General features: G+C 42.7%; 2 protein-coding genes across 3 annotated transcripts; one reads left to right on the top strand and one right to left on the bottom strand.

Moving 5' to 3' along the window:
• Positions 1-7,729: 7,729 nt before the first annotated feature.
• On the bottom strand, positions 7,730-32,023 carry LOC112228603 (solute carrier organic anion transporter family member 2B1). Of its 2 annotated transcripts, XM_024394060.2 has the most exons (16): positions 31,873-31,986; positions 30,242-30,330; positions 28,263-28,351; positions 22,487-22,624; positions 22,063-22,225; positions 21,733-21,957; positions 21,124-21,222; positions 14,939-15,069; positions 14,261-14,357; positions 13,845-14,009; positions 12,409-12,598; positions 12,157-12,307; positions 11,545-11,702; positions 10,431-10,495; positions 9,890-10,010; positions 7,730-9,628 (listed from the first exon to the last, which is right to left on the bottom strand). In XM_024394060.2, exons 3-16 carry the CDS (start codon positions 28,347-28,349, stop codon positions 9,442-9,444), a joined length of 1,977 nt encoding a protein of 658 aa, XP_024249828.1. In that variant the 5' UTR covers positions 28,350-28,351; positions 30,242-30,330; positions 31,873-31,986; the 3' UTR covers positions 7,730-9,441. The 2 variants fall into 2 exon arrangements, with proteins under 2 accessions (XP_024249828.1, XP_024249827.1); XM_024394059.2 differs by lacking the exon at positions 30,242-30,330 and having other exon boundaries at positions 31,873-32,023.
• A 29,102-nt stretch (positions 32,024-61,125) lies between these two features.
• On the top strand, positions 61,126-62,070 carry LOC112229122 (olfactory receptor 5AC2-like). Its single transcript, XM_024395005.1, has one exon. It carries the CDS (start codon positions 61,126-61,128, stop codon positions 62,068-62,070), a length of 945 nt encoding a protein of 314 aa, XP_024250773.1.
• The last annotated feature ends 10,019 nt before the right edge of the window (positions 62,071-72,089 follow it).

Raw genomic sequence — 72,089 nt, forward strand, 5'->3', positions numbered from 1 at the left:
GCATCCGTTCGGCCCCTGGCTCTCTCAGCTGTGACCCTGTCCCAGTTGAGTGAACCAACTGCCTTTCTATTCCAGTTTTCACTCTGGTTTTAAATATACTTTAGTATCAAAAGTCAATGTAATTGCTAAAATATACTTAAGTATCAAGAGTAAAAGTATAAACAATTTAAAATTCCTAATATTTGGAAACCAGACGGCGCCATTTTCTTGTTATTTTATTTACGGTTAGCCAGGGGCACACTCCAACACTCAGAAATCTTTACAAACTAAGCATGTATGTTTAGTGAGTCCGCCAGATCAGAGGCAGTTCGGATGACCAGGGATTTTCTCCTGGTAAGTGCGTGAATTTGTCAATTTTCCTGTCCTGCTAAGTATTCAAAATGTAACGAGTACTATTGGGTGACAAGGAAAATGCATGGCGTAAAACATACATTATTTTCTTTAGGGATGTAGTGAAGTAAAAGTAAAAGTTACCAGAAATATAAATGGTAAAATAAAGTACAGATACTCCAAAAAACGAATTAAGTAGTACTTTAACCTCTTAAATGTAATGTTAAAATGTAGATTCCTGCCTAAATAGACATACCCAAAAGTAACTGCTATTCATGTGCAATTACATGATTCTGACATGCAAAAACATGGTATGTTTGGAAAGAAGACATCTGGGAGATGAGGAAATGATCAGAAGATATATGGGAGTTACATAGTTCAGAATACACAAAATTAAGCACAGAATAAATAACAGTTTGTTATTTATTTATTTGGAAAGTCATCTTTCATTGTCTTCCACAACATGTGAACGATATCAGAAAAGTATATGCGATTGATAGACCGAACAACTAGACATGTTTTAGTAAGTGGTGTCAGGTGTGGTCACGGGATGTTTCCAAGTATTTTTTCAGTAAATAAACACAATTTCTACCATATCAATCTCACTCAAATATTGTGGTGGTGTCAGGGGACATTTGGGGGAAACTCAAATGTTTTTTCAACCTCTCCAAAGTGCCTGAATGTTTAGCCTTGGCATATCCAATGTATTGATCCCACATACAAATAAACTGTTTACAAAAACAATATAAAAGCAACAGATATACACTACCATTCAAAGGTTTGGGGTACCTTAAAACTGTCCTTGTTTTTTGAAAGAAAAACACATTTTTTTTGTCCATTACGTTAACATCAAACTGATCAGAAATACAGTGTAGACATTGTTAATGTTGTAAATGACTTTTGTAGCTGGGAAAAGGCTGTTTTATGGAATATCGACATAGGCATACAGTGGCCCATTATCAGCAAGCATCACTCCTGTGTTCCAATGGCATATTGTGTTAGCTAATCCAAGTTTATAATTTTAAAAGGCTAATTGATCATTAGAAAAGCCTTTTGCAATTATGTTAGCACAGCTGAAAACTATTGTCCTGATTAAAGAAGCAATAAAACAGGCCTTCTTTAGACTAGTTGAGTATCTGGAGCATCGGCATTTGTGGGTTCAATTACAGTCTCAAAATGGCCAGAAACAAAGAACTTTCTTCTGAAACTAGTCAGTCTATTCTTGTTCTGAGAAATGAAGGCTATTCCATACGAGAAATTGCCAAGAAACTGAAGATCTCGTACAAAGCTGTGTACTACTCCCTTCACAGAACAGCGCAAACTGTCTCTAACCAGAATAGAAAGAGGAGTGGGAGGCCCCGCTGCACAACTGAGCAAGAGGACAAGTACATTAGAGTGTTTAGTTTGAGAAACAGATGCCTCACAAGTCCTGAACTGGCAGCTTCATTAAATTTTACCCGCAAAACACCAGTCTCAATGTCAACAGTGAAGAGGTGACTCCGGGATGCTGGCTTACTTCTGGCTAACGTCTCTTTACCACAGCAAGCACCAGTTAGCCTCGAGCTAGGCCCATCTCCCGGCTAGCCAAAGAGGTCCACCAGCCAATTCTTGGGCTACAATACCTCTTTTGCTAATTGGCCTGAACCCTTTACTGCTGACATGGAGCCCTGCCGATCCATCACGACTGGTCTGCCGATGTCACCGTCCGAGGTGGTTTCATCAAGCTCTTTCATTGCGACATCACCGGATGCCCATCTGCTAGCCCCGGCCCGCTAGCTGTCTGAATCGCCTTGTCTACAGCTCGCCTAGAGTAGCAGTGACTATGGAATTGGCTCCCTGACTCATCTAGTGCTACTCTTTGGACCCTATGATCACTTGGCTACACATGCCACTCCCATTCCCCAGGCGCTCTCATTTGTTGACTTCTGTAACTGTAAAAGCCTTGGATTCATGCATGTTAACATTAGAGGCCTCCTCCCTAAGTTTGTTTTATTCACTGCTTTAGCACACTCCGCCAACACTGATGTCCTAGCCGTGTCTGAATCATGGCTTAAGGAAGGCCACCAAAAATCCAGAAATGTCCTATAACTATAACATTTTCCAACAAGATCGAACTGCCAAAAGGGGCGTTGCCGTCTACTGCAGAGATAGTCTGCAGAGTTCTGTCTTACTATCCAGGTCTGTGCCCAAACAATTCGAGCTTCTACTTTTAAAAATTCACCTTCCCAGAAACAAGTCTCTCACCGTTGCTGCTTGTTATAGACCCCCTTCAGCCCCCAGCTATGCCCTGGACACCATATGTGCGTTGATTGCCCCCCATCCATCTTCAGAGTTCGTACTGTTAGGTGACCTAAACTGGGATATGCTTAACATCCCGGCCGTCCTACAATCTAAGCTAGATGCCCCTCAATCTCACACAAATGATTAAGGAACCTACCAGCTACAACCCTAAATCCATAACCATGGGCACCCTCTTAGATATCATCCTGACCAACTTGCCCTCTAAATACACCCATCACACACCACATTGCCTGTGTGAGTGATCGTTCCGCGGTCAAATGACCACCCCTCATCACTGTCAAACGCTCCCTAAAACACTTCAGCAAGCAGGCCTTTCTAATCGACCTGGCCTGGGTATCCTGGAAGGATATTGACCTCATCCCGTCAGCAGAGGATGTCTGATTACTCTTTAAAAGTGCTTTCCTCGCCATCTTAAATAAGCATGCCCCGTTCAAAAAATGTATAACCAAGAACAGATATAGCCCTTGGTTCACCCCAGACTTGACTGCCCTTGACCAGCACAAAAACATCCTGTGGCATTCTGCATTAGCATCTAATAGCCCCCGCGATATGCAACTTTTCAGAGAAGTCAGGAACCAATATACTCAGTCAGTTAGGAAAGCTAAGGCTAGCTTTTTCAAACAGAAATTTGCATCCTGTAGCACTAATTCCCAAAAGTTTTGGGACACAAAAGTCCATGGAGCACCTCCTCCCAGTTGCTCACTGCACTTAGGTTAGGAAACACTGTCACCATCGATAATCAATAATTTCAATAAGCATTTTTTCTAGGGCTGGCCAAGCTTTCCACTTGGCTACCCCTACACCGGCCAACAGCTTAGCACCCCCTGCAGCAACTTGCCCATGCCCACTCTCGCTTCTCCTTCACACAAATCTAGACAGCTAGTTGATGTTCTGAAAGAGCTGCACAATCTAGATCCTCGTTCTAAAATTATCAGCCGAAATTGTTGAAACCCCCTATTACTAGCCTGTTAAACCTCTCTTTCATATCGTCTGAGATCCCCAAAGATTGGAAAGCTGATGCGGTCATCCCCCTCATTAAAGGGGGTGATGCTCTAGACCCAAACTGTTATAGACCTACAGTATATCCATCCTGCCCTGCCTTTTTAAAATCTTCGAAAGCCATGTTAACAAACAGATCACCGACCATTTCGAATCCCACCGTACCTTCTCCACTATGCAATCTGGTTTCCTACCTGGTCATGGGTGCACTTCAGCCACACTCAAGGTCCTAAACAAGATCATAACCGTCATCGATAAAAGATAGTACTGTCCAGCTGCCTTCATCGACCCGGTGAAGGCTTTCGACTCTATCAATCACCTCGTTCTTATCGGTAGACTCAATAGCCTTGGTTTCTCAAATGACTGCCTCGCCTGTTTCACCAACTACTTCTCAGATAGAGTTCAGTGTGTCAAATTAGAGGGTCTGTTGTCTGGACCTCTGGCAGTCTCTATGGGGGTGCCACAGGGTTCAATTTTCGGGCCGACTCTTTTCTCTGTATAGATCAATGATGTTGCTCTTGCTGCTGGTGATTCTCTGATCCACCTCTACGCAGACGACACCATTCTGTATGCATCTGGCCCTTCTTTGGACAGTGTCAACAAACCTCCAGATGAGCTTCAATGCCATACAACACTCCCTGCAGTGTTGTCAATTAAAGGTTCTTTATTATAAATTCAGCTTTTACAACTATGACAACACACAGTATCACTGCGGCCCAATTAGGACACCATAGTGCCCTCAATGCTCATCAAGAAGCTAAGGACCCTGGGACTAAACACCTCCCTCTGTAACTGGATCCTGGACTTCCTGACGGGCCTCCCCCAGGTGGTAAGGGTAGGTAACAACACATCTGCCACACTGATACTCAACAATTCTTAAAGTATTGTTGGTTAAGGGCTTGTAAGTAAGTATTTCACTGTATTTGGCCCTTTGTGACAAATACAATTTGATTTGATTTGAAATGCATAATAGGGCTAGGATTTAGGGCTATAGGCCAACTTTGAGCACCCAGGCAAACTAACAGCAGTTGATTCACTCACAGAACGGTGGCCAATGTTCATTCGTTCGGCTCTACCCGTGCAGGGTTCAGCTCTTCCTACCGAGCAGGGGTTGTTAGTTGAATGGCTGGTTTGGTCATCAATGGCAGGTTCAGTTGTCAGTGGCTGCTTGCTGGGCGGTCTCTCATTCAACGCTGAGCCTGCTGGGTTGTAGCCTCTTGTAGCTGTGTCGGGCGTGTCCCCTGTATCAGTAAACATACAAATAGAGCATGTACTGGCCAACAGTTGAAGTCACAATCACATGCTGGAAATAAGCACCTTCCTTTTGATCACATTGTATGAGTTGTCTTTTTCCCACACAGGTGATTAGCGAAGAGGAGCAGCAAGGAGGTAGATGTCAGTCACTCGAGAGGTCCCCGGTCCAAATGGTGCACTGAAGGAAAGTTCCAGTTCCTTTTGACTCTAGTTCTGGGTTGTGTTTAGCAATTCGTTTGGGGAGGGAAGAGGTGATAAGGAATTGTCAACAGCTGTCTCAATATCACTAGTCCATGTCAATCTTTGGAATCACATCACAACATACAGTACAAGCAAGCAAAATAGTCCATGCGTTTCAATTTGATTTCACACGTGAGAATGTAAGGAATTAAGTGAAAGGCACTCGTTGTAAACAACACACAGCACACGTGAATAAAAGCCACTCATAAATAGACATGATGTCACATAATAAGACATGCTGAAATGTAATATAAGGAGAATGGCCGTCTCTAGTTTAGTAAGTGTTTTGTGTGTATCTCTGTGTGGCTGAGTTTGAGTGTGTGAGTGTGGTTGGGTGTGTGTGTGGGTGTGTGGAGGGTGTGTGTGTGGGTGTGTGGAGGGTGTGTGTGTGGGTGTGTGGAGGTGTGTGTGTGGGTGTGTGGAGGGTGTGTGTGTGGGTGTGTGGAGGGTGTGTGTGTGGGTGTGTGGAGGGTGTGTGTGTGGGTGTGTGGAGGGTGTGTGTGTGGGTGTGTGGAGGGTGTGTGTGTGAGTGTGGTTGGGTGTGTGTGTGGGTGTGTGGAGGGTGTGTGTGTGGGTGTGTGGAGGGTGTGTGTGTGGGTGTGTGGAGGGTGTGTGTGTGGGTGTGTGGAGGGTGTGTGTGTGGGTGTGTGGAGGGTGTGTGTGTGGGTGTGTGGAGGGTGTGTGTGTGGGTGTGTAGGGTGTGTGTGTGGGTGTGTGGAGGGTGTGTGTGTGGGTGTGTGGAGGGTGTGTGTGTGGGTGTGTGGAGGGTGTGTGTGTGGGTGTGTGGAGGGTGTGTGTGTGGGTGTGTGGAGGGTGTGTGTGTGGGTGTGTGGAGGGTGTGTGTGTGTGGGTGTGTGGAGGGTGTGTGTGTGGGTGTGTGGAGGGTGTGTGTGTGGGTGTGTGGAGGGTGTGTGTGTGGGTGTGTGGAGGGTGTGTGTGTGGGTGTGTGGAGGGTGTGTGTGTGGGTGTGTGGAGGGTGTGTGTGTGGGTGTGTGGAGGGTGTGTGTGTGGGTGTGTGGAGGGTGTGTGTGTGGGTGTGTGGAGGGTGTGTGTGTGGGTGTGTGGAGGGTGTGTGTGTGGGTGTGTGGAGGGTGTGTGTGTGGGTGTGTGGAGGGTGCTGGATGCTCTGCAGGGGTCTGCCATGTCCATCCAGCCGTGTCTGTGCACTGTAACGGAAAACTGTAATTTATGCGGTAATTTTCTCTATTGTCAACACTAAAATATTCAGAAATGTTTTACTGCAGCATTCTGGGCGGGGAAAGATTTGTTCTATTTGTTCTATGTAATTTCATCCCACAGAATTCAGAACCATACCGTGTCTTTGGAATGCCAAAGACCTTTTGATCACTAGTGGTTGCATGGTATTGTTTTGGATCATTAACATATTTTGACGTGTTTTGACGTGTGCCTTGTAAGAGGCTATATTTGTTTCACCAGTGAGTGAGAATTCTGTACCAGTTTAACTGGTATGTGGTAGTAGTGCCCCATTAATGTATAATGTATAAGGGACAGATTGGAGTGGGAGCAAGTCTCTTTTGGTCTGTTTTGCCCTGCCAGTTTGGAAGGCTTTATTAAGACCTCTAGAAATGCAAGTAATTTAAAACACCAAATATTCATTATTAATATGCTGTAATGTGTAAACACAATACCTAGCAGCAAACCTGCTTGCAACAATGCCTTGTAATTACAATAAAATACTGTGAAGTACAAACCCATTCCTTCAATGAATTGAAATAATTCATCCATTCATTCCTTCATTTCAGTTACGGTACCATTTACCTTTTTTTTGGTTTACAGTATAATAAAGTCGATTTTACGGTATTGTACTGTGTGTCATTGAACAGTACTTGCTTTGATACTGTATTTAGATTACAGTAGGTGTACTACAATATGAAATGCAGAATTTTACTTGCCACTGAGCTGCCTGTAAGTTACTATCAAATTCACAGCAAACACTTTACAGTGTGAAAAGAACACCACTGTGAGTCTATCCTGACTGCTGCTATGTAAGCTATTATCTGTTCTCCCTTTCTGGGTCTAAAACTGGGGGAAAGGTCCCAGAGTTACTGATGGCTTCACTGAGTCTGTGTTTGTTTGTGTTACTAATTCCCCTCCTCACTCACTCCCCTAAACCGCAGCAGTGTTCCGGGAACTTTCAATAAATTCTTCTTCCCGAAACGCCGGTTGAAGGATTCTTAGAATCAGGAGGGAATAAGCAAGAAATTCAGAATCTTTCAAGCAGTACTTCCGGAAAACCAGGGAATTTATTAAAAGTTCCTGGAATGTTGAGACCGTGGTTCTGCATTATCTAAGCAGCAGCATTGTTGGGGTCAGCCAGCATACACACACACTCAAACACACACAGATAATTCAAGCAGGATGTCTCTGGTATGACATGAATTGGGCCTCTTTGCTCCTTGCCTCTGCAGGACATGGCAGAATTCTCTGGTGTTAAGTCAGATATTGTGAGATTAAGGTGCATATCACAAAATCTTAGGTAGGTCTGGGCAGGTCCCAGTTGAGCAACTCCACACAGTACATCAGCAAGAGACGGTTGCTCTCCTGGCATGATTCATTTACACAAAGTATGAGGCCTGAACATGTCTGTCTGCTGATAGAGTTTATTAACCTGGTGTGTCATCACTCATGATGGCAGTTAGAAAATCATGGTTCAGTTATCACAACATCCTCCCTCCACCTTTAACTCCCTCCTCTAACTCCTCTTTGAGAGAACAATACCCTCTTCCATGTCACAAGGGTTCACATTAGTTTATAACATGCATGATTTCTTCCCTGTTTGGAAAGGAACTTTAAACTCACAATAGATGCGATAAAGAGGTCAATTGACCTCAACCAAAACAATGTAATTACCATGGACACGCGTGGGGGAAAGATCTCGAGTCTCCTCATTGCCCCACAGCAAAATGATCCTACATTTAGGCTATTGTTTACATGTGTATTTCACACTGTTGAGGTCAAAATCAGAGTATAACGCTGGTATGGATGTCAACCCCAACACATGTTCATATCTTCATTGGCACCAATCAAATGCATTACAGTTGTAAACGACTTTGACTACCATCAACGATTTCTGTATGCTAACCAGCTTATACAAATAGCAGTTAGCATTTAGCAGTCACTTCATCTAAACCTGAAAAGATTTGCAACGAAAACAGCCGAATATATCAAAATCGGACACAAGTAACCACATTGTGGGTCTGTTACAACAGAAAAATCATGACAGATTTGACCAATATCCACTTTGTTAGATCAGATTTGTTGAATGTGCATCAGTCTGGTTAATGGAACATCTGCGTTACCACATCTATGCGTACCTACCATAACTCATTACATGACAAGAGCAATAGAGAAACAGATGCATTGTGCATAAATGTCCATCAAATAAAAATCCCACTGACAAGAATTGTAAGAATACTGTAAACTGTACGTAAAAATATTTACATTGTTTCACATGATAAGATTCAAAGCATTATATCTTATTCGAGTTGTATAAATGTAAGACGCTTGCTTACTGAATCTATAATGATCCTTTTCTTTGAAAGTATAAATTCACCATTTTATATTGTTTACAAAGGCCCCAAAAAACATTTTAAAAAACAAAGAAAATATATGGTATATACATGTTTTCTAAAAACAACCAACACCTGAAGAGTATTGGCTTAGTGGGAGTTTGGTTTTCTAATGCTGTCTTTGGTCTGATCGCTTTGGCCTGGTGGCTCGAGTTGACAAGGTGAAAATTCTGTCAATGTGCCCTTTAGAAAGGCACCTGAATTTGCTCCAGGGATGGCGTACTAATATGGCTGACCCTGTAAAACAACACATTTCACTGCACCTAATCGGTGGATGTGACAATAAATTGATACTATAAAAAAATGTCTAGAGATCTAGGATCAGTTTACAGCTTACCCTCCCCGTGTCCTAACCTTAAGCATAAGAGAGATGGAAAAAGATTTGACCATGTATAAGTGGAAAGGGGAGCCCTCAGACTGGTTCCAGAGAATGACACGCTATGTTACCATGGGTCAGATATAGCACTGGCAATTTGGGAGCAGTAATAGTGTAGAGATATTTAAACACTCCTCATTGGCCAACGGGAGGAGAGAGAGAAACAGGTCCTCCCATGGACAAAATAGAGGACACAAAGTAAGAGATGGACTCTCCCTGAGAAAGATGCCCACGGAGCACTTCTCATCTCTGTAGTCTTCATCATGATTCTCTAGAGAATCAGATTGATACATTTTTCTTCTCTGTCTACCCAGCTTGTAATTCAGTTCAATTATCTTTCTCAGTCCTCTCTCATGCTGGCATCCTCTGCAGTTCTTTGGAGGCGGTGTTGTTGTCTGGACTCTTTACTCCGTTCACCACAGTGTATCTCTGTTCTGCCTGCTGGCCTTGTTGTCCTGCCCTATGTCTCAGGATGAGGAGAGAGAGCAGGAAGCAGATGAACGCTCCACAAACAAACAACACCTGCAGTCCCAGGAACCTGGCCATAAAAGAGATGGAAACTGTAAATATCATACATCCAAGATATTCTGTATTCTCTATAACAGACCTGCGTTTAATACATACTGTATGGCAAATACTTTTTAAAAATGGAGCTGTGCTTGATTTAGTTTGCCTGGTAAAATGGTCCCAAAAGTGCAATGGAATGGTCCCAAAAGTGCAAACTCTAAGTATGGCTGAAATGGCTGACATGGAGGCATGAGTCATTGGGCAGGGGGAGGGTATATCTGCTGGTGCTTGCCTCTGTCTGAAGAGGTCCATGTTGTAGTAGTGACATGATGTGTTCCTCCCACACTTCTTCCCCCAGAGGATACAGGTGGTGTCTATGGCAATGCCATACAGAACTGGGGCTGGCAGGAATGCTGGAGACACACACATACACCAATTACAAATACACATCCACGTGAACACGCACACACAGACATGCATGCACGTACGCACGTGAACACACATACACAATTGGCTGAGAGGCTGTGAGATGATTCTTCTTGAGTGGCAGTGTTGATATGTGTCGTGTCATTATCCCTCTAGAGATGTGTTTTCTAGGTTTACATGGTCCTGCTTCACGTCACCTAACAGGACAGCCAGAGAGGAATTTCGGGGATGGATTTTTGAAAAGGCATTTTTTCCAAGACGTTTGCTGTTCAAACCGTGGATGTCAAGCAGAAAGGTTGATAACTGTCAAAGTGAATCACTGTGCATTGGTCGTTTATCTATATTTCTTGGAATCCCGGACAAAGATGTGATAGTGTGGCTGTCTGTGAAATGTTGATATAACTCACCCAGCATTCTGAAGAGCATGTACTGAACTCCCACAGCAAAAGACTTATCCTCTGTTCTCACTGTCCTGCAGGGTAGAGAGAGAGAGAGAGCGAGAGAGATGGAAAAAGTGAAGGAGAGGGTAAAGGGGATGAAGAGGGAAAGGATGGGAGCGGGTCAACATCAGTCACAGTAACCGTGCCAGTTCTGGCGTGAAGAAGTTACTGACCAGCTGGATGGAGTTTGCGTTTTGCTCAGCGTGAAACAGAACAGCTGAACGGATGCAGTAAATTATGTCAGACGTATCACACACACACACACACACACACACACACACACACACACACACACACACACACACACACACACACACACACACACACACACACACACACACACACACACACACACACACACACACACACACACACACACACACACACACAAGCACACACACGCAAGCACAATTGTACACACACTGCGTTGCTTAAATATCAATATGCAAAAACTACCCCCATCCAATTTATCTTGAAATCTTTGTTGTTGCATGTGCAGTTGCTGTCTGATAAAGGAGTCATATTTATTGGACTGTCTAAGTGTTACCCAGTGAGGAAGCAGAAAGCTCTGTTCTTTATTCTCTTACTATGTTTGCTATCATCCCCACAGGCCCAGTCATGCTGATCATAGACCAACCAACAGACACACACAGTGCTGACATGTGTATGGTTTGTGTGTGTGTGTGTGTGTGTTTAGGCTCATACATGCTGAAACGAAGGAGGAATGTGTTAGAACCAACTGAGCCATCATGATGGATGATGATGTTATGATACCGTGGCAACTACTGCCTCAGGGCTAAGCAATAGATCTAGTGTCTGTGTCCCTGCAATAATAACTAAGGGAGAGCGTGAGAGAACTCAGATACCTCAGGCTTTACCATGGGGACACGACTGCACATGACTCTCTCTCTAACTCTGTAGGTAGGTGATGTGTGTGTGTGTGTGTGTGTGTGTGTGTGTGTGTGTGTGTGTGTGTGTGTGTGTGTGTGTGTGTGTGTGTGTGTGTGTGTGTGTGTGTGTGTGTGTGTGTGTGTGTGTGTGTGTGTGTGTGTGTGTGTGTGTGTGTGCGTGTGTGCTGTACCTCAGTATCATCATGTATGATGGCGTCTGTGAGAAGGATGCGATGAAGCAGGTGAGGGCAGAGAGAACCATAAAGGGTAAGAGGAGGTGTTCACAGTTGCTACCGCATGTCCCCGGCAACGCATGGGACCCGTTGATACAGACACAGTTTGTGTAGTTCTGTCAGAGAAAGAGTCACATGACATTAACCACCAGCCAATCACCATTGCATCTGGCAGTAGCTGTTGGCATAGTAGGTGTGAATGAGAATCACTCATCTCACAAAATAAAAGTACATTATCAAGAAACTGGCTTGATAGTCTCTCTGGCTTCAAGGAAAGGGAATATTCTTCTCCTGAGCTTTGTATGGTGGTGCAGTGTGTGTGAGTTTTCAGTCTAAATAATACTGGGTCTGGCTGTAAACCCTGTTTTCCATTGAGTAGACATCTGACAGTAAAGCAGAAGTAAGGCCCCTTTAGAGCTGTCTATATCTATATCCTGGAAATTCCTAATCTTTGGTTTCTGCATGTTATGTGATTTAGTTTTCTCTCTGTGTTCTCTTTAACCTCAATATGATTGGCCTGGGAAAGTTAGGATTCAGCCTATTCATGAACAGGCAGGTGTAGTGGTTTACCAGGACTTTGATGGTGTTGTTGTCCTGTACTTTGGTCATGCAACCTGCATGACAGGGTGATATGAACTCCACCCCGTTTGAGCCACACACTGGGTTAAAAGTCTCGGTCGGACAGGAGCACCCAGCGCTACACCCCAAGGAACCATTCTGTCTGAGAACAGAGGAAGAAGAAAGAGGAATGGTACTTGGTGGAGTACACAATGGCAACTTAAGGCTTCAGTGCTGTTTTAAGGATAGGTGATGGTAACCTACGTGGTGGGGTAGACGCCAGTGACACTCTGTGTGGAGCAGCCGAGGAGGAGGAGAGGCAGAGCGGTGAGCATACACATCAAGATGGCTGCCGTGCACATGAGGGCGGAGCCTCTAGTAGAAATACTCAGCCTCCTCATCAGAGCCCCACCTAGCACGATGCCCAGCACCGCTAGAGGGATGCTCACCCCACCTACAGGCACACAGAGGTTAAGGATCCTTTTTTTCAATTTTTGAGGATCCTTTTTTTCAATTTTTGCCTAAAATGACATACCCAAATCTAACTGCCTGTAGCTCAGGCCATGAAGCAAGAATATTCATATTCTTGGTACCATTTGAAAGGAAACGCTTTGTAGTTTGTGGAAATGTGAAAGGAATGTAGGATAATATAACATAACAGATCTGGTAAAAGATAATACAAAGAAAAAAACAACCATTCTTTTGTATTTTTTTTAACCATCATCTTTGAAATGCAAGAGAAAGGCCATAATGTATTAGTCCAGCTCAGGTGTAATTTAGATTTTGGCCACTAGATGGCATCAGTGTACGAGGATCGTTTTAGATTGATCCAATGAACCATTGCATTTCTGTAACAAAATGTCGTATCAAGACTGCCCAAATGTGCCTAATTTGTTTATTAAGAAAGCATAACAGTCAGTCTGATTTAAGTTGTGAACACGATCCAGGTCGTGTTTTTTGCAGTCACCCTGCACATCTCAGAAGATAGATCTCAGAAGACAACATGGTTCTGGAGACATGAACTCTGTGCTGCCTGCCTTTGAAAAAGAACCTGGAACGCAACCAGTGTTTCCCCTTACATAGGCGGGGTGTTTCCCTCAGCCTAGCTCTGTTAACCCCCTCCTAATAATAGTTGGCCTTATTTTGTAGTCATGTAAAATGTTGATATTGGCAGCTTCAGGTGCTGACATGGGAGATTCTGCACCCTGCCAAATAACTAAAACACTGGGGTAAAGGGAAATGAAGTGAATCCCATCCAGATGTGACCCTGCTATAAACAGTAGTGGGCGGCAGGGTTTTGATTGCCTGTGCTCTCACAGTACAATGGGGTCTTTGTCTTCTGGAATGATTACCTCCAGTTGCTCAATAGCTTCTGTTTCTGTGGTAGTTTCTGTGGTAAAATTCCATGCTCTCTGTGCTATTCATAGACCCCTGGAGAGTTGGAGCATTATCTATTATTAATCTCAGCTAGTATTAAGTGTGTATATGATGTGATATTACCCATTTTCTTATTCCCATCAGATCTGAGTCAAATACACATGCAGAATGCTTGAGTTTTGCAGATTTGATTTTAAAGTAATAACTCTCCATTGAGTGGAATTTTAACTTGGTCCATTGGTTCTATTTTTTCTTTATTAGACAAACCCTAACCTTAATCTAAATCAAGATGTTTCACAGAGATAACGAATAATGTCTCTCACCGATCATCATGTTGGAGAAGGAGGCAGTCTGGGTGAACTGGCGCTCTATGAACTTGGCCATAAAGGTGGCGAGGCCGGCTACCATCGCTGCCAGGTGGACCTGTGCCAGCACCACCAACAGGTAGATGGGGTTCCGCAGCGTCCGCAGGGCGATACGGGGGAAACCTGGGAGAAAGAGGGGGAGGGAGGGAGAGGGGGGCTAATGGCTAATGACCTCACTGCTTAAGACAATATTTACCACGGGGGTTGCAACAATAGAGGAAGAGAGAGGACACAATGTGACCACTTCTACGTTTTATATACTATCAGTATGTATATCAGTGTCTGTCACCCTTAATGCCCTGTAATCAACCGTAGATACAGTGAAGAGAAATGGAAAGAAAACAGACGGATGTGGTTTTATAAAAGTGCCTCACTTTTGAGAAACTGTGTGAGGGTGAGTTCCAGGACCGGGTCTGGCAGTGGTTTCTTTTCCTCTTCCTCTCTGGGCTCTGTGGCATCGCTTCCAGTTTCCTAACCAGGGGAGAGAAAGAAGCACACCGCAATTATGCGCTGTACCTGTATTACAACAGATTAGAGTTTGATCACGGCACAGCAAACATGTAATCCTGTCAATATTGCATTAACTCTCTAGTAGCCTTTGTCAGGTCTAGGGAACATGATGTGGGAAAGAGAGAGTTTTGCCTACAAGATCTCTGATTGCGAAATGGTAACATTTAAAGTGTATGAAACACTGCAGTGCACTCAAGTTACACGCCAAGCTTCAGAGCTTTTAAAGCCTTGGCCAGCGTTCAAGAGGCTGTGTGTGTGTACGGCTATGCTATGCTATTGAGCAAGACCTGCCACAATGATTCTTCTTTGTGCCAGATGACTGATGAGAGAAACATGAAACAAAGACTCAACCTCTTTTGTAACATTCCCTTACAGAATGATACATATCAGCCAGGACCTTATTCAACAAGGTCAAACTGCATCACTCTTTCTCTGAACCAACGTTTTTCAATATGAGAAGATTGTTCAACTTTCATTACATTTTTTTAGTTCATGCTTAATAAGACATGTGACAACGTGTCAGCTTGTATCCCATACTACACCTCTTTGGGCATCTGCCGGGGGAAGAAGAGGTAGGGCAGGGAGGTGAGGAAGAGGAAGGAGGCTGCCACCAAGAAGCCTAGCCACCAGGCTCCCACCCAGCGAGGGTCTCTTCGCTCCAGACCTATCTGATCTGCAGTTAGGAGAAAGACATGTTACTGTATTAGTGGCAAAGTAAAGTATTCAAAAATAATAAAATAACAATATTCAATCAACTATTCAATTAAATAACCAATGCAATCAAAGGTACTGTTTGTATTGAAGTGCACCCTGAGAAAGGTAAGTAAGTGAGTAAGTAAGTAAGTGAGTAAGACATTCACAAGGCTGCGGGGCCAGATGGATTACCAGGACGTGTGCTCCGGGCATGTGCTGACCAACTGGCAGGTGTCTTCACTGACATTTTCAACACGTCCCTGATTGAGTCTGTAATACCAACATGTTTCAAGCAGACCACCATATTCCCTGTGCCCAAGAACACAAAGGCAACCTGCCTAAATGACTACAGACCCGTATCACTCACGTCCGTAGCCATGAAGTGCTTTGAAAGGCTAGTAATGGCTCACATCAACACCATTATCCCAGAAACCCTAGACCCACTCCAATTTGCATACCGCCCAAACAGATCCACAGATGATGCAATCTCTATTGCACTCCACACTGCCCTTTCCCACCTGGACAAAAGGAACACCAACAGTGGGGCAAAAAAGTATTTAGTCAGCCACCAATTGTGCAAGTTCTCCCACTTAAAAATATGAGAGAGGCCCGTAATTTCCATCATAGGTACACTTCAACAATGACAGACAAAATGAGAAGAAAAAAAATCCAGAAAATCACATTGTAGGATTTTTAATTAATTTATTTGCAAATTATGGTGGAAAATAAGTATTTGGTCACCTACAAACAAGCAAGATTTCTGGCTCTCACAGACCTGTAACTTCTTCTTTAAGAGGCTCCTCTGTCCTCCACTCGTTACCTGTATTAATGGCACCTGTTTGAACTTGTTATCAGTATAAAAGACACCTGTCCACAACCTCAAACAGTCACACTCCAAACTCCACTATGGCCAAGACGAAAGAGCTGTCAAAGGACACCAGAAACAAAATTGTAGACCTGCACCAGGCTGGGAAGACTGAATCTGCAATAGGTAAGCAGCTTGGTTTGAAGAAATCAACTGTGAGAGCAATTATTAGGAAATGGAAGACATACAAGACCACTGATAATCTCCCTCGATCTGGGGCTCCACGCAAGATCTCACCCCGTGGGGTCAAAATTATCACAAGAACGGTGAGCAAAAGTCCCAGAACCACACGGGGGGACCTAGTGAATGACCTGCACAGAGCTGGGACCAAAGTAACAAAGCCTACCATCAATAACACACTACGCCGCCAGGGACTCAAATCCTGCAGTGCCAGACGTGTCCCCCTGCTTAAGCCAGTACATGTCCAGGCCCGTCTGAAGTTTGCTAGAGAGCATTTGGATGATCCAGAAGAAGATTGGGAGAATGTCAAATGGTCAGATGAAACAAAAAATAACTTTTTGGTAAAATCTCAACTCGTCGTGTTTGGAGGACAAAGAATGCTGAGTTGCATCCAAAGAACACCATACCTACTGTGAAGCATGGGGGTGGAAACCTCATGCTTTGGGGCTGTTTTTCTGCAAAGGGATCAGGATGACTGATCCGTGTAAAGGAAAGAATGAATGGGGCCATGTATCGTGAGATTTTGAGTGAAAACCTCCTTCCATCAGCAAGAGCATTGAAGATGAAACGTGGCTGGGTCTTTCAGCATGACAATGATCCCAAACACACCGCCCAGATAACGAAGGAGTGGCTTCGTAAGAAGCATTTCAAGGTCCTGGTCTGTCATAGTTGAAGTGTACCTATGATGAAAATTACAGGCCTCTCTCATCTTTTTAAGTGGGAGAACTTGCACAATTGGTGGCTGACTAAATACTTTTTTGCCCCACTGTATATGAGAATGCTATTCATTGACTACAGCTCAGCGTTCAACACCATAGTACCCTCAAAGCTCATCACTAAGCTAAGGAACCTGGGACTAAACACCTCCCTCTGCAACTGGATCCTGGACTTCCTGACAGGCCGCCCCCAGGTGGTGAGGGTAGGTAGCAACACATCTGCCACGCTGATCCTCAACACTGGAGCTCAGGGGTGTGTGCTCAGTCCCCTCCTGTACTCCCTGTTCACCCATGACTGCATGGCCAGGCACGACTCCAACACCATCATTAAGTTTGCTGACGACACAACAGTGGTAGGCCTGATCAGCGACAACGCCGAGACATCCTATAGGGAGGCGGTCAGAGACCTGGCCGGGTGGTGTCAGAATAACAACCTATCCCTCAACGTAACCAAGACTAAGGAGATTATTGTGGACTACAGGAAAAGGAGGACTGAGCCCGTCCCCATTCTCATCGACGGGGCTGTAGTGGAGAAGGTTGAGAGCTTCAAATTCGTTGGAGTCCACATCAACAACAAACTAGAATGGTCCAAACACACCAAGACAGTCGTGACGAGGGCACGACAAAGCCTATTCCCCCCCCCAGGAAACTATTTTTTTTTGGCATGGGTCCTGAGATCCTCAAAAGGTTCTACAGCTGCAACATCAAGAGCATCCTGACCGGTTGCATCACTGCCTGGTATGTCAATTGCTCGGCCTCCGACCCCAAGGCACTTCAGAGGGTAGGGCGTATGGACCAGTACATCACTGGGGCAAAGCTGCCTGCCACCCAGGACCTCTACACCAGGCGGTGTCAGAGGAAGTCCCTAAAAATTGTCAAAGACCCCGGCCACCCCAATCATAGACTGTTCTCTCTACTACCGCATGGAAAGTGGTACCGGAGAACCAAGTCTAGGACAAAAAAAGCTTCTCAACAGTTTTTACACCCAAGCCATAAGTCTCCTGAACAGGTAACCAAATGTTTACCCGGACTATTTGCATTGTGTCCCCCACCCAACCCCTATTTTACGCTGCTGCTACTCTCTGTTTATCTTAAATGCATAATCACTTTAACTATACATTCATGTACATACTACCTACATTGGCCCGACCACCCAGTGCTCCTGCACATTGGCTAACCGGGCTATCTGCATTGTGTCCCAACACCCGCCACCCCCTCTTTTTATGCTACTGCTACTCTCTGTTCATCATATATGCATAGTCACTATAACGATACCTACATGTACATACTACCTCAATAAGCCTGATTAACCGGTGTCTGTGTATAGCCTTTCTACTCTTATTTTCAGATGTCTTTTTACTGTTGTTTTATTTCTTTACTTACCTACACACACACACACACACACACACACACACACACACACACACACACACACACACACACACACACACACACACACACATGCTTTTTTCCTCTCTTTTCTCCGCACTATTGGTTAGAGCCTGTAAGTAAGCATTTCACTGTTGTATTCGGCGCACTGCAATGTTGACATTAGGAAAGAAAGTACATTTTTTTTATCTTGGCATTTTTCAACAGAACATTGAATCTCTTTCTAACTGACAGCAGCTTCCAGGAAGAAGTCATTTTCTTTTTCACTGTGAAAAACTCCACATTCATTCTGAATGACTAAAGTGAAAGACTGAGTGAATGAGGTCATACCAGCTGTTCAGAGAGACCGAGATTCCAGTTAAGAACATATTTTCCTCCAAAAAGGGAAGAAGCTCATTTCTATCACAGAAATTCATCTGATATCAATGCACTTTTCTACAGAAGTAAATAACTATAGATATGCACCAACCCCACACATGCCACACACACACACACACACACACACACACACACACACACACACACACACACACACACACACACACACACACACACACACACACACACACACACACACACACACACACACACACACACACACACACACACACACACACACACACACACACACACACACACATACATACATACTTCAGCAGGCGTTTGAACATGTCCCCAATCACTAACGATGCTCTCACACCTTGATAAATGAGATGCATCAAACTGGAAGGACGAGATCAATTACATGAAACTGGAAAGACAGGACAATGGTCCATGACCATGACTGGGGTAAATCCAGTTTCTGAGGAGTCTGAAGCATTGCAGGGAAAGCTGTGGTTCACACAAAATGAGGTGGATTGGAAAAGTCCTTGATGAAAACCTGCTCCAGACTGCTCAGGTCCTTATGACTGGGGCGAAGGTTCACCTTCAAATAGGACAATGACCCGAAGCACACAGCCAAGACAACACAGGAGTGACTTCGGGACAAGTCTCTGAATGTCCTTGAGTGGCCCAGTTAGACCTGAAAATATCTGCAGCAATGCTCCCCATCCAACCTGGCAGAGCTTGAGAGGATATGCAGAGAAGAATGGGAGAAATACCCCAAATACAGGTGTGCCAAGCTTGTAGCATCATAGCCAAAAAGACTCAAGGCTGTAATCGCTGCCAAAGGTGCTTCAACAAAGTACTGAGTAAAGTGTGTGTGTGTGTGAGAGAGAGAGAGAGAGAGAGAGAGAGAGAGAGAGAGAGAGAGAGAGAGAGAAAAGGAGAGTGATTCAGTCAGTGAGTGAATAAGTAAGAGACCTGGCACATTTGGTTCCTTGGAAGTTGTGGGAATGTGTTTTTTGGTTCCGGGAATGAAGCCCTAAGTTTCCTGACCGGTAAAACGGAATGTTTTTTAAACATTCTGAGAACTTAAGCTGTTTTTAAGTTGTAGTGAGGTTTTCCTGGGAGGTTTAAAAGCTCTGATAATGGAAATTATCATATTTAAAGGTAAATACAGTTCCTTCAGAAAATATTCACAAACCTCGGCTTTTTCCTAATTTTGTTGTGTTACAGCCTACACCCAATACCCCATAATGTCAAAGTGGAATTATGTTTTTTAGAAATGTTCACAAAATGTTTGCAAACAGGATGCATGTTTTGGAATATTTTTTATTCTGTACAGGCTTCCTTCTTTTCACTCTGTCATTTAGATTAGTATTGTGGAGTAACTACAATGTTGTTGATCCATCCTCAGTTTTTTCCTATCAGAGCCATTAAACTGTTTTAAAGTCACCATTGGCCTCATGGTGAAATCCATGAGCGGTTTCCTTCCTCTCTGGCAACTGAGTTAGGAAGGATGTCTGTATCTTTGTAATGACTGGCTATATCGATACGTCATCCAAAGTGTAATGAATAACTTCACCATGCTCTTAGGGATATTCAATGTGTGATTTCTTTTTACTAATAGGGGCCCTTCTACCAATGGGTGCCCTTCTTCACAAGGCATTGGTAAACCTTGCTGGTCTTTGTGGTTGAATCTGTGTTTGAAATTCTCTGCTCAACTAAAGGACCTTACAAATAATTGTATGTTTGGGGTACAGAGATGAGGTAGTCATTCAAAAATCATTCTAAAAAACACTATTATTGCATATTATTGCATATATACATGTATAGAGTGAGTCCATGCAATTTATTTTGTGACTTGTAAAGCATATTTTTACTCCTGAACTTATTTAAGCTTGCTATATCCCTTATTCAACATTTTTATTTAACCTTTATTTAATGAGGCAAGTCAGTTAAGAACAAATTCTTATTCGGCAAGAGAGACACCACAACACTACATAAAGAGAGACCTTAGACAACAACATAGGATGGCAGCAACACATGACAACACAGCATGGTAGCAACACAACATGACAACAACATGGTAGCAAAACAGCATGGCAGCAGCACAACATGATAGCAGCACAAAACATGGTTCAAACATTATTGGGCACAGACAACAGCACAAAGGGTAAGAAGGTAGAGACAATAATACATCACGTGAATCAGCCACAACTGTCAGTAAGAGTGTCCATGATTGAGTCTTTGAATGAAGAGACGGAGATAAAACTGTACAGTTTGAGTGTTTTTTGCAGCTCGTTTCAGTCATACTGTATCAAAGCGGTTGAATACCTATTGACAAGACATTTCAGCTTTTCAGCATTTGAATTCATTTCAAGCAGAGTTCCACTTTGACATTATGGGGTATCATATCTCAAATCTCAATTTAATCCATTTTAAATTCAGGCTATAACACAACAACACGTGGGATAAAGTCAAGGGGTGTGAGTACTTTCTGAAGGCACTGTAGAACTTACGGAAAGTGTCACAGTATGATGCATTTTGTGTATGTGCTCACCTTTGGACATCTTGTCGATGTCGACATAAAAGCGCAACATGAAGGAGCCCATCATAAAGCCAAAAGCAGGACCAATAGACGTGACAGCCAGGAGGATGCCTGCAGGGGGAACCACAGTCAGACATGTCACCCCAGTTGTGGGATCAATACAGTGGCATGGAAAATAATACTTATCGTTTGGTTTCTCCCCCAGATCATACTTCGAAGTTGATGAAAAGAAAATGAAAGACTGCCCATTGTTTGCTGATCTCAAGTATCATTTTATCAAAAAGATTACACACATGACACAGCCTTGAGACCAGCAAAACAATGAATGGATACAAAACATTCACTTTAGTTTCATTACTATTTTTCCACATCCTGCACCAGGGTTATGTGTGAAATTCCGAACTCCTTCTAATGTCCCTGCAAGTATTCTCAGAATTGGAGGGGATTGAGTGGAGCCCAAAATTGCGGGAACATTAGAGAAGAATGGTGCAACTCTCCATTTTAAAAAAACAACAGGGATACTATTGATTCCTAGTTAAAAACCCAAAAGACCTGCATCAGAATGTATATTTCCTGTATTCCAAGAATTCCCTGTTTCTCAGTCACTCCCAGTGCTCATACCGAGGTAGAGAGGAGAGTTCCTCTTGCTGGCATAGTCATCAATGTAGGAGATTCCGAAGGGTTGGATGGGAACACCGCCGATTCCCAGGAGTAGCTGTCCTAGGAGCAGGAGTGGGAATACTCCCTGCTGGGAGTGACTCTCCTGCTGAGTGCAGCTATGATTGGACAAGGGTGATTGGAAAGAGCTCTCTAATTGGCAGAGGCCAGAGTCGTCATCCTTGGATTCTATGGAACACAGGTAGAGGTAGGAAGGAGTTAAGAGTTTTTGTTTTGAGATTGTTTTGAGATTCAAAGAAATATATGTATGTACTGTGTGTGTATGTGACTTACCGCTGATGTGGTCTGTGTACTTGTAGGGGCCACTGATGAAATGAGACATGGCCATTATCAGAGCAGCCAGACTGACCAACAGTGCCCCTCCACCAATGAACCGTGGTCTGTGGACACGGCTACCAAAGAAACTAACCAACACTATCAGGACTATGTTCCCCACCTACACACACACATAAACACACACACACACACACACACACACAGAGAGTCATGAGCACAACACACTCACACAAACACAACCATTAACACACTCATGTGCCCACTCTCACATGTAAACATTTAAAGTAAACAATTTTTTCATATATAAATAAAAATAATAATCTGAACCTATATGGATCTGGAATTTATCAGTCAATCTTCCTGTTATCTTGATCAGCCCAAAAGAGTGGTGGGATAGGGTCAGGGTTAGGTTTAGGCTTACCTCATTGAAGGATGCCAAGATGCCAGACTTCTGGCTAGAGAAGCCATAGCGTCTCTCTATGGTGGAGATGGAGCTCTTCAGATATCCAGACACCAACAGCTGGGCCAGCTGGAGCATGCCATGGCACAGCACAAATAACTAGAGGAGAGACAGGAGAGAGAGGACAGAGAGGGATGGGAGAGAGAGTTTGAAAACCATGGTAGATCCTTTGTTTATGGTTTCATCATTATGCAGACAGACTGTATATACAGTGCCTTGCGAAAGCATTCGGCCCCCTTGAACTTTGCGACCTTTTGCCACATTTCAGGCTTCAAACATAAAACTGTATTTTTTGTGAAGAATCAACAACAAGTGGGACACAATCATGAAGTGGAACGACATTTATTGGATATTTCAAACTTTTTTAACAAATCAAAAACTGAAAAATTGGGCGTGCAAAATTATTCAGACCCTTTACTTTCAGTGCAGCAAACTCTCTCCAGAAGTTCAGTGAGGATCTCTGAATGATCCAATGTTGACCTAAATGACTAATGATGATAAATACAATCCACCTGTGTGTAATCAAGTCTCCGTATAAATGCACCTGCACTGTGATAGTCTCAGAGGTCCGTTAAAAGCGCAGAGAGCATCATGAAGAACAAGGAACACACCAGGCAGGTCCGAGATACTGTTGTGAAGAAGTTTAAAGCCGGATTTGGATACAAAAAGATTTCCCAAGCTTTAAACATCCCAATAGGCACTGTGCAAGCGATAATATTGAAATGGAAGGAGTATCAGACAATTGCAAATCTACCAAGACCTGGCCGTCCCTCTAAACTTTCAGCTCATACAAGGAGAAGACTGATCAGAGATGCAGCCAAGAGGCCCATGATCACTCTGGATGAACTGCAGAGATCTACAGCTGAGGTGGGAGACTCTGTCCATAGGACAACAATCAGTCGTATATTGCACAAATCTGGCCTTTATGGAAGAGTGGCAAGAAGAAAGCCATTTCTTAAAGATATCCATAAAAAGTGTTGTTTAAAGTTTGACACAAGCCACCTGGGAGACACACCAAACATGTGGAAGAAGGTGCTCTGGTCAGATGAAACCAAAATTTAACTTTTTGGCAACAATGCAAAACGTTATGTTTGGCGTAAAAGCAACACAGCTCATCACCCTGAACACACTATCCCCACTGTCAAACATGGTGGTGGCAGCATCATGGTTTGGGCCTGCTTTTCTTCAGCAGGGACAGGGAAGATGGTTAAAATTGATGGGAAGATAGATGGAGCCAAATACAGGACCATTCTGGAAGAAAACCTGATGGAGTCTGCAAAATACCTGAGACTGGGACGGAGATTTGTCTTCCAACAAGACAATGATCCAAAACATAAAGCAAAATCTACAATGGAATGGTTCAAAAATAAACATATCCAGGTGTTAGAATGGCCAAGTCAAAGTCCAGACCTGAATCCAATCGAGAATCTGTGGAAAGAACTGAAAACTGCTGTTCACAAATGCTCTCCATCCAACCTCACTGAGCTCGAGCTGTTTTGCAAGGAGGAATGGGAAAATGTTTCAGTCTCTCAATGTGCAAAACTGATAGAGACATACCCCAATCGACTTACAGCTGTAATCGCAGCAAAAGGTGGCGCTACAAAGTATTAACTTAAGGGGGCTGAATAATTTTGCACGCCCAATTTTTCAGTTTTTGATTTGATAAAAAAGTTTGAAATATCCAATAAATGTCGTTCCACTTCATGATTGTGTCCCACTTGTTGTTGATTTTTCACAAAAAAATACAGTTTTATATCTTTATGTTTGAATCCTGAAATGTGGCAAAAGGTCGCAAAGTTCAAGGGGGCCGAATACTTTCGCAAGGCACTGTACATGAAGTGTATAAAACATATTGTTCCCAGCTTACTCTAAGTAGTTAATGATATGATCTGATCAATTAACTACAGAGAGCTCAAAAGTCTGATTTAAATATTCAGGAGAACTTCTTGTTCCACACGGGTCACTATGTCTAGCTGCACGTTTGACACCTTTAAAACTTTGTAGTGATCCCTTCCCGCTCAGATCCCGGTAACGGGATTGATTTGACAACATCCAGTGAAATTGCAGCGCGCCAAATTCAAAAACAGAAATATTCATAATAGAAATTCACAAAACATTAATATATAATACATCAAAATAAAGCTTAACTTCTTGTTAACTGAGCCTCAGTGTCAGATTTCAAAAAGGCTTTACAGCGAAAGCAGACCATGCGATTATCTGACGACAGCACCCCGCATCAAACACATGAAAATCATATTTCAACCAGCCAGGTGCGACACAAACCTCAGAAATAACGATAGAATTCATGCCTTATCTTTGAAGATCATCTTCTGTTGGCTCTCCAAAATGTCCCAGAAACATCACAAATGGTCCTTTTGTTCGATAAATTCCTTCTTATATCCCCAAAATGCCCATTTATTTGGTGCGTTCGATTCAGAAAATACACTGGTTCCAACTCGCCCAACACGACTACAAAGTATCTAATAAGTTACCTGTAAACTTGGTCCAAACATTTCAAACAACGTTCCTAATCCAAACTTAGGTATCGTAAAACGTAAATAATCGATCAAATTTAAGACGGGATAAACTGTGTTCATTACCGGACGAAAACAAAGTGAAGCGCATTCCAGGTTGTGCGCACCAAACGACTAGAGTCCACCTGGAGTGACACATGGAAAGAACAGGGCTACTTCTTCATTTCTCAAAAGAAAAACATCAACCAATGTCTGAGACTGTTGCCATCTAGTGGAAGCCATAGGAACTGCAACCAGATTCCTATTAAAAAGGGCTTACCATAGAAAAATAATGGAAAACAGATTGACCTCAATTTATTTTCTTCCCTGGATGGATTGTGCTCGGGGTTTCGCCTGACAAATCAGTTCTGTTATACTCACAGACATTATTCAAACAGTTTTATAAACTTCAGAGGGGTTTCTATCCAAGTCTACTAATAATGTGCATATCCTAGCTTCTGGGCCTGAGTAGCAGGCAGTTTACTTTGGGCACACTTTTCATCCGGATGTGAAAATACTGCCCCCTATCCCTAAGAAGTTTGTAAAGAAAGTATGTAATGCAACAAAACATATTTCTGCAGTAGTCAAGAGGGTCTGGAGGCCTTTGAGTAACTTTATGAGGTTTTTCACAACCAGAGCAAAATCTGTTACATACAGTACCAGTCAAAGGTTTGGAAACAGCTATTCTTTCAAGGGTTTTTCTTTATTTTTACTATTTTCTACATTGTAGAATAATAGTGAAGACATCACAACTATGAAATAACACATGGAATCATGTAGTAACCAAAAAAGTGTTAAACAAATCAAAATAAATGTAGTACTTAAATTGCATCATCTCTTCATGGACTGCACCAGATTAGCCAGTTCTTGCTGTGATATGTTACCCCACTCTTCCACCAAGGCACCTGCAAGTTCCCGGACATTTCTGGGGCGAATGGCCCTAGCCCTTACCCTCCGATCCAACAGGTCCCAGACATGCTCAATGGGATTGAGATCCGGGTTCTTTGCTGGCCATGGCAGAACACTGACATTCCTGTCTTGCAGGAAATCACACACAGAACGAGCAGTATGGCTGGTGGCATTATCATGCTGGAGGGTCATGTCAGGATGAGCCCGCAGGGAAGGGTACCACATAAGGGAGGAGGATGTGTTCCCTGTAACGTACAGTGTTGAGATTGCCTCCAATGACAACAAGCTCAGTCCGATGATGCTGTGACACACCGCCCCAGACCATGATGGACCCTCCACCTCCAAATCGATCCCGCTCCAGAGTACAGACCTCAGTGTAACGCTCATTCCTTCAATGATTAACGCGAATCCGACCATCACCCCTCGTGAGACAAAACCGTGACTCGTCAGTGAAGAGCACTTTTTGCCAGTCCTGTCCGGTCCAGTGGGTTTGTGCCTACTGGGTTTGTGCCCATAGGCAACGTTGTTGCCGGTGATGTCTGGTGAGGACCGGTTTTACAGCAGGCCTACAAGCCCTCAGTCCAGCCTCTCTCAGTCTATTGCAGACAGTCTGAGCACTGATGGAGGGATTGTGTGTTCCTGGTGTAACTCGGGCAGTTGTTGTTGCCATTCTGTACCTGTCCTGAAGGTGTGATGTTCGGATGTACCGACTCTGTGCAGGTGTTGGTGTACGTGGTCTGCCACTGCGAGGTCGATCAGCTGTCCTTCCTGTCTCCCTGTAGCGCTGTCTTAGGCGTCTCACAGTATGGACATTACAATGTATTGCCCTGGCCACATCTGCCGTCCTCATGCCTCCTTGCAGCATGCCTAAGGCACGTTCACGCAGATGAGCAGGGACCCTGGGCATCTTTCTTTTGGTGTTTTTCAGCTTCAGTAGAAAGGCCTCTTTAGTGTCCTAAGTTTTCATAACTGTGACCGTAATTGCCTACCGTCTAAGCTGTTAGTGTCTTAACGAATGTTCCACAGGTGCATGTTCATTCATTTTTGATGATTCATTTAACAAGCATGGGAAACAGAGTTTAAACCCTTTACAATGAAGATCTGTGAAGTTATTTGGATTTTTACTAATTATCTTTGAAAGACAAAGTCCTGAAAAAGGGACCTTTCTTTTCTTGCTGAGTTTAGATCTTAAATCACATCTTAAATCTGGTTACAGACCAGTTAACTAGGCCTAAGACCCCTACACTTAGCGAGTGCAACAATATTAGCATGCTAGTTAATCGGTTTCATAAGTGTCTAGAAGCTTTCCCATGCATACCCCCTTCCGAGGACATGTTTATGTGTGTCTAAATCTGGAAACAACACAAGGATGTGCTAAAAACACCAGGAAACACAACCCCACCTGGGACTATAGAGGAAAATAACAGTACAGGATGCCAAAACATCAATGTTTTCACTACAGTAAGAAATAAACTAAATTACAGATCGTAAAATAAGGAAGATTCACTCCCTTTCCTCTCTGAATATTTTTTTCTTCTCCAGTCCCAAAACATATCCTGTCAATGAAGGTAGGTTCATTTCCTTAATGTTAGCATGCTAGCATGCTCCTCTTACCCCATGAGGTCATCATGTCTGGATTCCTGATCAGCAATCTGTAGACACAGATTTTACCTCACTTCCTAGTATTGTCTCAGTTCTGTGACAACACGACCCATAAATCAGACCGATACATTACTTGGGCTTATTCTACATTACAGACTATCCTCAAATCAGCTTGCAACCTAAATAGTGACTCATTATTGTTTGTAGATCAATCAGTCAGTCAGTCACGATTTACCCACACATTTTTGCAGATTTAATGCTCTCTAACATGGCCACTCACTGAGAGATGGGAGTAATGATGTGAGGTGAGACAGGTAGATGAGGTGATAGACAGGAGCAGTATGTAATATTTAAGACATATATTAGATTTCTTGGTGTTTTTTTGAAAGACCCTGCTTAGAAACACCTGAAATTGCCTAGTACTGCTTTTTACCTTTTCATAATCCAAATAGCATCAGTTGCAGCAAGGATGTGAAGAGGTTTTGTCTTGTTAATGTTTTTGCTATTGTCAACCTCGCAAACGAGAACCAATCATTTAGGAAGTTGTACACAACAGCAACAGCCAGACGGTGAAATGCTAATTAGTAGCATCACGTGGCGTTCTAAAAAGCATGTTACTCTCATGGATTTCTATTCTGATGCTACTTCTGGTATTGAATTGACATTTGGAGCTAGTTGCAGGTGAAAATGATACATATAACTTTTGAGCCTACCTTGATGCTGTTGAAGGGGCCCCTGCATCTTGAGGGAGGCGTCGACCTCTGTGAATCAGAGTTCAGCTGGAAGTCGCTGGCTGTCATATCTGCAGAGACGGAAGAGGAAGCAAGACATCACAGTCACTATTTTTTTCGGGTTCATATACTGCCAATTAACTAAGCAGACCAGACCCAGCTGCTAACGCATTGGTGCCTATTGGAAGAGTCACCCCCTTAATAACTCCACCTACATATTACCTCAACTAAACTGTAAACCTGCACATTGACTCTGTACCCCCCTGTATATAGTCTCGCTATTGTTATTTTACTGCTGCTCTTTAATTACTTGTTACTTTTATTTCTTATTCTTAGTCATATTTGTTTTTAAACTGCATTGTTGCTTAGGGGCTCGTAAGTAAGCATTTCACTGTAAGGACCTGTTGCATTCGGTGCAATTGACTAATACAATTTGATTTGATGCCTACATATAACTACATCTAAAGTATGAACATACCGTATGAATGAGGTCTGACATTTCCCCACTGGACATTGACCATGTTAACATGAGCACAGCAGTCTGGATTGTAGCTCATATCCCACATAAGGTCTTATTCGGGATGAGCTCTTTACATGCACTTTTAATATCCCGCTCATGAGTATCCCTGTATCCATGAATAAACAGAATATTCCTCATTTAAGTGTATGGGTTAAATGGAATAGTAACATAAATATGGACACTGACTGTAACAAACTCAGCAATTAAAAGAAACGTCCCTTTTTCAGTACCCTGTCTTTCAAAGATAATTCGTAAAAATCCAAATATCTTCACAGATCTTCATTGTAAAGGGTTTAAACACATGCTTGTTCAATGAACCATAAACAATTAATGAACATGCACCTGTTGAACGGTCGTTAAGCAGACCGAAACTGACCATTTTTTCTAATGGTTAACGGCCTGAGTAGGATATCTTAATTTATCCACCGTTGTTGATACCTGTCTGTCACACTTGCCCAACTCACTGATCTGACCCAGGGACTAGAAAAAAATACTTTTGAAAGTCTCTCACCTTATCACACAATGTTATGCAAATGAGTTGCTGTATGATGAGGATGTGGGAGGCATGCTGAGAGAGAGTTTTTGGGAAGCCATTTAGTGCACCCAGCTGCACAATCTGTTCATCCAAATAAAATTATTTCATGGTAAATCAGTGTACTAGACTGTTTACGCTAGTCAACAAACAATGTGCGAATTCCGGGGGCCTTCGTTAAAATACTATAGAAATTACACAAGAATTCCAGTCAGACTATATTCCTTGTACTCTGGTTACTGTGTATCCTCAATCTTTATACTCACTTTGTATCTCTTATACTTTGAACTCCTGCTTACTTTAATCTCTGCTGGTGTTATGTATCTACTGCTGTTGTTTAATGCAGATGTGCTATTCATTTAAATCATATTGAGATTCGATGCTTTGTGTTAGTATTCAAGAGAAATGATCTGCATTTACATTAGACTGTGTTTAATGTGTTTCCCTGTGCGTGGTCAGATTTCCTGTATACCCAGGCAGGCGTGTTATATGACGTGAAAGGGGGAGTTTTATGCCCTGTCAAAGTGCATATGTCTGCAGCTCCATGGTGTTTAAACAGAAACAGCTGGAGATCGTCCAGGACTACAGATATAGGATTTTAATTTGCACCAGTTTTCTACATCATGTGCGCATGAGTTGCATGTGGTTGTCTGTGTAGGAGAGAAATATCTCTGAATTACAGATATTAAGATAACCTTGACTCCCAAGTAACTCGCACTCACTCATATTGCAATATGCGTGTGTGTATGTTTGTGTGTGTGTGGTTGTACATGTGTGAGATAAAATTAACACACCATTTTGATAGCCTTGACTCTAAGCAAATCCCCACTCCAACATATTGAATCATATTGAAATATGTGTGTGTATGGTACAGAATACTATTAAGGGGTAAATCCCCCTTGGACTGACTCTGCTAGTTTAGTTTTCCTGTCCAGGGGAGATTCCTGGAATGTGGGATGTAGTGTGGTTGTCCGTTCTCCCCCACAAATTTCACAATGCTGAGAAAGAGAGGGGGAGTGAGAGAGAAAGAAAAAGAAAAAGAGAGAGGAGGGGGGACAGACAGACAGATAGATAGATAGATAGATATAGTAGTAGATAGATAGTCAATTTGAAAGTCAATGAAAGTCATCACTCCTCCCCTCAAGACTCCCAAGCTGTAATGACATGCTTCCCTCTGAATTGTAACAGTTTGGTAAATTATTGTGCATATTACACACAAGATCAGACCAAACAATGTGGTAAAAAAAAAAGAAAGATCTGACCTGCAGACCACAAAGAGCAGAGGTTGCATAGCACTGGCCACTGAAACACACGATGGAGAAGCATTTCCAGATGTGTAACCTTCATTTAACTAGGCAAGTCAGATGCATGGTATCATCAACTAGATTCAGCCACGGGTCAATAATTACATATAATTTGTAAACTGACTGCAAGAAGCCCAAACATATATAATGTTTGACTAAAACATGATCATTTCAAACCTTGCTTACATTTGTATACGATCACATTGTGTTATGAGTGGGAATACTTGGGAACAGATTTCGTAAATTAAAATCACTTGGAGCTGATTTCCTGGTGTTTTTTTAATGTCCACCAATGAACATTTCACACACACACAAAAAAACATATACAGTACCAGTCAGAAGTTTGTACACACATAATCAATCAAGGGGTTTTCTTTATTTGACTATACTAGTGACTATACTACTATAATAGTGAAGACATCAAAACGATGAAATAACACATATGGAATCATGTAGTAACCAAAAAAGTGGTTGAGAGAATGCCAAGAGTGTGCAAAGCTGTCATCAAGGCAAAGGGTGGGTACTTTGAAGAATCTCAAATATAAAATAGATTTAGATTTGTTTAACACTTTTTTTGGTTACTACATGTGTGTTATTTCATAGTTTTGATGTCTTCACTATTATTCTACAATGTGGGAAAATAGTAAAATAAAGAAAAACCCTTGAATGAGTAGATGTGTCCAAACTTTTGACTCAGTTGGGGAACCCTGACATTGTGTTCTGACAGTAAAAGCAGTAACAAAGGGCCAATGCACTTATGCTGCCATATATAGTGTTTTGTAGGGAGTTGTGTATGTTTGTGCAACACAGGAGTTGTTGCATCTGCTGTCAGCAGAGATAAGATGAGCGGGAGATAACTACCAATCAGATGTGGAATGTCATCAAAAACAAATTCTGAACCACGATAGCAGCATAGCAGCATAGCATAACAGCGGGATTGGAATTACAGGTCATGGAAATAACAACCTTCATTTCAGACTCCTCAAATACATACGCACAAAAGCAATACCTTTAAGATGAGGTATTACTAACCCCCTGGTGTTAATTGTTAGGCGCATGCCCTAAATGTCAGAAGGACAGTTCAACCAAACATATGCTCCAAACAGCAACCTTTCCTTTCACACATACGCTCTGCACACTGCACACTAAATGAGATAACAGTGTCTGTCCTCACTACTAGAGTTAGTGGATCACAGTTAAAAGCAGTAGTACAGAACCGTACAGTTGTTCACTTACTCTGTAGATGGAGCTGTGGTGTAGGGGTGTTCTCTGTGTCCAATCCTGTCATAGCGCTATGGTGTAGTGTTGCGTTCAGTATCCACTCCTCATTCTCACAGAACACTACTGAGCTTGGAATCCCAGGAGGTAGCTCTCACTTGATGAAATAGGCGTGCTCACTGTTAAGGAATTCCATGACCAGAGGTGAGTGGGGCTGGGAGTGGGAATTCTATAATAAACTGTAGTATCCCTCGATCATGTGTAGTACTTACTATTGAATGTTGTAATATACTATAGAATACTATAGTAAATACTACAGTATTATCCACAAAAAAACCACTGTTGTAAATACTATGGTAATGTTCACAGAAACACTACAGTCCGCAAAAGCACTAGACTTTTTTAACTATAGTAAAAACCAAAGTATTTCATTTGCATGTACCCTGCCCATTCCCCTCTCTATTTCCCAATATATGCCACCCATAAGTGAGAAACCTACATGCCAAGTATAGGTTGCATATTGTGTTCCCTAAAGGTTATAGAAAAGAGCAGAAGCTCTGAACTATCCTTTCAGACCTCAGTCCTCCCTACAGGTAAAGCAAATATGCTCTTTTAGTATAACCCAAGTAGGTTTCCTGAAGGAAAAAGCCTCCACTTCTATGTCAAAGATAATAAAACCAAAATACTATAGTAAATACTACAGTAATGTCCGCAAAAACACTACAGTAAATACTGCAGTATACTACAGTTTGTACAAACACTACAGTAAATACTACAGTATACTAAAATCTGCAAAAACACTACATTAATTACTATAACAAATCAAATCACATTTTATTGGTCACATGCACATGGTTAGCAGATGTAAATGCGAGTGTAGCGAAATGCTTGTGCTTCTAGTTCTGACAGTGCAGTAATATCTAACACGTAATCTAACAATTCCACAACAACTACCTAATACACACAAATCTAAATGCCAGCAGGATAACACCCTGCATACCACTGCTGGTTTGCTTCTGAAGCTAAGCAGGGTTGGTCTTGGTCAGTTGCTGGATTGGAGACCAGATGCTGCCTGGAAGTGGTGTTGGAGGCCCTCTTTCCTCTGTTCTAAATTTTATCCCAATACCCCAGGGCAGTGATTGGGGACACTGCCCTGTGTAGGGTGCTTTCTTTTGGATGGGATGTTAAATGTGTGTCCTGACTCTCTGAGGTCATTAAAGATCCCATGGCACTTATTGTAAGAGTAGGGGTGTTAGCCCTGGTGTCCTGGCTAATTTCCCAATCTGGCCCTCAAACCATCATAGTCACCTAAGAATCCCCAGTTTACAATTGTCTCATTCATCCCCCTCCTCTCCCCTGTAACTATTCCCCAGGTTGTTGCTGTTAATGAGAATGTGTTCTCAGTCAACTTACCTGCTAAAACAATGGATAAATAAATAAAATAAAGGAATGGAATAAGAATATGTACAAATGGATGTGTGATGACTGAGTGTCACAGGCAAGCTGCAGTAGATGATATAAAATACAGTATATACATATGAGTAATGTAAGATATGTAAATGTTATTAAAGTGGCATTATTTAAAGTGATTAGGGATCCATTTATTAAAGTGGCCAATGATTTGAGTCTATATGTTGGCAGCAGCCTCTGTGTCAGTGATGGCTGTTTAACAATCTGATGGCCTTGAGATAAGAAGCTGTTTTTTAGCCTCTCGGTCCCAGCTTTGATGCACCTGTACTGACCTCGCCTTCTGGATGGTAGCGGGGTGAACAGGTAGTGGCTCGGGTGGGTGTTGTCCTTGATGATCTTTTTGGCCTCCCTGTGACATCGGGTGCTGTAAGTGTCCTGAAGGGCAGGTAGTTTGCCCCCCTCAGCCTTGCAGTTGAGGCCGGTGCAGTAGCCCTACCAGGCGGTGATACAGCCCGACAGGATGCTCTCTATTGTGCATTTGTAAAAGTTTGTGCGGGTTTTAGGTGACAAGCCAAATTTCTTCAACCTCCTGAAGTTGAAGAGGCGCTGTTGCGTCTTCTTCACCACACTGTCTGTGTGGGTGGACCATTTCAGTTCGTCCGTGGATAGAGGACTGCTCCCTCTGTTGTTTCCTGAAGTCCATGATCATCTCTTTTGTTTAGTTGACATTGAGTAAGAGGTTGTTTTCCTAATACCACACTCCGAGTGCCTTCAACTCCTCCCTATAAGCTGTCTCGTCATTGTTGGTAATCATGCCCACTACTGTTGTATCGTCTGTAAACTTGATGATTCCGTTGAAATCGTGCATGGCCACGCAGTCATGGGTGAACAGGGTACAGGAGGGGGCTGAGAACGCAGCTTTGTGGGGCCCCAGTGTTGAGGATCAACGAAGTGGAGATGTTGTTTCCTACCTTCACCACCTGGGGGCGGTCCATCAGAAAGTCCAGGACCTAGTTGCACAGGGCGGTGTTGAGATCCAGGGCCTCAAGCTTAATGATGAGCTTGGAGGGTACCATCTAATAGTATATACTACAGTTTAATTTTACTATGGTATTTATTCTATAGTTAAGTGTAAATACTACAGTATACTACAGTCAATACCACAGTACATATTGTAGTCCCCAAAAAATACCACAATAAAGTCTACAAAAGCAATACAGTGACTACTGTAGTATTTTGTTTGTGTGGGATGTGGGTATGTGATTGTCTAAACATAACATCCTGTACTGGTTGTTAGACAGCTATGCACATTGTTTATCTGGCTTACAGAAAAGACTGAGCACAACCATTACATGGTTAATTCAGTGTGATATGTGTTCCCTTAATAAGACCTTGTAATTAATAGCACTGGTCTGATATTGGCCTCTAGCGGTTTCATTGAATATCCGCAGGACTCTAGGCTACAATGGCATCATATCTCCAGCAGGTGGGGATACAGTGCTTTGTGGTAGCAGAGAGAACAGTCTATGACTAGGGTGGCTGGAGTCTTTGGCAATTTTTAGGGCCTTCCTCTGACACCGCCTGGTATAGAGGTTCTGGATGGCAGGAAGCTTGGCCCCAGTGATGTACTGGGCCGTACGCACTACCCTCTGTTTCCATACAAGGCGGTGATGCAAACGGTCAGCATGCTCTCGATGGTGCAGCTGTAGAACTTTTTGAGGATCTGAGGACCCACAACAAATATTTTCTGAAGGGGAGTACACTACAGAAAATCCCAGAGAGAACCTGTACTAAACAACCAACAGCAAGACAAAACTATTTTGTCAGCAGTCTTCAAACATGACATTTCAGGCTTTGAGAAACAAAGAGGATACTCTTGGTCTGAATCACATGCCTACTGTTCTAATTATACCCAAACCAAACTGTATGGTCATATATTTAGTAATTGAGTTACTTTCCATCCCTCCAGTCATAGAAAAAGTACCCAATATTGTCATACTTGAGTAAAAGTAAAAATACATTAAAGGTAGACTCATAAATATGATGTAGATTCAGAAAGTAAACAGCATAATGGGTCAATTTCTGCAATTTAAAGCGTTGAAGTGCAAGGCTCAACTTCTCTGCTGTTTTGGTGCCCTGGCTACCAAGTTCACATGCGCAGTTTATTGTGTGAGAGCAAAGTGTTACATCTCGCTTATCTCAATAACTTTCAAATTCTTTATATTAAGATTTTCTTGTTTTTCAAATTTACAGATAGCCAGGGGCACATCTCCAACCACTCCAACCACGTGTTCTCCTGAATTGGAGAAGGTTCCTGTCCCGCTAAGCATTCAAAATTTAGCCACTACATTTGCGTGTCAGGGAAAATGTTAAAAAAATAATACTGGGTGTAAATAGTTAATATTTTCTTTAGGAATGTAGTGGAGTAAAAGTTGTCAAAAACATAAATAGTAAAGTACAGATACCCCCCCAAAATACACCACTGGACCCCCCTTAGTGACATTCTAATTCCAATATGGTCTGCAGATTCCCTAGCAAAGAGAATAGGCTGCCACACACTACTGACAAAAATGTATAGTTTCATATTTGCTACCAGAACAAAGACATTGCATGTGATACTGACTGCATTTTCTATTCACCACTAAGACCTCCAATCTAACCCTATAGTGGAACCAGCTCTACTCATCAGCTGGTTTATTGTATTAGCATCACATTTGTGGATGTTTCCAGCCCACAGCAGCATAGAAAATTGAGAGAGAGAAGCAGAGGAAGAAGAGGGGAAAAAGCAAGAATGTTATAAGATAACCATACAGTACATTTACCTGTGTAGGAGATAGTGGGGTATGACATTTTGTTACATTCAGCGTCACTAGGTCAAGGGAAATATAGTATTCTTTCTGGCAAAGATATCTACATATATTTCAGGATGTTGTGTATCTCTGGAAATAATCAGAATTCATGTAAACATAACAGTTTTGAAAAAAGTGATCTCTTGATCTCTTGATCTAGAGTTCCTATGCATGACATAGTACACAAATACTATACATATTATGCATAAAACTGACTAAATGTAATCATAATTTGTATGGGGTATGGTGGCCTTGGGTTCAACTTACCTCAAGGCAAACATTTGGACTATATTAGCCCACACAGCTACAAGGATGCACTTTCATGCTAGGTTTAGGACCTCATATTATAGCTTATAGAGACCCCAACTGATGTGGAAAACTATCTTAGCACAATCTACTTTGGTTTAGATACAAGCATCATGCAACCTATAACACAATAAATTAATTTTACTTGTGAAAATCTGTTTTTGGACCTAATTTGCCACTTTTTCCAAGTGGTTACTTCCTTCACAGGACTCCATGAAATGATGACCTCTTGCTAAGTATTTGGTCACATGATTAATTTTGTGTATGATTTCCTAGAAACAAGTGGCTCAATGAACCCTTTGGCTCAACCATTCCCCACTCTCCCCTACAGATTCCCAGCAGATGTGGCAAAATTGTCTACATTATGGACTTATTTTCAGATGGTCAAATTCTTGAGTTATGTTAAATTCTTATTCTCATGTGTTTGAGTTTCTATGACAACTAAGTATCACAAACACTTTGTTATTCACAATGGGCTCACGGAAACAGCTGGCTCCCCTAATGCCTAATGCCGTTTCATCACCCCTGACCCAGTCGCAACACCACCCATTTTAATAGCCCTAGGCGCGACTGGAGGATCCATAATGAGGGGAGACTGTTGCACTGTCATTAATGAGCTCCACTGTGGGATTCAGCAAACACCTATTAACAGTGTCTGATTGTCCTGATTAGTCCTTTGGGAGCCAGAGATTCACCAGGTAATTTGTGTTTATCCGATGGCTATGTTCACACTAATGAGATGAGGCCATAATGATGTCTCCTGGTATTTGAGGCCCAACATCTCCACCTCTACCTCACAGTCACTAGACTGCTTGCTGTTTGGCTTTTGGGCATTAGGTTTTTCTGTATAATCTACTAAGGTGACATAGTTTAGACAATAGTTGCTCAGACAGTATTATATGTTGTCATAATGAATCCTACTCCTATTTCTGACAATAATAGGCCTACATAAAGTTGCATTATGTAAACTGACTTGCATTTCCTGTTTTCATTTTTTGTCTGTAGGTTTCTGTGTGACACGATTGTCTGTGTCCTCATTAGTATGCTGTATAACCCTGCAGCAGTGTCCAGTGGATATCCAGGCTGACAGAGGGCAAGAAAGGGGTATGTGCAGGGGAACAATGAGAGAGGGGGAGAGGGACAGGCCAAACTGAACAGTCCGTCGAGAGGTGCCAATCTATTCCCTGTCCCAAGCCCTGGAGGGTCATCCCAGGGTGCATCACTTCACCTCCTCTAATTCAATTATCTCTGGGTCATCTGCAACACCTCTGAGGCCAAAGGGACTGCTCACTTCCTGCAAAACCACACACACCACCTCCTTCACACATACACACACACACACACTCACACTGACCACATCAACCATAGTCCCCAAATTGGTACAGTGCAGTCAATTTGTGAAGTAAAACTTTAGTTTGTTAGTCTAATTGACTGGACATTGAGTGAGTCTCTGCACAGTGCCGTCACTACTGACTGTATGGAGGGGATGAATTAGAATTTTTACTGGGTTCCAACACAGAACTAAAAAAAAAACATTTCAAACAATTAAAATACCTGACTGGTCATTTAACATTCAGTAAATGCTCTCTGGGAACAGAATCTGTCCAGTCATATGGTCGATCACATTAGATGTTCTCTTATTGTTTTCTTGAAGGTAGATTTACTTTTGAGGTGGAAAAGAATTCCATTCAGTGATTGCTCTGTATTAAACTGTAGATTTGAGGAGATTTGTCCTTGGCCTGGGGGATGTCAAATGCCCAGAATTTGCATGTTTGGTTTAATGGTTATGTTTTCTGCTCGTATACACTTATTGGTCTGAAAAATACTGCGTTTCCTTGAAAAATATAGCATTTCTAAAGAAAACCCAAAGACTGGATTGTAAAATGTTTTCAACAGGAAGCCATGAGAGATTATGATGCATTTGGTTGACATTCATAGAAGAATGAAGAGCCAATCTGGCAGCCCTGTTTTGAGTGAGTCTGAGCTTTTTGTATATTATTTTGCTGCAGATGACCATATGACTGGACAGTACTCTAGGTCTCATAGAACCAAAGATTGAATCACCTGATTCAGAGTGTTAGATGTTACATACTCAGAATATTTTCTTGAGGCTGTGTCCCTAGGCTGAGGCCTCATTAACCCCCTGGTATTACATGGCGTGATTAGTGGCTTTGTGACTGTGATTGGGGTATTCATTAGTCAGACATGGCCTCTCTACTGTAGAAAAAAGTTGCAACACTGACAAACAAACAAACATGTGTGATGAAACAGCAGAGTCACTCTTACACACCAATATGCCTACACAGGGTTAGGGTCAATTCCAATATAACCAATCAACTAAACTGAAATTCAAATTTCTGTTGGCACTAATATCACTCCATAATCTACTTCTCAATAAACTGAAAAGGGAATCTAAGTTTTTCCTTTTTTAAGTTAAAATCTCTTCCTGAATTGAGTTAACTTAATTTGAAATTACCCCTACCCTGCTTCAAACAACAAGCATAGTAAGAAACACACAGAGCTGCATACACAGACATTTCTGGTATGTATTTGACATACTGTACAAACACAGATATTTCTGGTATGTATTTGACATACTGTACAAACACAGACATTTCTGGTATGTATTTGACGTACTGTACAAACACAGACATTTCTGGTATGTATTTGACGTACTGTACAAACACAGACATTTCTGGTATGTATTTGACATACTGTACACACACAGACATTTCTGATATGTATTTGACATACTGTACACACACAGACATTTCTGACATGTATTTGCAAATCGAGACACAATAATGGGGTTTCAGTTATTAAATCTGGGATCCGCAGTTTCTACATACCTTTTTGGAATTAATGATATACAAGCTCCATGAGCTCCACCAGAAGCCAAAATATAAGCTTGTTTTGCTCCAATGTTTAAACACTGTAAACACTGTAAATGTAAACAAACACTGTCCCAGTGAGCCCTGTCTCACTCAGACGTCCATGGACATTGAACATACAGTGCATTTGGAAAGTATTCAGACACCTTCCCTTTTCCACATTCCTTTATGTTACAGCCTTATTCTAAAATTGATAAAATAAAAAATGTTCCTCATCGATTTCCACACAATAGCCCATAATGACAAAGCTGTCACGGCTCCTACCGAAGGTGGCTCCCCTTCCCGTTTGGGTGGCGCTCGGCGCTCGTCGTCACCGGCCTACTAGCTGCCACTGATTTTTTTCCTCCCCTCCTTGTCTGTTTATTGGTTACACCTGTTGTTAATTTGGTTATTAGTTGGGCTTTATTAGCCAGCCGGCCCGCCTGCTCTTTGTGCAGGATTGTTCTATGTGTACTTGTCGTGCACGCATGTATGTCACGGCTGTTTCGTGTAGGTGAGCTGTTTTTTGGATACAGTTTAGTTCCCCTGTGGTTCGGGGTATTGGTGTTGAGTGGCGTCTGCTTTTTCACCTGGTCGGTGTATTAAAGACGTGCCTACTCTGAACTCTCTGTCTCCTGCGTCTGACTCCTTCCTCCACTACACCCCGGACATTACAAAAGCGAAACAGGTTTCTAGACATTTTGGCAAATGTATAATTAAATAAAAATGTAATACCTTATTTACATAAGTACAGTGCATTCGGAAAGTATTCAGACCCCTTGACTTTTTCCACATTTTGTTATGAAATTATCACATGTTTATACAAGCCCCTTTAAAAAGAAATTCAAGTAGATCTATAAAGACATTTTATTGCTACATATTCGTCGCCAGACCCACTGGCTCCAGGTCATCTACAAGTCCATGCTAGGTAAAGCTCCGCCTTATCTCAGTTCACTGGTCACGATGGCAACACCCACCCGTAGCACGCGCTCCAGCAGGTGTATCTCACTGATCATCCCTAAAGCCAACACCTCATTTGGCCGCCTTCCGTTCCAGTTCTCTGCTGCCTGTGACTGGAACGAATTGCAAAAATCGCTGAAGTTGGAGACTTTTATCTCCCTCACCAACTTCAAACATCTGCTATCTGAGCAGCTAACCGATCGCTGCAGCTGTACATAGTCTATCGGTAAATAGCCCACCCATTTTTACCTACCTCATCCCCATACTGTTTTTATTTATTTACTTTTCTGCTCTTTTGCACACCAATATCTCTACCTGTACATGACCATCTGATCATTTATCACTCCAGTGTTAATCTGCAAAATTGTAATTATTTGCCTACCTCCTCATGCCTTTTGCACACTATGTATATAGACTCTCTTTTTTTTCTACTGTGTTATTGACTTGTTAATTGTTTACTCCATGTGTAACTCTGTGTTGTCTGTTGACACTGCTATGCTTTATCTTGGCCAGGTCGCAGTTGCAAATGAGAACTTGTTCTCAACTAGCCTACCTGGTTAAATAAAGGTGAAATAAATCAAATAAAATAAAAATTCCGATAAGCTCTTCGATGTTTCCTTTCATATGTCCTACCAATTATTATTGGATTATTCACAATGGCAACCACTTGTTAGTATATTAAACAATTCTTATTTCTCAGATGGTTGGCTCTACGTGGAGATCTGACCATTTTCATTTGCAGGGATATTTGTGCGTTTTTGTCCAAATATCAAATGTTTACTCTGTTTCATCAATAAACTCCTAGACTAGGCTTCTGTGTCTGTCATCAGACAGGATAGGCAACCAGACTGCACTTGACCAGAGTGCAGTCCGGTTGCCTATCCACACATTAGAGAGCACCAGACTTTGTTTTAAATGTTTTAAAAATAAAAAACAAAATCACCTTATTTACACAAGTATTCAGACCCTTTGCTATAAAACTCGAAATTGAGCTCAGGTGCATCCTGTTTCCGTTGATCATCCTTGAGATGTTTTCTACAACTTTATTGGAGTCCACCTGTGGTTATTGAAATTGATTGGACATGATTTGGAAAGACACACACCTGTCTATACAAGGTACCACAGTTGACAGTGCATGTCAGAGCAAAAACCAAGCCATGAGGTTGAAAGGAATTGTCTGTAGAGCTCCGAGACAGGATTGATCTGGGGAAGGATACCAATGTTTTGGGTTCAGCATTGAAGGTCCCCAAGAAGTGGCTTCCATCATTCTTAAATGGAAGAATTTTGGAACCATCAAGACTCTTCCTAGAGCTGACCACCCGGCCAAACTGAGCAATCGGGGGAGAAGGGCCTTGGTCAGGGAGGTGACCAAGAACCCAATGGTCACTCTGACAGAGCTCCAGTTCCTCTATGGAGATGGGAGAACCTTCCAGAAGCACTCCACCTATCAGGCCTTTATGGTAGAGCGGCCAGACGGGAGCCATTTTTCAGTAAAAGGCACATGAGTTTGCCAAAAGGCACCTAAAGGACTATCAGACCGTGAGAAACAACATTATCTGGTCTGATGAAACCAAGATTGAACTCTTTGGCCTGAATGCCAAGCATCACGTCTGCACCAGAGTGTTCAGACTGGGGCGAAGGTTTACCTTCCAACAGGACAACAACCCTAAGCACACATCCAAGACAACACAGTGTTTTCTAGACAAATCTTTGAATGACCTTGAGTGGCCCAGCTATAGCCAGACTTGAACCTGATCTAACATCTCTGGAGACACCTGAAAATAGCTTTTCAGCGACGTTTCCCATCCCACCACAAAGTGAAAACATGTGTTTCAAAATGTTGGCATATTTATTGAAAATTAAATACAGAAATATTTACATTACGTGTGTATTCACACCCCTGAGTCAATACTTTGTAGAAGCACCTTTGGCGGAGATTGCAGCTCTGAATCATCTTGGTATGTCTCTATCAGCTTTGCACATCTGGATTTGGGGATTTTCTCTAATTCTTCCTTGCAGATTTTCTCAAGCTCTTTTAGATGGGTAGCGGGGGTGAACAGCAATCTCCAAGTTTTAACACAGATTTTCAATTGGTTTCAAGTCTGGGCTTTGGCTTGGCCACTTAATGAGTTTTACATACATTATTGTACTGAAGCCATTCCAGCATTGCTTTGGCTATATGCTTGGAGTCAATGTCCTGTTGGAACGTAACTCTTCACTCCAGTCTAAGGTCATTTGCACTCTGAAGCAGGGTCTCATCAAGGACCTGGCTCCATTCATTGTTCCCTGTAAAAAGTGCAGCACAGGAGGTGCCTACTCAGAACACACATGCTTTAGAGACAGGGATTGAGAGAGAGAGCTCTGTACTGTCCACTAGTTACCTAATAACTATAAGATGTGATCTTTAATGTCCGTCATGATATCATCTATCACCTTTGACTTTATTTCACTTTTACTGTGATCTCAGTTGAGTTTGCCCAATGCCTTGCAGATCCATCGAGGTGTGTATCTGTCCGTCGAGGTGTGTATCTCTTCCTGTCTTTGCAGATGTCTTTGTTGGGGAAGACGCGACTGTCCTTTATACAATTATTGCCCCCTTTAGTAAGAATTAATCCATCCTTATATCCTTCTATGTATCATAGGTCACTCTGAGAGTTATGTAGAGCAAACTTTAAAATAATTCCAGATATTCACTATTCTGGTTTTGCCCTGTAGTGGAAAAGGGATTTAAGCCACAAGAGAGGTCATGTAAATTGAGGTCTTGTGGTAGGTAGGACAGGTAGGCCCATATTCCTTCCTCCAGGGTTCCCTGCAAGCACTTACCCTCTCCATTTGCTTAGGAGTAGTACACATATGTCTGATTTCCTTGATGGATCTCTGTCCGTAGGTACACAGTGAATTATATGGCCAACTGTAGGCCAAAGTCTGCTTTTATGCTGTCTGGAAAACCCTTCTGGCAAAGTGGTGCAAAGCAGTGGAATAGCTTTGCTTATTATAAATGCGGGTCTTTAACGACCAGTATGGATAATGCTCTCTGTGATAGGCCAGGCAAAAACAATGTCATCTCAATATCGACACCCTGGGAATCCCTGTCAGGAGAATAATCATAATCTTCCGCCTCCTGCATGTTACTGGATTATAGCCACCGATTTGCTTAGGATCTTAGCATCAGCTCAATGGATTCCTATGGACACTCACATTATCACATTATGAGACCAAAAGTTTTGGCTCAGCTTAAAAGAGAAAAGGGACCGATTGTTTTCCTACAGGAGACCCATCTGACTGACTTGGAACGTGAAATTAAAGCGAGACTGGATAGTGTTTTCCTCGTCCTATCCCCTCAGCTATCTATAGGTTAGGCCTACTATATTTGTTTCTCAACTTTCCTAGTGTTAAGGACATTGCTTATCTTTACAACAGGAGTATAGTCTACCTGGCTGGCATGAAAATGAACCACTGGAAAAGCATCCTCCAATCGCTATTTAAGTGCATAGATTACATTTTTTCCAGCTGCCTCTTTTTCGATACAGGTGCATGATAATGGTCCATTCTAAATCACAACAAATTTTACACATATATAATTTAGTGTCACGTCCTGACCTTAGAGCTTTTACTGTATGTCTCTATTTTGGTTTAGTCAGGGTGTGATTTGGGTGGGCATTCTATGTCCCTTTTTCTATGATTTGTATTTCTGTGTGTTTGGCCGGGTGTGGTTCTCAATCAGAGGCAGCTGTCTATCGTTGTCTCTGATTGAGAACCATACTTAGGTAGCCTTTTTCCCACCTGTATTTGTGGGTAGTTGTATAGTTGCCTGTGAGCACTGTTGGCGTCACGGTTTCGGCTCGTTCCAAGCTCGTCATCAAGCTCGAGACCCTGGGTCTCGACCCCGCCCTGTGCAACTGGGTACTGGACTTCCTGACGGGCCGCCCCCAGGTGGTGAGGGTAGGCAACAACATCTCCTCCCCGCTGATCCTCAACACTGGGGCCCCACAAGGGTGCGTTCTGAGCCCCCTCCTGTACTCCCTGTTCACCCACGACTGCGTGGCCATGCACGCCTCCAACTCAATCATCAAGTTTGCGGACGACACAACAGTGGTAGGCTTGATTACCAACAACGACGAGACGGCCTACAGGGAGGAGGTGAGGGCCCTCGGAGTGTGGTGTCAGGAAAATAACCTCACACTCAACGTCAACAAAACTAAGGAGATGATTGTGGACTTCAGGAAACAGCAGAGGGAACACCCCCATCCACATCGATGGAACAGTAGTGGAGAGGGTAGCAAGTTTTAAGTTCCTCGGCATACACATCACAGACAAACTGAATTGGTCCACTCACACAGACAGCATCGTGAGGAAGGCGCAGCAGCGCCTCTTCAACCTCAGGAGGCTGAAGAAATTCGGCTTGTCACCAAAAGCACTCACAAACTTCTACAGATGCACAATCGAGAGCATCCTGGCGGGCTGTATCACCGCCTGGTATGGCAACTGCACCGCCCTCAACCATAAGGCTCTCCAGAGGGTAGTGAGGTCTGCACAATGCATCACCGGGGGCAAACTACCTGCCCTCCAGGACACCTACACCACCCGATGCTACAGGAAGGCCATAAAGATCATCAAGGACATCAACCACCCGAGCCACTGCCTGTTCACCCCGCTGTCATCCAGAAGGCGAGGTCAGTACAGGTGCATCAAAGCTGGGACCGAGAGACTGAAAAACAGCTTCTATCTCAAGGCCATCAGACTGTTAAACAGCCACCACTAACATTGAGTGGCTACTGCCAACACACTGTCAATGACACTGACTCTACTCCAGCCACTTTAATCATGGGAATTGATGGGAAATGATGTAAATATATCACTAGCCACTTTAAACAATGCTACCTTATATAATGTTACTTACCCTACATTGTTCATCTCATATGCATACGTTGATACTGTACTCTATATCATCGACTGCATCCTTATGTAATACATGTATCACTAGCCACTTTAACTATGCCACTTGGTTTACATACTTATCTCATATGTATATACTGTACTCGATATCATCTACTGTATCTTGCCTATGCTGCTCTGTACCATCACTCATTCATATATCCTTATGTACATATTCTTTATCCCCTTACACTGTGTATAAGACAGTAGTTTTTTTTGGAATTGTTAGTTAGATTACTTGCTCGTTATTACTGCATTGTCGGAACTAGAAGCACAAGCATTTCGCTACACTCGCATTAACATCTGCTAACCATGTGTATGTGACAAATAAAATTTGATTTGATTTGATTTGGATGTTTATTGTTTTGTTGGCGACATGTTATAATAAAGAAGTATGTACGCTCACCATGCTGCGCTTTGGTCCGCTGTTTCCACCTTAGATGAGCGTGACAATTTAGTATGTGTGAAGACAAGATTAAATAAAGAATAGCCTGATGTGTGACAATATTTGCCTATCACTTGTGAATTATATGCTATCACAGCCTTTTTCAAAGTGGCCAAATAACTTTTTAAAGTTAAGCACAATCTGCTTTACAAGGGATGTAGAGTCTTAGTGGCATACATAAGCAGCCTGTGAATTTCAAGTTTGGCTAAGACAACTTTCACTATAAAAATGCACCTTTATAATAAAAGCATTAAATGCATAATTGCATTTATGGTCACTCTTTATTATGGTGTTTTCTGCTAATGGAACATTTGCACTTATATCCTACTACCATGTGCAAATTGTTGCACTTATAATGTGAAGAAATAGCCTTATAGTTGATCAACATTTTAAGCTAAACATTCTGATCTGTTGTGTCAGCCACAGTGAATAAGAAATATATATTTTTTGCATAAAAAAGTCCTCATAAATATCCTTGATGTCATGACTATGGCTGAGATAGTGGTCATTGATATGCAGTGAACTTCCACTCCCCACTACCTACCGTCGTGTCTTTTGCTATGCCGGTGTCACGTTCTGACCTTAGTTCTTTTGTTGTCTTTGTTTTAGTATGGTCAGGGCGTGAGTTGGGTGGGTTGTCTATGTTTGTTTTTCTATGAGTTGGAATTTCTGTGTTTGGCCTGGTATGGTTCTCAATCAGAGGCAGCTGTCAATCGTTGTCCCTGATTGAGAACCATACTTAGGTAGCTTGTTTTCACCCTTGATTTGTGGGTGATTATTTTCTGTTGAATGTTTGTATTCTGCACCAGACAGAACTGTTTCGGTTTCGTTCGTTCACTTTGTTGTTTTTGTTCAGTGTTCAATTTCTTTAGTAAAAATATGGACACTTACCACGTTGCGCATTGATCCTCCAATCCTTCCTACTACTCTTCGTCAGAGGAGGAAGAAGACAGTTACAGCCGGATTAAGTGTTATGACATGCTATTCTATAAAATCCTTTCTCCGTAACTAATATTACCTGATTGAGCTAATCATGTAAATGTAATTAACTAGAGAGTCGGGGCACCACAAAATAATATTTATAGAGTGGTTATCTTCCGAATAAACTCTTAAAGACCTAGTAACATTTTACATCAATAGCAGTCAATATTAATCGTCGCCTTAATTCAGTCTCATCTGAAAGTTGTAAATTCTTGGTTATCTTCACGAACCCTGGCTAACAAGTTGAATCAGCAATACAAAATTGGGTTTAATTATTTATTTACTAAATACCTAACTAATCACACAGAATTACATATACACAGAATTAATCATACCTTGATTACAAATGACATCATAAAGGAAAACATCAGCTGGTTACACAAAAGAAAAGGGGCTGGGTTTGAGTGAAAGAGTGGGAAGACTGAGGGACAAAGGGAGAAGCTGTGCTATCGTAAATACAGTATATTATGCATTCTAAATTACCGCCGATTTGGAAAAGGAAAATGCAATAAATATTTACTCTGAGCTGCGCTTCGGTAGGTTGGTGGTAGATGTAAGGCCGTGTTGCCAAACTGGGTCCTTTGTCCTTTGGAGAATGTCTCTGGTGGTCAATTAGATATGTAGTAGTAACGTCGTTGTGTGGTAGACGGGATACTCTGTCTGTTCTTTCCTAGCCCGCGTTTGCAGCTGCTGTGGCTAACTCAACGGCTAGAAGGTATCACTTATGTAGTGAATAGGAATTCAAAGTTCATACCATTCGAAACCAAAGCTCACGCTGAGGTTGGCTTAGTTCTGTAGTTGACATGTTATTCCTTTTTACGTAGAGGCTGCAGACCTCACGAACTTGGAACAGGAGGTTATATTGTTGTCAAGGCTTTATATAGGAAGGGAGAGGAGGGCGTGTTTGAAACGTTTTATAACCCATGTCCCTTCACAGGGGCAGGCCACTGATTGAGCAGAGCCCTAACCTTATGAAAACCCAAATCTCTCATTTGGAAGCTAAAATTACGTTTCATCTCTTCAACAATAATTTTATATTCAAACATTTAAATTGAACAACAGTTCCCTGTGAATCCAATAACTACAATGTGCAGACTTTCCACTGTAGAGTTTATGTCATCTTATCATTGATGAGAATGTCTCAGATGACAACCGAACTGACATGACATTCATTAAGTACCACCGTATATGTTCAATTGGTCGGATTACCAGAATATAGTTCATTTCCCCCCACCTTCTGATGTTCCCAGAATCTCTATCTTAACCAAGGGGTTTTCAAATGTCACATCAGTAGGGTAGAGAGAGGAAACAGGGGGGAAGAGGTATTTATGACTGTCATAAACCTACCCCCCAGGCCAACATCATGACACTACCCCATACCTGGGTATCAGTCTGTTTCTGCTTCATCCATTATGCATTATCTTGTTTTCTGTGGCCTGGTGCAGTCACAGTAACCTGGAGCTGAACACTCTCAAACCTGTGAAGGTGATTGTCTTCAGGAAGCGTCCCTCACGACCTCTCCCCCTTGAAATCAATGGCACAGCTGTAAGCATTGCGAGACATTTTAATTTTAATTCCTGGGGACCATCATCTCCCACAACCTCAAGTGGGAGGATAACTTCACAGCCATCAAGAAGGTACACCAGTGGATGTACTTGCATCAGCTGAAGAAATTAAAATTCTCATTGACAATACTGATTAAATTCTACACTACCATCATCAAGTCCATCTTCACCTCCTCGATCACTGTGTGGTTCAGGAATAGGTCTGCCTGGTCCATGGGCAAACTGCAACATATTGTCCGGTCTGCTGAGAGGGTTATCGGCTGCCACCTACCCTCCATCGAGGTCCTGCACGACTCCAGCTCAAGGAAGCGTGTGGGAAAGATCATCGCCTCCCTCTTCCATCCTGGACACCCCCTCTTCCAAAGACTTGCGTCTGGCAAACAGTTTAGGTCAATTACGATCAAAACCTCCTGCCACCTCTTCCTCCTCACCATGGCCCCCACAAACCGGCCACCTGATCCACAATGATCTTCTCATCAACGGACTATGCACCCTGCACCAGTGGTGTAAAGTACTTAGGTAAAAATACTTTAAAGTACTACTTAAGTAGTTTTCTTTGGTATCTTTTACTTTTACTTCACTATATTCCTAAAGAAAATGATGTACTTTTTACTCCAAAAATGTTCCCTGACACCCATAAGTACTCGTTACATTTTGACAGGAAAATTATCTGTTGTGGAAATTCTTACAAAGGAACACTCAAAGTCAATCTTAAATGAATCATTGTTCATTGTCAAAGCTCTGGAGGGGTTCCAACCAACTCAATGCACCAAGTACACATGTCGATCAGGAGCTCCAACGGGACAGTCCCGTTAGTTTTCTTATATATGTACACAGAAAGTAATATTTGCATGATTTAGTGTATTCATCAGTCATAATTAATTAATCATTAACGTTTGGTTCATGCATGTGACTGACCAATACTGGTTCATGCATGGAAGACCAATACATGACAAGGCTTCTTCTCTCCGAGCTGAGACCTTGAAACTGAGATATCCCTTTCATTCTCAAAACAAGGCTCTGGGCATACTGCCAAATTGCAGATACTGATAGTGAGGTGTTCAATCGGTCACTTGCATGAACACAGAAATTGGTTATTATAAAAGCATAAACAGAACACAGAAATTCTTTATTACAAAAGCACAAACGTAAAAATGTCCATTACATTCCATCCTCTTATCAGTTGTAGTTTCTGGCGCCGACTGAGATGGCCGCCTCTTTTCGCGTTCCTAGGAAACTATGCAGTATTTTTTTAATGTATTAGTTTTTACATTGTTACCCCAGGAAATCGTAAGTTTTATTACATACAGCTGGGAGGAACTATTGGATATAAGAGCAACGTAAACTTACCAACATTACGACCAGGAATACGACTTTCCCGAAGTGGATCCTCTGTTTGGTCCACCACCCAGGACAATGGATCGGATCACAGCCGGCGACCCAAAACAATGGCGCCGCAGAAGGGACAAACGGAGCGGTCTTCTGGCCAGGCTCCGTAGACACCACATTGCGCACCGCTCCTGAGTATACTACTCGCCAATCTCCAGTCTCTTGACAACAAGGTAGACAAAATCCGAGCAAGGGTTGCCTTCCAGAGGGACATCAGTGATCGTAATGTTCTTTGTTTCCCGGAAACATGGCTCACTCGGGATACATTATCAGAGTCGGTACAGCCACCTGGTTTCTTCACGCATTTCGCAGACAGAAACAAACATCTCTTTGGTAAGAAGAAGGGCGGGGGTGTATGTCTTATGATTAACGAGACCTTGGTGTGATCATAACATAATACAGGAACTCAAGTCCTTTTGTTCACCTGACCTAGAATTCCTTACAATCAAATGCCAACCGCATTATCTACCGAGAGAATTCTCTTCGATTACAATCACAGTCGTGTATATCCCCCCCAAGCAGTCACATTGACGGCCCTGAAAGAACTTCATTGGACTCTATCTAAACTGGAAACCACATATCCTGAGGCTGCATTTATTGTAGCTGGGGATTTTAACTTAGGGCTGCAATCCCATTAACAACAGAAATCTCATAATTAAAATTCCTCAAACATACATGTATCTTATACCGTTTTAAAGGTAAATTTGTTGTTAATCCCACACAGTGTCCAATTTTAAATAGGCTTTACAGCGAAAGCACCACAAACGATTATGTTAGGTCACCACCAACTCACAGAATACTTTTTCTGTGGTGCCATTTTTCCAGCCAAAGAGAGGAGTCACAAAAAGCACAAATAGAGATAAAATGAATCACTAACCTTTGATGATCTTCATCAGATGACACTCATAGGACTTCATGTTACACAATACATGTATGTTTTGTTTGATAAAGTTCATATTTATATAAAAAAATCTCAGTATACATTGGCGTGTTACGTTCACTAGTTCCAAAAACATCCTGTGATATTGCAGAGGGCCACATCATTTTACAGAAATACTCATTATAAATGTCGATAAATACAATTGTTAGACATGGAAATATAGATATACCTCTCCTTAATGCAACCACTGTGTCAGATTTAAAAAAAACTTTACGGAAAAAGCATACCATGCAATAATCTGAGACGGCGCCCAGAAAATAAATTATCCGCCATGTTGGAGTCAACAGAAATCAGAAATCACAGTATAAATATTCCCTTACCTTTGACGATCTTCATCAGAATGCACTCCCAGGAATCCTAGTTCCACAATAAATGCTTGATTTGTTCGATAATGTCCATTATCCTTTCATCCAAGCTACTCAATACTGCCACTGCAGCCATAAGAAGTTAATAAGGCTAATCTGAAAACAAGGACCCCTAAATTTTTATCAGCATTAAGAATGTGCGACCCGGGCTGGCAAAACCCTGGATCAGGGTTACTCTAACTTTCGTGACGCATTAAAAGCCCTACCCCTCCCTCCTCTTGGAAAATCTGACCACGACTCCGTCTTGTTGCTCCCAGCCTATAGACAGAAACTAAAACAGGAAACGACCATGCTCAGGTCTGTTCAACGCTGGTCCGACCAATCGGATTCCACACTTCAAAATTGCTTCGATCACGTGGACAGGGATATGTTCCGCATAGCGTTGGACAATAACATTGATGAATATGCTGATTCGGTGAGTGACTTTATTAGCAAGTGCATCGGTGATGTTGTACCCACAGCGACTATTAAAACCTTCCCCAACCAGAAACCGTGGATTGATGGCAGCATTCGCACAAAACTGAAAGCGCGTACCACTGCTTTTAATCAGGGCAAGGCGACCGGAAACATGACCGAATACAAACAGTGTAGCTATTCCCTCCACAAGGCAATCAAACAAGCTAAGCGTCAGTAGAGTCGAAAATTAAACGGCTCAGACACGAGAGGTATGTGGCAGGGTCTACAGTCAATCATGGACTACAAAAAGAAAACCAGCCCCATCGCGGACCACGATGTCTTACTCCCAGACAAACTAAACAACTTCTTTGCTCGCTTTGAGGACAATACAGTGCCACCGACACGGTCTGCTACCAAAACCTGCAGGCTCTCCTTCACTGCAGCCAGCGTGACCAAAACATTTAACCTCTCTGGGATCGTTCGGGACGTGAGCGTCCCACCTCTCAACAGCCAGTGAAACTGCAGGGCACCAAATTCAAAACAACAGAAATCCCATAATTAACATTCCTCAAACATGGAAGTATTTCACACCATTTAAACTTCTCGTTAATCCAACCACAGTGTTCGATTTCAAAAACGCTTTTCCGTGAAAGCACAACATGTTAGGTCAGCAACTAGTCACAGAAAACATTCAGGCATTTTCCAACCAAAGAGAGGAGTCACAAAAAGCAGAAATATAGATAAAATTAATCGCTAACCTTTGATGATCTTCATCAGATGACACTCATAGGACTTCATGTTACACAATATATGTATGTTTTGTTCGGTAAAGTTCATATGTATATCCATAAATCTGAGTTTACATTGGTGCGTTACGTTCAGTAGTTCCAAAACATCAGGTGATTTTGCAGAGAGCCACATATATTCACAGAAATACTCATAATAAGCATTGATAAAATATACAACTACTATGCACGGAATTATAGATACACTTTGTAGTGGTCTTCTTCCTCCTCTGACGAGGAGTAGTAGGAAGGATCGGAGGAACAATGCACAGCGTGGTAAGTGTCCATGATACTTTTAATAGAACACAGAAAAATACAAAATAACAACGTGAAATAACAAAAACCGAAACAGTTCCTTGTGGAACACACAGACACAGAAAATAGGAAACAGCCACCCACAACTCAAGGGTGAAAACAGGCTACCGAAGTATGGTTCTCAATCAGGGACAACGATTGACAGCTGCCTCTGACTGAGAACCATACCAGGCCAAACACAGAAATCCCAAATCATAGAAAAAAGAACATAGACTGCCGACCCCAACTTACGCCCTGACCATACTAAAACAAAGACAAAACAAAGGAACTAAGGTCAGGACGTGACAGTATCCCCCCCCCAAAGGTGTGGACTCCGGCGCAAAACCTGAACCTATAGGTGAGGGTCTGGGTGGGCGTCTGTCCGCGGTGGCGGCTCTGGCGCGGGACGTGGACCCCACTCCATCATAGTCTTTGTCCGCCTCTTAATTTCGTATGGTATTGGGTACACTTGCGTCCCACTTGACCAAAAGCCAGGGAAAATGCAGCGTGGCAAATTCAAATAAATTGAAAGAAAAATCTAACTTTCATTAAATCACACATGTAAGATATTAAATTAAAGCTACACTCGTTGTGAATCCAGCCAACATGTCAGATTTTAAAAAGGCTTTTCGGCGAAAGCATAAGAAGCTATTATCTGATGATAGCACAACAGTAAACAAAGAGGGTACCATATTTCAACCCTGCAGGCGCTACACAAAACGCAGAAATAAAATATACATCATGCCTTACCTTTGACGAGCATCTTTTGTTGGCACTCCAATATGTCCCATAAACATCACAATTGGTCCTTTTGTTCGATTAATACCATCCATATATATCCAAAATGTCCATTTATTTGGCGCGTTTGAACAAGAAAAAAACAGCTTCCAAATTGCGCAACGTCTCTACAAAATATTTCAAAAGTTGCTTGTAAACTTTGCCAAAACATTTCAAACTACTTTTATAATACAACTTTAGGTACTTTTAAACGTTAATAATTGATCAAATTGAAGACGGGTCTATCTGTGTTCAATACAGGAAGACAACAAACCAAGCTACTTTTCAAGTCTTGCGCAACTCTCAACAGTGTTACACAGTTCCTAGATCACCGTACTTCTTCATTGCACAAATGAATAACCTCAACCAAATTCCAAAGACTGGTGACATCCAGTGGAAGCTGTAGGAACTGAAAACAAGTTCCTAAGAAATATTGTTTCCCAATGAGAACTCAGTGAACAGACAAAGACCTAAAAAAAAAAAAATCTGAACGGTTAGTCCTCGGGGTTTTGCCTGCTACAAAAGTTATGTTATACTCACAGACATGATCCAAACAGTTTTAGAAACTTCAGAGTGTTTTCTATCCAAATCTACTAATAATATGCATATCTTATATTCTTGGCATGAGTAGCAGGAAGTTGAAATTGGGCACACTATTTATCCAAAAGTGAAAATGCTGCCCCCTATACCATAAGAAGTTAACCCGCCTCCGTGGCCTCTTTAGAGCGGCGACCCTCGCCGCCGACCTCGGACTGGGGACACTAGCAACGGGTCCCGAATGGACGGGAGATTCCGGCAACACCGGACAGGCGGGAGACTCCAGCAGCTCTGGAGTGAAGGGCGATTCCGGCAGCGCCGGAGTGACGGGCGATTCCGGCAGCTCCGGAGTGAAGGGCCATTTCGGCAGCACCGGAGTAACGGACGGCTCTGGCAGCTCCTGACTGACCGGCGGCTCTGGCAGCTCCTGACTGACCGGCGGCTCTGGCAGCTCCTGACTGGCGGGCGGCTCTGGCAGCTCCTGACTGACCGGCGGCTCTGGCAGCTCCTGACTGACCGGCGGCTCTGGCAGCTCCTGACTGACCGGCGGCTCTGGCAGCTCCTGACTGGCGGGCGGCTCTGGCAGCTCCTGACTGGCGGGCGGCTCTGGCAGCTCCTGACTGGCGGGCGGCTCTGGCAGCTCCTGCCTGGCGGGCGGCTCTGGAAGCTCCTGACTGGCGGGCGGCTCTGGCAGCTTAGGACAGACGGGAGACTCTGGCAGCTCAGGACAGACGGGAGTCTCTGGCAGCTCAGGACAGACGGGCGACTCTGGCAGCTCAGGACAGACGGGCGACTCTGGCAGCTCAGGACAGACAGCGACTCTGGCAGCTCAGGACAGATGGGCGACTCTGGCAGCTCAGGACAGACGGGCGACTCTGGCAGCTCAGGACAGACGGGCGACTCTGGCAGCTCAGGACAGACGGGCGACTCTGGCAGCTCAGGACAGGCGGGCGACTCTGGGAGCTCAGGACAGGCGGGAGACTCTGGCAGCTCAGGACAGGCGGGAGACTCTGGCAGCTCAGGACAGGCGGGAGACTCTGGCAGCTCAGGACAGGCGGGAGACTCTGGAAGCTCAGGACAGGCGGGAGACTCTGGAAGCTTAGGACAGACGGGAGACTCTGGCAGCTCAGGACAGATAAGAGACTCTGGCAGGTCAGGACAGACGGGAGACTCTGGAAGCTCAGGACAGGCGGGAGACTCTGGAAGCTCAGGACAGGCGGTAGACTCTGTAAGCTCAGGACAGGCGGGCGACTCTGGAAGCTCAGGACAGGCGGGCGACTCTGGAAGCTCAGGACAGACGGGCGACTCTGGAAGCTCAGGACAGGCGGGAGACTCTGGCAGCTCAGGACAGACGGGCGACTCTGGCAGCTCAGGACAGGCGGGCGACTCTGGCAGCTCAGGACAGGCGGGAGACTCTGGCAGCTCAGGACAGACGGGCGACTCTGGCAGCTCAGGACAGACGGGCGACTCTGGCAGCTCAGGACAGACGGGCGACTCTGGCAGCTCAGGACAGGCGGGCGACTCTGGCAGCTCAGGACAGGCGGGAGACTCTGGCAGCTCAGGACAGGCGGGAGACTCTGGCAGCTCAGGACAGGCGGGAGACTCTGGCAGCTCAGGACAGGCGGGAGACTCTGGAAGCTCAGGACAGGCGGGAGACTCTGGAAGCTTAGGACAGACGGGAGACTCTGGCAGCTCAGGACAGATAAGAGACTCTGGCAGGTCAGGACAGACGGGAGAGTCTGGAAGCTCAGGACAGGCGGGAGACTCTGGAAGCTCAGGACAGGCGGTAGACTCTGTAAGCTCAGGACAGGCGGGCGACTCTGGAAGCTCAGGACAGGCGGGCGACTCTGGAAGCTCAGGACAGACGGGCGACTCTGGAAGCTCAGGACAGACGGGAGACTCTGGAAGCTCAGGACAGACGGGAGACTCTGGAAGCTCAGGACAGACGGGAGACTCTGGAAGCTCAGGACAGACGGGAGACTCTGGCAGCGCTGGACAGGCGGGAGTACCTGTAGGGAGGAGACGGAGAGACAGCCTGGTGCGGGGGGCTGCCACCAGAGGCCTGGTGTGTGGAGGAGGCACCGGATAGACCAGACCGTGGGGGCGCACTGGAGGTCTCGAGCACCCAGGTACCCAGGTCCAGGAGTCTTGAACCCGCTGCTCCTGGGTACCACGCTGCTTGGTCCGGTTGTGGTGGTTGATTCTGTCGCAGTCTTCTTCCTTGTCTGACGAGGAGTAGTAGGAAGGATTGGAGGACCAATGCGCAGCGTGGTAAGTGTTCATGATACTTTTAATAGAACACAGAAAAATACAAAATAACAACGTGAAATAACAAAAACCGGAACAGTTCTGTGTGGAACACACAGACACAGAAAATAGGAAACAATCACCCACAACTCAAGGGTGAAACAGGCTACTTAAGTATGGGTTCTCAATCAGGGACAACGATTGACAGCTGCCTCTGATTGAGAACCATACCAGGCCAAACACAGAAATCCCAAATCATAGAAAAAAGAACATATACTGCCCACCCCAACTCATGCCCTGACCATACTAGAACAAAGACAAAACAAAGGAACTAAGGTCAGAACGTGAAACACTTCTCCTTAATGCAACCGCTGTGTCAGATTTTTAAAAAACTTTACCAAAAAAGCACACCATGCTATAATCTGAGTACAGAGCTCAGAGCCCATACATATATCCTCCATGTTGTGGAGTCAACATTAGTCAGAATAGCATTATAAATATTCACTTACCTTTGATGATCTTCATCAGAATGCACTCCCAGGAATCCCAGTTCCACAATAAATGTTTGTTTTGTTCGATGATGTTCATCATTTATGTCAAAATAGCTCCTTTTGTTTGCGCGTTAAGTCCAGTAATCCACATTCATGAGGTGCGTTCACTAGTTTCAGACGAAAAGTCAAAAAAGTTCCGTTACAGTCCATAGAAACATGTCAAACGATATATGGAATCAATCTTTAGGATGTTTTTAACATAAATCTTCAATAATGTTCCAACCGGAGAATTCCTTTGTCTTCAGAAATGAAGCTGTACACAGCTACCTTTCACGTGAGCACTCGAGACTGAGCTTGTGGCTGCTGGCAGACCTCTGACTCAATCCCCTCTCATTCCTCCCTCCTTTATAGTAGAAGCATCAAACAACTTTCAAACGACTGTTGACATCGAGTGGAAGCCTTAGGAAGTACAAAATGACCAATATCCCACTGTGTATTCGATAGGGGCTGAGAACCTCTTAAAGATAGGGCTGATTGCTGCCCCCTTTGGGGTGATTGGGTGCCCATAGTAAACAGAAAAAAAATCTGTCAAAAATTGCTAATATATGCATATAAAAATTATTATTGAATAGAAAACACTCTAAAGCTTCTAAAACCGTTTAAATTATGTCTCTATGTAAAGCAGAACTCTCAGGGCACTCATTCTCCCAAACTCTCTCTTGTCATCATAAAAGTTGGCCCAACTTTGACGTCATCGCCCCCACCCTTCCCAAGCACTACAGTCCTGGGAACAGTTTCTATCTCTTCAGCGCGATGTCTGCTTTCAATGGGGCTTCTCAATTTGAGAATTGCGCGCTCACGAGGGTTTTGGCGGGCCGAAACCTTTCGTCACGCGAGAAAACAGGCTACTCTCATGCGCGCTCTGTCTTTGTTCCAAGATTGATTAAACGACTCGTGTGTTTCTCTTCGTCCTGAGAATTGCTGTGAAGCTAGATAACATGCTAATGCTGTGTTCTGAACATAGTTTGACAAGTTTAGTCGACATATAATATGTCATTTCGACGTTTTGGTGCGCACCCACTTGACTTTTTGGCTGCATTTCAACCGAAATGTGTCGTGTTTGATCACCGAAAGACACAGACTTCCAAACTAAAGCTGTTTTTGGTAAGTATAAACCCTTCCAGGTCTAGTGATGGAAGAACAGCAAAGGTAAGGGAATATTTATGTGTTTATTATGGGTTTCTGTGGACTCCGAAGTAGAGGAGCCAAAATGCTAATTCCTGAGCGCCGACTCATATTATAGCCTAGTGAACGAAATCTGTAACGTTAAAAATAAAAGTAACACAGCGATTGCATTTAGAAGAAGTGTATCTTTCTATACATATGTAGAACATGCATATTTAGTCTAAGTTTATGTTGTGTATTCTATGTTAGCTGACGGCATATGCTGGAGCTATCGTCATTTCTCCGGACATTTGAGTAGCATTTTTTTGAACATGCCGTCATTGTAAACAGATTTATGGATATATATAGCATATTATTGAAAAAAAAATGTACTGTGTAACATGTTATATTACTGTCATCTGATGAAGATTTCAAAAGGTTAGTGAAATTATTTTTCTTTTAATCCTGCGTTTGGTGATTGCATATTTTGTGGAATTTGGCTATGGAAATTAGCTTGGTCTTCGGTGTGTCTTCGGTGGTGGTTTGACATAAATATGTGCTATGTTTAAAACATTTTAGAAATCTGACTTGCTGACTAGATAAACAAGTTGTTTATCTTTCATTTGAGCTATTGGACTTGTTAATGTGTGGAGGTTAAATATTTTTAAGAATATTTTTTGCGTTCCATGCGCCACATTCCAGCTGACGGTGGGAGGGCTGGTTCCCAATTGGGACTCAACATCCTCAACAGGAGGATGTTGAGCCTGCAAAACTACAAACCTCAGATTTCCCAGGTTTTTGCCTGCCATATGAGTTCTGTTATACTCACAGACATCATTCAAACAGTTTTAGATTTCTATCCAAAAATACTAACTATGCATATGCATATTCTAGCTTTTATGGCTGAGTAGCAGGAAGCTTAATTTGGACATGCTTTTCATCCAAAATTCCCAATACTGCCCCCCAAAGAAGTTAAAGGTGTTAACCCTCGGCATCCCTAGCCATGTCCTCAGAGCATGCACAGACCAGCTGGCTGGTGTGTTTACGGACATATTCAATCAATCCTTATACCAGTCTGCTGTTCCCACATGCTTCAAGATTGTTTCTGTACTCAAGAAAGCTAAGGTAACTGAACTAAATGACTATCGCCCCGTAGCACTCACTTCCGTCATCATGAAGTGCTTTGAGAGACTAGTCAAGGACCATATCCCCTCCACCCTACCTGACACCCTAGACCCACTCCAATTTGCTTACCGCCCCAATAGGTCCACAGACGACGCAATCGCAATCACATTGCCCACTGCCTTAACCCATCTGGACAAGAGGAGTACCTATGTAAGAATGCTGTTCATTGACTACAGCTCAGCATTTAACACTATAGTACCCCCCAACCTGTGCAACTGGGTCCTTGACTTCCTGATGGGCCGCCCCCAGGTGGTGAGGGTAGGAAACAACATCTCCACCCCGCTGATTCTAAACACTGGGGCCCCAAAAGGGAGCGTTCTCAGCCATCTCCTGTATTCCCTGTTCACCCACGACTGCGTGGCCATGCACGCCTCCAACTCAATCATCAAGTTTGCAGACGACACTACAGTGGTATGCATGATTAACAACAACGACGAGTCGGCCTACAGGGAGGAGGTGAGGGCCCTCAGAGTGTGGTGTCAGGAAATTAACCTCACACTCAATGTCAACATAACAAAGGAGATGATTGTGGACTTGAGGGAGCAGCCCTCTATCCACATCGACTGGACAGTAGTGGAGAAGATGGAAAGTTTTAAGTTCCTCTGCGTACACATCACGGACAAACTGAAATTGTCCACCCTCACAGACAGCGTGGTGAAGAAGGCGCAGCAGCGCCTCTTCAACCTAGGGAGGCTGAAGAAATTCGGCTTGTCACCAAAAACACTCACAAACTTTTACAGGCCTCCATCATTCTTAAATGGAAGAATTTTTGAACCACCAAGACTTATCCTAGAGCTGGCCACCTGGCCAAATTGACCAATCAGGGGAGAAGGCCCTTGATCAGGGAGGTGACCAAGAACCCGATGGTCACTTTGACAGAGCTCTAGAGTTCATCTGTGAAGATGTGAGAACCTTCCAGAAGGACAACAATCTCTGCAGCACTCCACCATTCAGGCCTTTATGGTAGAGTGGCCAAATGGAAGCCACTCCTCAGTAAAAGGCACTTGACAGCCTGCTTGGAGTTTGCCAAAAAGCACCTAAAGACTCTCAAACCATGAGAAAGAAGATTCTCTGGTCTGATGAAACGAAGATTGAACTCTTTGGCCGTCTGGAGGAAACCTGGCACCATCCCTATGGTGAAGCATGGTGGTGTCAGGATGTTTTTCAGCAGCAGGGACTGGGAGACTAGGATCAAGGCAAAGATGAACGGAGCAAAGTATAAAAAGATCCTTGATGAACACCTGTTCCAGAGTGCTTAGGACCTCAGACTGGGGGGAACTTTCACCTTCCAACAGGACAACGACACTAAGCAGACAGCCAAGACAACCCAGGAGTGGCTTCGGGACCAGTCTCTGAATGTCATTGAGTGGCCCAGCCGGAGCCTGGACTTGAACCCGATCGAACATCTCTGGAGAAACCTGAAAATATATGAAATAGAAGTAAAGAAAGAATTAAAGAATTAAGAAAATAGCTGTGCAGCAATTCTCCCCATCCAACCTGACAGAGCTTGAGAGGATCTGCAGAGAAGAATGGGAGAAACTCCCCAAATACAGGCATGTGAAGCTTGTAGCGTCATACCTAAGAAGACTCGAGGCTGTAATCGCTGCCAAAGGTGTTTCAACAAAGTACTGTAAATGTAAAATTTCAGTTGTGTTATTTTTATAAATGAGCAAAAATGTGTAAAAAACAGTTTTTGTTTTGTCATTAGGGGGTAATGCGTCCAGATTGATGAGGGAAAAAACAAATGTAATAGATTTTAGAATAAGGCTGTAACCTAACAAAATGTGGAAAAAGCTAAAGGGTTTGAATACTTTCCGAATACACTGTATACTGGCACTAGGCCAGCGCGTCAATGTTGAACCCTGGCGGGTTAGGTTTATAGACTGTAGGTGAGTTACTGAACCTGAGAGATGAGACAAATTTAGAGCCTGTTGCTTGGCAACGGTTTCCCCACAGACTACTGTGACCGAACCTACGGTACATACCCCAGCATTAGAGATACCACCCCTAACCTAATAAAAGGTGGTGGTGTTGTTTTTTCTGGCTGGTGTTTCAGATAGGGGGAACTGGACACAGAGGAATCTAGTGAATAATTTCACACTCTCTCTCTGTCAATGGTATGAGATGTTAGAATAAAGCCTATATGTTTATGTAGCAGGGGCCGTTTATTAAATTAAGTGAGTGGCGTCGATGTATACACATTTTTCATTAGCCATTTAAATTTTCTTTAACTTTGACTAAGTCATTCCAGTTTCACATGAAATTGGTGGCAGTGTCGGGATTTGATTATAATATAATACATTTTTTGATTGATTGGAACTGTATCTTATGTGTTTTTCTTTTAATTCTCTTCTCTCTTTCAGGTCTCTCCGCCCCTCAGATGGAGAACCATACATACAATGAGCATGTTCTCCTCCTAGAGGGATTAAACGTCACCCACCAGTCCTCCTACCCTGCCTTCATCATCCTCCTTGTTATCTACATCTTCACAATGGTGGCCAACATCAGCCTCGCAGTGGTGATCTGCATGGAGAGGAGCCTGCACCAGCCCATGTACATCCTCCTTTGCAACATGTCTTTCAACGATGCTCTCAGTATCACCACCTTCATACCTCGAGTGCTGAGTGATATTTTCAAAGCAAGTGCAGCAAGATATATTACCTATGTTGAGTGTGCCATACAAGCGTTCTGCGGTCACATGTTTGCTACGACCGGACATACAATACTAATGATCATGGCTTTTGACAGGTATATGGCCATCTGCAACCCTTTGCGATATGCCACCATCATGAACAACAAAATGCTGGTAAAACTGTGTGTGTTTGCCTGGGGTGTGGCATTTCTCTTTGTGGCGGTCCTTATAGGTCTCTCTGTCCGCTTGTCACGCTGCCGGTCAAACATTTTCAACCCTTTCTGCGACAACGCTTCGTTATTCAAGCTCTCCTGTGAGAGTGTGTTTATAAATGACATATACGGACTCTTTTTCACTGCGCTCATTTTTATCGCCTCCATTGTGAGTGTGTCTCTGACATACATTAGGATCACCATGGTGTGTGTGCGGAGTAAGAGCAAGTCGCTGAACAGCAAAGCCCTGAACACTTGCTTCACACACCTGGCTGTATACCTCATTATGCTGATGACAGGTTTCATCATTGTCTTTCTTCATCGGTACCCACAGTGGTCAAATCACAGGAAAGTGGCGTCCATTATATTTCCTCTGGTTGCTCCTTGTCTTAACCCAATTATCTATGGGCTTCAGTCCAAAGAGATTTACAAAGTGGTAAAGAATATGTTCCAGTCCAAGATTATGTCTCTTCGATTGTAATATACTTTTTAATGTGTAAAAGTGAATAAAAAGTGTTTGTCCCTATTGAAATGCCCCACTAGTAATGCTGTCTTTGTAAACCAGGGTCAATGTTAATAAGGATCACCTTTTTTTCCATTTTTGCCTAAAATGACATACCCAAATCTAACTGCCTGTAGCTCAGGACCTGAAGCAAGGATATGCATATTCCTGATACCATTTGAAAGGAAACACTTCAAAGATTGTGGAAATGTGAAATTAATGTAGGAGAATATCTCACATTAGATCTGGTAAAAGAAAATACAAACAAAAAAAACATGAATTAGTTTAATAAATGTTTTGTTATATCATTTTTGAAATGCAAGAGAAAGGCCATAATAAAATAATTCAGTTTAGACACAATTTAGATTTTGGCCACTAGATGTCAGCAGGGCATGTGCAAAGTTTCAGACTGATCCAGTAAAGCGTTGCAATACATCAGAAAATGTATCAAGTCTGCGCAAATGTGCCGAATTGGTCAATTGATACATTTCCAAGTACATAACTATAGAGAACATACAAAAATTATATGGTAATAAAACATTTTCAGTTTACACACTCCCAGGAAGGTTCTACATGATGGAAAATTAGCTTCCTACAGAAAAGACACTAATCTTCACACGGTGTGGGGCCAGAAACAGCAGGGGTGTTAAATCTGCTCCTGCCACGCCCTCTACTTCTCATCCTGGACCCCCCTAACCTGCCACCCCTCCCCCAGTGCGCTCTCTCTCTCTCTTTCTCTCTCTCTCTCTCTCTGTCTCTCTCTGTCTCTGTCTCTCTCTATGTGATTGTGTGAGTGGAGACAGGTGTGCTGGAAGCAGAACATGATCCCAACCAGCTGCAACCTGTTCCATAATCAAGAACCCTACAAACTCAGCCCTGCCACTTCCACTCTGCCAGATCGTAGCCTCTACTCAGTCATTCTGCATTTCTAGCTGTTTGTTCCTGCATGGATTTTGTTATCCTGTTGTGCCTGTTTTCCCTAGACTCACGTACAGTCCCGTCTACTCTGACTCTGGTACCTGTCTCCAGTCCCTCATCTCCTCAGTCCTGCTTTTCTGCCCTGGATCCCCGCTACTGGGATTAGGGTCTCTCTACTGCTTCATTGGATTCCGCTCCAGACCTGCTTACCCAGTTCCTAATCTCCTTGCCCTCAGCCTCAGTCCGGATTCCCTACTACCTGCCCTAGATTCTCCTGGACTGCACCCTATCTCCTCTCCCGCTTTTCAATAAATACGTTGGTTACCTATCCTTGTCTCCTTGTCTGAGTCTGCATTTGGGTTCACCTGCTCCACACGCGTAACAAGGGGTTCAAACTTTAAAACCCAGTTCCTACATTTGAATATAAACATTTATTTGATCAAACAAAACTATGCTACATTTTATCTCTGGAACACTCAGAATGACCAATCAGAGCAAGATTATTGAATGTGAGTACATTATTTACCTTCAGAGGTGAATGTATCAAACCAGTTGCCATGATAAACATTTGTTGTTGTTGTGCACTCTCCTCAAACAATAGCATGGAATGTTTTCACTGTAATTATCACACCAGCCTTCGCTTTGGCTTCCCCTCCTGTCCAGCTCAGGTGTTCGGGGTCTAGCTGCTGCCGAACCTACTGCTGGCAAACGCCCTTTACTCATCAACCCCGGACTCTCGTCATCATTACACACACCTGGTTACATCCCCCACTCTATCACTGTATATGTGTACATACTCCCTCTGCCATTTTACTTTGTTGGTCATTCTAAATGTTACTTGAATTCCTCTCTCCTACTATTTCCTGTGCACTGTGTATTTTACACTTTGTGTTCGCCCTGTGCCTTTTTGTTCATGAAGATATATTTTGAGCACAACAGCGTTTGGGTTACGTCCCTCTTTGATCTCTGGTGCCTAAGAAATTCAGAAGTTCTAAACCTGCGACTACCTCCTGCCTACTCCTCTCTACACCAGTGACAGTAATAGCTACTGTAAATTGGACAGTGCAGTTAGATTAACAAGAATGTAAGCTTTCTGCCCATATAAGACATGTCTATGTCCTGGGAAATGTTCTTGTTACTTACAACGTCAAGCTAATCACATTAGCGCACGTTAGCTCACCCATCCCGGTGGAGGAACACCGATCCCATAGAGGTTTTAACAAGGGTTAGCAAATTAAATCTGTCAAAGTAGCAGTGGGATTTGCTGAGGCCAAATGTTCTCCTCCTTGCCATTAACACTAATCTATCAATTCAGCCTGCCCACAACCTCACTCCTGTATATTGATATACACACTTTGACAAATCCAATCAGTAGTCGGAGTAGAATCATCATTGGAAGACAGCTGAAAAGCATAGGCGCATCATCGGCATATAAGTGATATTCTAGACAGATTTCCAATCCACTGTATGAGCTACTTAGTTCATAGAACTGCGGTTAGTACAATGCCTTCTGAAAGTATTCACACCACTTTTTCCAAATTTTGTTGTGTTACAGCCTGAATTAAAAATGTATTAAATTAAGATTTTTGGGTCAATGGTCTTACACACAATACCCCATAATGTCAAAGCAGAGTTATGTTTTTCAATATTTTTTACAAATGAAAAAGTGAAATGTCTTGAGACAATAAGTATTCAACCCCTTTGTTATTGCAAGCCTAAATAAGTTCAGGAGTAAACATTTGGACTCACTCTGTGTGCAATAATACTGTTTAACATGATTTTTAATGACAACCTCATCTTTGTACCCCACACATATAATCATCTGTAAGGTCCCTCAGTCGAGCAGTGAATTTCAAACACAGATTCAACCACAAAGACCAGGGAGGTTTTCCAATGCTCTGCAAAGACTGGCACCTATTGGCAGATTGGTTAAAAAAAATGTTATTAATTAGTTAGAGTTTTTACTTAAATCAGCTTGAAAATGGCTGTCTAGCAGTGATCAACAACCAACTTGACAGAGCTTGAGGAGTTTAAAAAAGAACAATCAAATATCAAATATCAAATATTATACAATCAAAGTGTGCAAAGCTCTAGGAGATTTACCCCAAAAGGCTCACAGCTGTAATCGCTACCAAAGGTGATTCTAACATGTATTGACTCAGGGGGTTGAATCCTCTGTGGAGATGGGAGATGGGAATCAAATGAAGATAACTTACAGTTTAATTTTCATTAATTAAAAAAAGACAATTCAATACTTTTTAATCCCAATTTGTAACACAACAACATTTGGAAAAAGTCAATAGGTATGAATACTGTATATGTCTATGTTTGGTTCAGATTTTGTCAAGTCTGGACAGGCCTTGATTTCAACATCCACAGACTTCAGGTCCGATCCGGCTTACATTTGACCCCAACATAGACATCTATACAGTGCCTTCAGAAAGTATTCATACCCCTTGAGTTATTTCACATTTTGTTGTGTTACAGCCTGCATCTACACAATACCCCATAATGACAAAGTGAAAACATGTTTTTAGAAATTTCTGGAAGTTATTTGAAAATGAAATACAGAAATATCTCATTTAGATAAGCATTCAAACCCAATACTTTGCAGAAGCACCAGAGGCAGTGATTACCTCGATTACCACGACACCGGTGCCCCCGCACATTGACTCTGTATCATTACCCACTGTATATAGCCCTGCTATTGTTATTTACTGCTGCTCTTTAATTATTTGTTATTCTTATCTCTTACTTTTTGGGGGGTATTTTCTTAAAACTGCAATGGTGGTTAAGGGCTTGTAAGTCACCATTTCACTATAAGGTCTACACCAGTTTTATTCGGCACACATGACAAATATAATTTGATTTGATTACAGCTGTGAGTCTATCCGGGTAAGTCTCTAAGAGCTTTCCACACCTGGATTGTGCAATATTTGCACATTATTCTTTTCAAAAGTCTTCAAGCTCTGTCAAATTGATAGTTGATTATTGCTAGACAAACTTTTCAAATCTTGCCATAGATTTTCAAGTAGATTTAAGTCAAAATGGTAACTCTGCCACTCAGGAACATTCACTGTCTTCTTGGTAAGAAACTCCAGTGTAGATTTGGCCTTGTGTTTTAGGTTATGATCCTGCTGAAAGGTGCATTCATCTCTCAGTGTCTGGTGGAAAGAAGACTGAACCAGGTTTTCCTCTAGGAATTTGCCTGTGCTTAGCTCCATTCCATTTCTTTTCATCCTGAAAAACTCCTCCATCCTTAACGATGACAAATATAACCATAACATGATGCAGCCGCCACTATGCTTGGAAATATGGAGAGTGGTACTCAGAAATGTGTTGATTGGATTTGCCCTAAACATAACACTTGGAATTTAGGACAAAAAGTTAATTGCTTTGTCACATTTTTTGCAGTATTACTTTAGTGCCTTGTTGAAAACAGGATGCATATTTTGGAATATTTGTATTCTGTACAGGCTTCATTCTTTTCACTCTGTCAATTAGGTTAGTATTGTGGAGCAACTACAATATTGTTGATCATCCTCAGTTTTGTCCTATCACAGATATTGTACTGTATATCTGTTTTTGAGTCATCATTGGCCTCATGCTGAAATCCCTGAGTGGTTTCCTTCCTCTCCGGCAAAGAGTTCAATCTTCATTTCACATGGTCTGAGAGTCCATTAGGTGCCTTTTGACAAACTCCAAGCGGGCTGTCATGTGCCTTTAACTGAGGAGTGTCTTCCGTTTGGCCATGTTTCATTGATCCATTTCTTTGTCTTGTTCCCTGCACACCTGGTTTACATTCCCCAATCACACTGCATGTATTTATTTCTCTGTTCCCCCTCATGTCTTTGTGTGATATTGTTTGTGTTACGTGTTATTTTGTGACGTGCCTGACTGGTGTTCTTATATTCCGTGTTGTTCATGAGGTATGTTTATTTGTTAAACTTACATTTTGTGACTGTTTGTGCGTTTTTGCACTTTTGCCAATTGACTGGAGGTTTTGACGCAGTTGCGTCCGTCTGTTGGTTTCTCCTGCCTCAATAAAGTGTGTGCCTGTTCACAATCCTCTGCTCTCCTGCACCTGACTTCGCTACCAGTACACACACCCTTGACAGAGAGACTAGTTAGGAACGAAGGAAAGATGAACGGAGCAAAGTACAGAGAGATCCTTGATGAAAAACTGCTACAGAGCACTGAGGACCTAAGACTGGGGCGAAGGTTTACCTTCCAGCAAGACAACGACCCTAAACACACAGCCAAGTCTCTGAATGTCCTTGAAAATTGCATGTTTTAGTTTATGTTTTGCCATTTTTGGAGAATCAGGTACTGTCTACTAATGTGGCCAGCTTTTGGGGAGTAACAAGTAATTTATAAATGTTTATAAAGTCTATATATTGCACACTTTAGATTAGGATCTGCAAAATAGTTTGTCAATCCCATAATGTCCACACCCCCGCAGAAATTAAATTAACATAATAATATCAAATCATTTTTTTTGTCACATGCGCCGAATACAGCAGGTATTACAGTGAAATGCTTACTTACAAGCCCTGAACCAAAAATGCTTAAAGAAGTTAAGAAAAATACGTGTTAAAAAATAGAAAATAAAAATAACTAAAAATTAAACAGCAGCAGAAAAATAACAATAGCAAGGCTATATACAGGGGGTACCGGTACAGAGTCAATGTGTGGAAGCACCGGTTAGTTGAGGTAATTGAGGTAATATGTACATGTAGGTAGAGTATCTCCATAAAAATCTGTCAGTTTAAGCTAGAGACATCAGTTGTTTTGCATTGGCTGCACCTCAATCCACTGCATCCACCTACTGTATGTTGCACATCCGTATCTGTGGTGAAAGTTTACAGAGCTAGAGCGGTGTTTCTTAGACCATCAGACAACCCGAAAATCATTTATAGCGTCCGAATGGTTTGACCAAGCTATTATGACCCTCTGTGGAATGATGAAACTCTCACAAAAACGATGGTGTTCTCCGTTTTGCTCTACAACCCCCGCACGCATCTTGGACTCGTCTGAAGTCGATACAGCTAATCTTCCAACTTCTGTCTGTAGTGTCCGAACAGTTTAGGCTACACACTAATGACCCCTTTGTGGAAAGCTGAGACTCTCACGAACATGTCGGTTTTGCTCTAGGATGCCCACAGGTCTCACAAGACTTGTCCAAAGGTTCCCCGGTACCAGTTGATTTTTTAAAAATGGAAGTATACTGTATATGGAGACAGTTTAGTACCAGAAATGAGGGGTTACATACATGTAGAGAAAAAAAATAGTTTCCTGATATTTCATGTATCTCTCAGATATAGGACAGACAACCTCAAAACAAACTTCCTTTCGATTTTTGGGGAGGTGAATCTGTCATTCAATGCATTTGTATGGGCTAATAGCCCCCCAAAGTATTAGTAAGAGCATGTACCCACATTTACAAATGCACTCATTAACAATTAATAAATATCAATCAAATGTATTTATAAAGCCCTTCTTACATCAGCTGATGTCACAAAGTGTGATGCAGAAACCCAGCCTAAAACCCCAAATAGCAAGCAATGCAGCTGTAGAAGCATGGTGGCTAGGAAAAACTCCCTCGAAAGGCAAGAACCTAGGAAGAAACCTAGAGAGGAACCAGGCTCTGAGGGGTGGCCAGTCCTCTTCTGGTTGTGCCAGGTGGAGAGTACATGACCAAGATGTTCAAATGTTCATCGGTGACCAGCAGTGTCAAATAATAATAATCATAGTGGTTGTAGAGGGTGCAACAGAGGGTGCAAAAGGTCAGCACCTCAGGAGTAAATGTCAGTTGGCTTTTCATAGCCAAGCATTCAAAGTTCGAGACAGCAGGTGAAGTAGAGAGAGAGAGAGTCAAAAACAGCAGGTCTGGTACAAGGTAGCACGTTCGGTGAACAGGTCAGGGTTCCATAGCCACAGCCAGAACAGTTGAAACTGGAGCAGCAGCACGACCAGGTGGACTGGGGACAGCAAGGAGTCCTCATTCCAGGTAGTCCTGAGGTATGGTCCCAGGGCTCAGGTCCTCTGGGAGGGAGAGGGAAGAGAATTAGAGGGAGAATACTTAAATGGGGAAACACTGTGGCCCCGTCCGACGATACCCATTGGACAGGGCCACCAGGCAGGACATGACACCACCCACTTTGCCAAAGCACATCCCCCACACCACCAGAGGGATATCCACAAAACCACCAACTTACTACTCTGAGACAAGGCTGAGTATAGCCCAGGAAGATCTCCCCCATGGCACGAACTCGAGGGGGTTCCAACCTGGACAGGAAAATCACGTCAGTGACTCAACCCACTCAAGTGACGCACCCCTCCTAGGGATGGCATGGAAGAGCACTCTAGTAAGCCAGTGACTCAGCCCCTGTAATAGGTTCAGAGGAAGAGAATCCCAGTGGAGAGAGGGGAACTGGCCAGGCAGAGACAGCAAGGGCGGTTCGTCGCTCCAATGCCTTTCCATTCACCTTCGCACCCCTGGGCGACACTACACTCAAACAACCTATTGAAGAGATGAGTCTTCAATGAAGACTTAAAGGTCGAGACAGAGTCTACGTTTCTCACATGGATAGGTAGACCGTTCCATAAAAAATGGAGCTCTATCGGAGAAAGCCCTGCCTCCAGCTGTTTGCTTCGAAATTCTAGGGACAATAAGGAGGCCTGCGTCCATATATCCCATTCATGACATACATTGAGTATATAAAACATTAAGAACACCTGCTCTTACCATGACATAGACTGACCAGGTGAATCCTGGTGAACGCTATGATTCCTTATTGATGTCACTTAAATCCAATTAAATCAGTGTAGATGAAGGGGAGGAGAGGTCAAATAAGGATTTTTAAGCCCTTCAGACATGGATTGTGAATGTGTGCCATTCAGAGGGTGAATGGGCAAGACAAAACACTTAAGAGCCATTGAAGGGGGTATGGTAGTAGGTCCCAGGGGCACCAGTTTGTGTCAAGAATTGCAACGCTGCTGGGGTTTTCACACGCAACAGTTTCACATGTGTATCAAGAATGGTCCACCACCCAAAGGACATCCAGTCAACTTGACATAACTGTGGGAATAATTGGAGTCAACATAGGCCAGCATTCCTGTGGAATGCTTTCGACACCTTGTAGAGTCCATGCCAGACGAATTGACGCTATTTACAGATTTCTTATTGACATTTTCAAATGTAGGAATAATGATGGTGAGTAAACTCTTTACAAACTGTTTGTAAATGGTTTATCAAGGGAACTTAAGTAACATTGTTAGCTAATTGTCTCATTTTTAGAATGTGCTCCCCCAGTGTTATAATCTAACATTTCAGAAATGTCCATGGCAGTTAATTCAACAGTGAGAAGTTAGCTTAATCAAAGTAGTTGATGGGGTTAATAAAACAGCTGTACCTCTTGATTTTAAGGGGTTGCTATTACAGTGTGTAATTACATATCAAATTACAGTGTAACAAGTAATGTAATTGATTGTAATAATTCATAGTTACACTGTTAATTAAGAACATGTAACCATTTAAAAAAAACTGTATTTAACTAGGTAGGCCAGTTAAGAACAAGTTCTCATTTACAACTGCAACCTGGCCAAGATAAAGCAAAGCAGGTTGACAAAAAACAACTCAGAGTTACACATGGGATAAACAAACATACAGTCAATAACACAATAGAAAAATCTATGTACAGTGTGTGCAAATGTAGTAAGATTAGGGAGGTAAGGCAATAAATAGGCCATAGTGGTGAAATAATTACAATTTAGCATTAACACTTGAGTGATAGATGTGAAAATGATGGGGTGCAAAGGAGCAAAAACTAAATAATATGGGGATCAGGTAGTTGGGTGGGCTATTTACAAATGGGCTGTGTACAGGTGCAGTAATCGGTAAGCTGCTCTGACAGCTGATGGTTAAAGTTTGTTACCATGCTTGTTTCAAATGTTCAAGTTTATGATTGCTTCTGAACACACCATGTTTCAGCCTGCGCATACCACATGATAAATGTTAGCCAATTGTAAACTGACCACGTCATTGACACAACTCTGCAATAAAGGGCCCTGGAGTCTGATGCTCAGGCCCAGGTCAAGCTTTCTTTTGAAATTCATGGAAGCTTTTGAGCGCTACGGAAAAAACGGGGAGTTCGCATCAAATTTACAAAAAAAATTTAAACTCTTTTAACGGAGCATTTCCAGTAAACCCAAATTTGTTCTTTGAAGTTTCCACATCATTCGTTAGGTCACGGAAAATGTTCTCATAACATAAAACTGTCCTGTCGTGCTGATGATTATAGTATGTTTGTAAAAAAACATTCACCTGGTGTTGCAGAAACGTTTCTAGAACACATGTAATCTGTTCTTTAAAGGTTATCAGAATGTTTCATTAGGTTGAGGGAACAGTCTGGTGGGAACATTGTGAGGTGTATTAATTATAAAATATATTAATTAAAACTATTAATTATGAAAAATATGAATAACATTCCACCATTGACACCACTCATTTGACTGCAGGAAAGGGCTACAGGTTTCCAGAACATTTAATTAAGTTATGGGAGTTCTGTGGATGTTGCCAGAATATTCTTGTGATATTCATATTAGTTGCACAGAACATTCCCTCAATGTTGCACAATGTGCTATGATTTCCAAATAAGTCTGTATAGCCTAGTGTGGTAGCCTAGTGGTTAGAGCGTTGGACTAGTGACCGGAAGGTTGCAAGTTTAAATCCCCGAGCTGACAAGGTACAAATCTGTCGTTCTGCCCCTGAACAGGCAGTTAACCCACTGTTCCTAGGCAGTCATTGAAAATAAGAATTTGTTCTTAACTGACTTGCCTAGTTAAATAAAATAAAAAATTCATTCATGGGCATATTTGTTTTCGGTTTATCATAATATTCCATAGTTGTTCAAGCAATATACATTATACCTTGTCTTAGAGATCCTCAGAACATTGCAAAAACTTTACATTTTTAAAAGTTTTACATAATATTAAATCAAATAAATTCTAATTTGATTTGTTATTCACCTGTTTAGCAGATGTTAATGCAGGTGTAGCGAAATGCTTGTATTTCTAGC

This window comes from Oncorhynchus tshawytscha, linkage group LG30 (assembly GCF_018296145.1).
Source record: "Oncorhynchus tshawytscha isolate Ot180627B linkage group LG30, Otsh_v2.0, whole genome shotgun sequence".
NCBI lineage: Eukaryota > Metazoa > Chordata > Actinopteri > Salmoniformes > Salmonidae > Oncorhynchus > Oncorhynchus tshawytscha.

Bases quoted from the DNA above. Each gene is read 5' to 3' on its own strand.
- LOC112228603 (XM_024394059.2), bottom strand. From the start codon at position 31,924: ATGACAGGATTGGACACAGAGAACACCCCTACACCACAGCTCCATCTA. The intron at 21,958-22,062 runs GTAAGTCACATA...TGTGTTCCATAG, and splicing joins GTACACAGACCACATCAGCG to AATCCAAGGATGACGACTCT. The intron at 12,308-12,408 runs GTAGGTTACCAT...CTCTGTTCTCAG, and splicing joins ACTGGCGTCTACCCCACCAC to ACAGAATGGTTCCTTGGGGT.
- LOC112229122 (XM_024395005.1), top strand. From the start codon at position 61,126: ATGGAGAACCATACATACAATGAGCATGTTCTCCTCCTAGAGGGATTA.